The sequence below is a fragment of the Lynx canadensis genome, chromosome A3 (assembly GCF_007474595.2).
Source record: "Lynx canadensis isolate LIC74 chromosome A3, mLynCan4.pri.v2, whole genome shotgun sequence".
NCBI lineage: Eukaryota > Metazoa > Chordata > Mammalia > Carnivora > Felidae > Lynx > Lynx canadensis.
In genome coordinates this window covers 68,128,187-68,200,275 of record NC_044305.1, presented here as the reverse complement: position 1 = coordinate 68,200,275, position 72,089 = coordinate 68,128,187, and positions in this window count along the sequence as shown.

Sequence of the window (72,089 nt, the reverse complement as noted above, 5' to 3'; positions counted from 1 at the left end):
GAGATTGTAGTCTGCATGTGAAAGAGATGAAGGAGGTGAAGCTGGAGAAATAAGAAAAAGATCACAGAAATAAAAATTTAAATGTATTGTTTTGTGATGTGGGGTCTACAAAGCATTTAAAAAAAAATTTTTTTTTTCAACGTTTATTTATTTTTGGGACAGAGAGAGACAGAGCATGAACGAGGGAGGGGCAGAGAGAGAGGGAGACACAGAATCGGAAACAGGCTCCAGGCTCTGAGCCATCAGCCCAGAGCCCGACGCGGGGCTCGAACTCACGGACCGCGAGATCGTGACCTGGCTGAAGTCGGACGCCCAACCGACTGCGCCACCCAGGCGCCCCTCTACAAAGCATTTTAAACAAGGGCTTGTCAAGGTCAGATTGATGTTCTAGAAAGATCATTTGGGCCTCAGTGAAGAGAGTGAGCTTCTGTGATTGTCTCAGATTTAATCTTGTTTCTTTAGACTGTGGTTACAGATGTTAAAAGTGGCAACTTATGTCTGTTTTACAGTTTATATTCTCTGAATTCTTTGTTTCATTTAGATACTCACCTTTCTGATGTGCTAACTCTTGATATTAACATTCAAAAGAACTTACTTAGCGTCATATAGCTTATTTTGAGTATTTGTTTTCTATTGCTGCTGTATACATTACCACACACTTCCTGGTTTAAAACCACGCAGATTTGGGGCGCCTGGGTGGCGCAGTCGGTTAAGCGTCCGACTTCAGCCAGGTCACGATCTCGCGCTCCGTGAGTTCGAGCCCCGCGTCGGGCTCTGGGCTGATGGCTCAGAGCCTGGAGCCTGTTTCCGATTCTGTGTCTCCCTCTCTCTCTGCCCCTCCCTCGTTCATGCTCTGTCTCTCTCTGTCCCAAAAATAAATAAACGTTGAAAAAAAAATTTAAAAAAAAATAAAAAAAAAATAAAACCACGCAGATTTATTACCTCCTAGTTCTATAGGTTACAGGTCTGAACCAGGACGGATCTTACTGGGCTAAAATCAAAGTGTAGGCTGAGCTGTGTTCCTTCTAGATGCTCTGGGAGAAAATAATTTTCTTGCCTTTACTAGTGTTTCGGGGCTCCTCACATTCAATCCTTCATGTTCCCCCTTGTCCATCTTCAAAGCCAACTATAGCTGGTTGAGTACTCCCACTCTGCTTCTGTCATTGCATTTCTTCCACACTTTCCCACTTCCAAGGATTCTTTTGATTCCATTGGGTCTACTGGATAATCTAGGATAATCATCCTATTTTAATATGCCCTGATGTGCAACCTTAATTCCCTCCTTTGCTATGCAAAATAACATATTCACAGGCTCTGGGGACTAGGATGTGGATAGCCTTGCAGGGCCAAAAGAATATTTTGCTGAATATCCTCACGAGCAGAATCTCGGGATTTCCATGATGCAATCATGGGACCAAATCTGCCTCCCTCATTTTTCAGCATTCAGGCTGTGTTAGGTCCATGATGCTGGATATAAGTTCTTTAGCTCCCAGGTCTGTTTCTCTCCTTCTGCATCACAATCAATCATAATCCTCCTGGTCTAGGTCTCTTGAGGAGGTGCAGGATACTGCCATAAAGTCTTTTCATAATTACAAATGATATACCAATTATTCTAATTAAAAGGAAGGCCCTTCCTGTAAGTATTCTTATTTTATTCTTACACCAAAGCTCTGAATGGCTTTTATTTTTGCTATGTTGCCGTTTCTCAGGTGAGAAAACTAATGTTCACAGAAGCTAAGGATAGAATTAAGAGATGGGGCCAAAACTGAATCTGCCTTGCAGGTGCTGGATCTGCCTCGCTTCCCCCCATAGCAGCATCTCTTGGGCATATGGCTGCTGGGCTCATGTATTAACATGGTTCCTCCATAGAATCCCTGCCATTCATAAAAGATCCTTGTGATTTCCTACCCACATGTTCCAATGCCATGTGAATTTCTCCTGCCATTAGTAATTCTCTCTCTACTGCCAGAGCCCCCAGTAGCCTGTCTCACCAGTATTGTCAGTGTCTGCCTTTGCAGGTGAGCGGATTTGTTCTGGCTCCAGCCATGGTCTTTTCCTCTTCAGATGGGAGGAAGGGAGGAAAGGGAGAAGGGAGGGGAAGCAGGTCCTCTTAGAGATATGGAAAGCTTTAGTGCTCTCCTCTCAATGATACCTGCTGTTCTGCTTTTGTTAGAAATCACCACCAGCCTGGCAATATCAACCTGCAATCTATAGTCACAATCAGATCACACTCTTATTTCCTGGGATTCTGAGAGGGACTGAGGCTTCAGAAAGTTATAAATATCACACTTTACAAACTGAACTCGATGCCCATGGAGAAACCCCCTGCAATTAGCAACAGGACCTTCTGCTGATTAGATACAAGGCTTTCAAAGAGTTCAGAACATGTGTTGTCAGGGGTTTATCACATATCCCCTAAGCTTCCTTAAATTGTTCCAGCAGCACAAAAGACATTAGATACAAGTTGGGTCCTTCTTAATGACCCCACTTTAACATTATATTTGTAAAGTATTTTAAAAGTTTCACACTCCTTTGACTTACATGATTTTGTTCCATTCTCACAGCATTCTGAGCAGTAGGCCAGGCAATTGCAGGTGTCCTTTTACATAGATGAAGATGTTGAGGCCCCCCCTTACATAAGCTGGTGAGTGGCAGAGCCAATAATAGAATCCAAGGTCCAGGTTCTAATTCAATTCTTACTTTCCTGTACCATATTGTTCCCAACATTAGCTTCTCTCCCCACCCCTCACCTTTGTCTCCCTCTCCCTCTCTCTCCCTCTCCCTTTTGATGGCTTTCCCACCTCACTGGAAGGGGCTTAAAGGAACTGAACTGTCAGTCAACTCCGCATCACAGAGCTGTCTTTTAAAAATAAAACTTTCAGTGACAACATAGTTATCCAAAGTATATTTGCATTAGCCTGGTCCATTATTCTCAATAAAAATTCTTCCTTTTCCAATTACTGGCATAATCAATAAATATGTATTGTCTGCCAACTTTGTAATGGCACTGTGCTAAGTGCTAAAAGGGATTGCTAAAGGGAAAAGGTAAGGTTACTGTTGTCAAAAGGCTTCTTTTGAGTGGGGAGAAAAATTGGAATGTTAGAGAACTATTAAATGTTTGAAGAAACACTTGCTGATTATAAGTGCAATGGAGGCTCAAAGAATGGAATGAATAGAAATGGGGCTTTAACTGAGCTTAAAGAGTTTAAAGAGAAAGGAGGAAAATTGGCTTTGTTTTAGTTTGTTTCATTTTTGTTTTAAGATAGGGAACACCTTTAAGATCTGAAAGAGATCAAGTCAGTACAGCCATCATGAGGCTCTGGAAGTTTTCTGATTTTGAAAACCTTAACCTTAGATCCACCTTCTCACCTTCAGATGGATGACAAAGCTTCAACTTACCCCCTCGCAAAACTTTGCCACTGGAGTCTTGCCAGTAGTGAGTCCGCCAACTGCTCAGTTTTCAATGTGAGTCTAAATGATCATGCTGCCCCTGTACCAATGCTTCTGGGTCCTCATATAGACACATTCTTGTAGGAAATAAGACAGGTTTTATATAAGACAATGGTCTACTACTTTCCAAAAGAAAATAAACATGTATATTAAGTAAAAGCTTTGTTATACACAACCTATCTAAAAAGTCTTGGTGCACTAATTTTATGGGAGGCTCCTAAAATGTTTGTAATCTATGTTTTTTCTTCCAGACCCCTGGGAAGATTGTCACTCATTGTTGCCTTCTTAAAATGAATAGGGTTGTTCTGGCCAATGGGTTTTAGGAAGAAGTGACATGAGTGGCATGTGTCACTTATAGATCAGAGCATTTCATTCTGACACAGACCCTCAGATACTCTTCTTCACCATGCCCTGACAACTTGCAAAATCCATCTTAATTTCGGGAATGGGGGATACATGGAGCCAAGCTTCTTTTCTAGGTGTGGTTAATGGATACTGCGACTCAGAAATTCACCTTTGCTGCTAATACCCCTAAAATGTTGGAGTTAATTTGTTTGTGGCATAACGTAGCCAATTCTGAATACCTGACTTTAACATTTTTTGGAAGAAGAGGTGAGATAAATTCAGTCTACTTCAAGTCGGTGTCTGATTCTTATCTGCCCCTCTTTATTTTCCTTAAGAGTCCTTGACTTGTATGTTCATTCTAGTGTTAACTTCAAGAGTAAAATAGCCAGTTATTTTATTAGCAAAGATGAGTTTATTCCAGAATAGCAATTCAGGACAAGCAAACTAGGGAAGGACTGTAGGCAAGTTCACAAGACAGACGGAAGGTAAGCTTTTAGTAGGTTCTAGGGGAAGATTGCGGAGGGTAGTTTGGAACCAAAGTTCACTGACGAAGAACAAGATTTTGAGGTTGTGGCTCTTCCTTACTGACTGCAAAAGGTGGTTAGTGCACCGTTGCTGGGCAGGGAGGGATCTTTGTTCTCCCTGCTGCTTTCGCAGGCTGCCGAGAGCGCCCCCTTCAGGGCTCCCGGGCTCCATTTTAAATGAGGTTTCTTTTACTCCTTTTCAAAGGAGGCATAATGGGTACAGGAGTGTTTCATAGCCCCTATTCAGTTGGCAGTGGCAAAGAGAATTATCATATCAAAGAATTTGGACCTAGCCATGGGAAGCTGGACTGTGAAGCATAGGGTCAAGATACACCTCTGTGGACCACCTGAACAATTGTATATTGTTCCATGTTTTTGCATCAAATGGGCTCATCTCTCCTTCTGCCTGCTTATAGGAAGTACTGGATACCAAATACCCTAAGGAGGAAGTTGGCCAAAACAGAAATCCACCTTTTCTAAATGGGCTAATATGTGTAGGCTGAAGAATGGAAAACTTTAAAGTTCTTATGTTCTTTTTCCTTCCTACTTCCTCACAGTGCACTTCCTTTCACTCTCCCTTAAAGTTCTCGCTGCTCCTGCTTGTTAGATACCATCTTCATTATTAGAGTACACTTTGTTGCCATAGCAATGCGTTCCTACTCTCACATTTTATTGCACTTAGAGTTGCTACAGGCAAAAGATAGTGGGGAGGGGAGAGCATGATTTTATTTTCTTTCAAGTAGCCAGGCTTTCTCCTGATCTGAGAAACTGTTAACTCCCCCTAAGAGGGAACAGTCTTTTAGCCAGGAATAGCACGGGTGGGGCATTGCACAGAAAGACAGATGGTTGCTCTCTAGGCTGCGATTTGCCCAGGTCACAATGCTGGGCCCAGGTAGGATTACATCATTCTCAAATTAACTCCTTCCTTTTAGGCTTAGGCATTTATACTGAGAGAAGAAAAAAAAAAGCAAGTAGGCCCTCCATCAGTGATAAAGATCAAAGAAGAAGTAGAAGTTGCTAGGTTGTACTAAAGTGCCTTTATAAGTCACAAAGTACAGGATTTCAGGATGAACATGAACTCCAAAGTTGTAGTAATGATAACAATACTATCTTACATGTGCACAGTGCCTTTGACTTTTTAACATATTTTTACATGCATTGCATAATTTTTCTGTTGTTAAATGGCACCCCCTTAATGAAGACTTCTCCATGTTTTCAATAATAAAATTTATTGTCAAATTGGCTAACATACAGTGTGTACAGTGTGCTCTTGGTTTTGGGGGTAGATTCCCATTGTTCATCGTTTACATACAACACCCAGTGCTCATCCCAATAAGTGTCCTCCATTTTTCATACTTATGTCTTGATTCATCCATTTTGTCAGTTTTCAACCAATACTGCTATACCTCTTACTGAATTATCATTTGTATTGTACAGACCGCATCTTAAACTATCTACTTGTGCTATTTTATCTTAAACTATCTAATTCTGCTACTATTTTACTTTATATACACCGGTCGTAGCCCACCAGACTGGTCTGGCTATTAGAGAATATATTCTTAGACAGCTCTTGTGTCCCATAGGGGGCCACTCTAATGTGAGGCATTCTGTGAACTTTGCAAACTGTTGAAGATTCAGTTCTTCATCTAATATTGTAACTACGGATTAGACACTTAGAACTTTGAAGTCATCTATGTGTCACCAGCCAACGACTTTGGTTATTTGTATATTAAAAAGTACAATTAAATTTTCCTCTCTTAGCATATTAAACATAATCAAACTTTATAAATACTTCTTAAATATTTTTGCAGGATAAAAATCTGCCACTTTCAACTGTAATTTTTAAATGCTCAATATGTATAGACAAGCTGCTGTATTTTATATAAATGAATGTATTCATAGAACAAACTTTAAATTTCAGAAAACAACACAGATTGTAGGAGTTTAAATTCCTGTTCATATTCCAGTAGAAATGAGTAATGTGTCCATTTTGGGAATCGTGGCAAATGATTGAGGAGGAGTGCATTTCTACACTTGCTTGAAATTGCTATTTTGTGGAGAAGCATTTGTGGTCTGGTGACTCAAGACTGAGAGATAGGTAGCTATCCATTCTCTATTCCGAATTCAGCTTCCATTGCTCCCTCTGTCCTGTATGCATGCTGAGATCTTGTCTAGGTAACACTGCCCTCTACTGGGTGGAACCAGAACTCCTCCTCAGTCTTTTAATCCAGTCCCAAGGTGTTGTGGAATTTTGACTCTGAAATTTGAGGGATTATTTTACAGATGAGGAAGCTGAAAGCCAGAAAGTATAATGGTCAGGGCTGTGACTCTTGACAATTTATATCAGAGACCAGTAAAAAACAAAAACTCTGCTTTCCAGACTCTTACATGGCTAATAGTCCTCCAAAAGTACAGAGTAGAACTGAGGCTCTGAACACAGCACACAACTAAAACTATAAATGTATTACTTGTCCCTATAGGAATATTTGTTAAGTAACCAAATGTCTATTGCTGCATGAATTACCTGTGCTATTTAAATCTAGGTCAGGTGAATTATTCAGGATTTATCATAGACCTTTGCATTATTCTTAAAACTGTTAGAGAACACTGCTGGGTTTTTTTTTTTTTTTTCTGTCTTTTTAAAATATTTCCCCATTTGCTGTTTCTACATGAATGTATCTTCAAATGGAAATTTGTCCTAGGGGGCTATGGAGCTTTTATTAATGGGCACATTTTAAGAGCAGAATTTTTCCACCCAGAAGATCTTAATTGGTGACCTTCTTCTTTCTCACCCATTTTTATGAGGTATTAAGTGTTTAGCTCTACTTGTGTAGAGTTGGCCAATGAAGAGTTGGAGGAGGCAGCCATCACATAAGAAGAGGGGATTTGAGGGACCAAAGTACCACATGACCCAAGTTACAGTAACTCCTTACCTTTTAATTCAAGTCTATCAACTTCCCCTTTCTAGCATACAGTTATGAATCTAGAAGTACATAACCAAGGAAGAAAAACTCTGTTACCTAGAGCTCAATTTCATCAGTGGCACTCATGCTGTTACTTAATGTCTATATTCTCCTATTTCACACAAATCGCTTAAAATTGGCCCAATGGTATGAAGACAGCAAATGAAGGAGTAGGGGCAGGTGTGTGGCGGGATGAGCTGTTAGAGACATGCACACACATGTAGTCCAGAGTAATAGCTTGTGGCATGACAGAAAAGAGACAAAGGAATAGACATAACTAAATGTATTATAATATCCAGATCACTAGCAACCCTTGGCAAGAGAACAAAATTCACACTCACACCCCTCAGGAGAATCTAAATAGCTAATTTTATAATAATGACATAGGCTGGTTAAATAGTGTTTCATTTAATCCAACTTATAGGGAAGAACAGCTCCATATTCTCTGTTTATTTAGATTTCTATTCAAGAATAGTTACACTTAATAGGAATTGCATGAATTCATCCTCAGCCATTCAGGAAATTCAAATGTCCAGAAGAGCCATGAAATTAAGAGAACTTGATGTTTTTTTTTCTCCTGGCTCTTTGGAATTCCCACATTAAAAAATGAAATTGTTTTATTCAGGTCATTCAACAAAAATATAGAGAGTGCTTAAGCTATGTACCAAGGAGTATTCTAGTCACTAAACATGCTATAGGTATCAAACAGACATAACTTTTGGTGCTCAGGACCAATTGAGGAAGGAAATACAATAAAATAAGTAAATAAATATATACAGAGTCTGAAATGGTAAAAAAAAAAAAATAAGGAAATATAAGAAAAGGTAAACACTAGTGAGTCTGGAGAGAAATTGAAATTTTAAATAAGCCAATGAGGAAAGTTTTCCCTGAGAAGTGCTTTAGGGAAGAAAACTTAAAGGAGTTTAAGGAGCAAGCCATGCAGGTGTCTGGGGGCAGACTCTCATACCATATATCCTGATATAGTGCAGTCCCTCCATTATCACATTTAAACTCTATACTCTGACCATTATCTCTTTTATTTTCAGTTCTCTTCTCCTTCTCCCTGACTCCAATAGTCCTTGGACCTGATGTTGATCTTAGCTCCTTCTCACTCTCTCATTCTCCTCAGGGCCTCACTTTCCTGGTCAACTATTATTACCATTCCCTAACACTTATCCTAAATTCTCTTGCCCCTTCTTGCTTCTCTGTACTCATTTAGCAAAACCTTAGCCATGTTGATTTCCAAATTATCTTCTACTTTGTGCCTATAGCCTATCTCTAAATTATAACCTCTAACCTCATCTGAGCTCTCAAAACTACCCAGAAATCATACCACAGCATTTTAGTCCATTTCTTCCTCCAAAATCCTAAATAAATATTCTACGCTTTTTCCTTTCTTATTTGAACTCCAACTCATTCTCAGTGCTATGACCATGCTTCCTATTTCACTAAGAAAAAGGATTCATTTAGAAGAAAAGTCCGGTAAGCCCCACCACCATACCTATCCAGCTGCTAGCATCACTGCTATATTCTGTCCTATAATGGTGGATGAAATGTCTGTGCAGCCAATGCCAACTATTTTGGGCTCCCCATGTTACCCTATTTGCCTATCCAAAGGCATTCCAGAGTCTCATCCTGTATTATCATTTTTTTCTTCTCTACTGAGTCCTTCTCTTCAGTCTATGAACAAACCTGCTTGTCAGGTGTCTTCTTAGCTACCAACTCATTTATTTGCTCCTTTACATGAAAACTCTTCAAAAGAGTTGCCTATACTTTGTGTGTCTAATTTCTCTGCCTCTCATTCTTCTCTTGAAATGACTCCAGTCAGGCTTTGCTCTCAGTAGCCTCTTATACCATTTTCTCAAACTCACCAACAACCTCTGCTTTGCTAAATCCAGTGACTAGTTTTCAGTCTTCTAGATTGACTCATCTGTACTATCTGATTTTCAGTATCTATTTGCCTTTTCATCATCTGTCAATGCTTCTGTTTATTACCTATCACCTGGTAGGTCCTAAAGGGATTTAGGTGGAAATGCACTGGAGACTGGAACCCTAAATCTATGGGGCACTATAATAAAAATCACATTGGTATAGCTCTTTACATTTTCAAAATATTCTATATACTATCTACTTTAATATTTACAGTAATCCCCAAAGACTTTTTTTTCCAGATGAGAAATATTAAGAAGGAAGAAGTGACAATGATAGGATTACATAGGTTTATGTAGCTTCTCAGAGGCAGAAGCAATCCTGTGTTGAGCATTGGATAGTAGGGGTTGAGTGAAAATGAGTGGTGAGGAGTGCTGAAGACAGAATCTTGCCACAGAAAGGGGAGGATTAAAAAAAAAAAAAAAAGAATGGAAGAGACTAAGTTTATCCTATTTGTCATTTTATGCCAGACTATTTTAAAATATAAGACATGGAATTAGAAAAGTTTAAAGCAATGCAGAAGAAACCTTAAGCCTGATTTTAAGGATAAAATTAAAAGTCATTGGGCTCTGCCTTCACTCCTAATGAGAAATCACCAACAATGCTCTGAATTACAATTTTTGCTCTCCTCTTGCAAATACCCATTGATTTAAAAAAAAAAAAAGTTCAAAGACTGTGATGGGCTGAATGTTTGTGTCCCCTCCAAATTCACAAATAAAAGAGATTCCAAGGAGCTCTGTGTACCATCTCCACTATGTGAGGGTTCAAAGAGAAAATAGCCATCTTCTCAGGGGAGGGCCTTCACCAGCACCTGCTCATGCTGGCACCCTGATCTCAGACTTATAGCCTTCAGACAGCTAAGGAATAAACTTCTGTTGTGTATAAGCCATTTAGTCTGTGGTACTTTGTTATAGGGGCCCGACTGGCTGAAACAAGGACATTTCAATTTAGTGTTTATCTTAGTCCATTTAGGCTTCAATAAGAAAAATACCAAAGAGGGACGCCTGGGTGGCTCAGTTGGTTAAGTCCCCCACTTCGGCTCAGGTCGTGATCTTGTGGTCCGTGGGTTCAAGCCCCATGTCAGGCTCTGTGCTGACAGCTCGGAGCCTGGAGCTTGCTTGGGATTCTGTGTCTCCTGCTCTCTCTGACACTTCCCAGCTCATGCTCTGTCTCTCTCTCAAAAAAAAAAAAATAATAATAATAATAAATTTTTAAAAATTTAAAAAAGAAAAAGAAAAATACCAAAGACTGAGTTGAGTGGCTTAAACAATGGAAATTTATTTCTTGTAATTCAGGAAGATGGGAAATCCATGATCAAGACATTAGCATATTCATTCTCTGGTGAGAACCTGCTTCCTGGTTCATAGACTGCAGTCTTCTGGGTCCTCACAGGGCCCAAGAGGAAGGGATTGCTCTGAGGTCTCTTTTACAAAGGCACTAATGCCATTCACAAGGGCTCCACCCTCATGACCCAATCACCTCACAAAATCTCCACCTCCAAATACACTAGGGATTAAGTTTCAACACACGAATTTGGGAGGAACACAAATAAGCTGTCCATAGTATTGCCCAATATTTTTCAATCTGAGTCTCTTATATTGCAAAAGGATCTGAAACTCTCTAGAGTTCTGAAAGAATGACCTGAGAAGGTTGCTGCCACCAGTATGTGTCTTCAGACACAAACAAGTCTAGGCATATGTAAGAGACTAAAAAATGTTGCTTGTTAACCACCCGCAGGCCTACCCTCCCCTGTCTCTCCCTTCTGTCTGTCTGTCTGTCTGTCTCTCTCATGCTCAAGTAACCGGTGTCTTTTGTATGGAAACAGTTGCTTGGCTTCAGCTGGTAACACATTCCACTGAGCATCCTCCACGCAGATTAAACCTTTGTCTGTCTTTGATCTAAAGCTGATAGAGGAGAACACTTAGATGAACTAAATAATAAAGAGATCCCATTACTGTCATTTACTTCCACACATAGAAGGATAAAAAGGCCATCCTCGCATGAAATTGTAATGCTGATTACCTTTCTCTGCTCACTTTAAATCCAATCACTTAGCACAATCCATCAGCATTCAAATACACGGAAGATTGCAGTTTCCTAAATTGAGACAACACAATTCAGTGCCTTGATACTGCTTTGCTATCCATTATGGTAGCCATAATCTCCAGTATTAGAGGAGGGATGGTATATTAACCTAAATACTGCTCAAGGGACTGGGCTGCTTTTCACAAAGTTTTTTTTTTTTTTTTTCTAATTTATTTTCCTTTATTTTATACATTCTGTAAGTGTAGAAAGAGAATCATTGATGTGGGTGCTGTACCCACTCTGGCTTTTGCCTCTTGCTCACCATTTAAAATTTTACTTTTTCAGTTCCTTCCAAGATGTTTGATTTTGATACATCCTCAGTGTTTTAAGTAATTTACTTTTCTGAATCTGATAAGTCTCATTATATATAAAAGGATGATAATAACACCCACCTCAGTGGAGTATTATGAGAACTAAGTAAGATAATATGAGTCACTTTAACTTGTCTAACTTGTCTTCTTTTTCATTCACCTGGGGTTACCCCAGAAGTGTCCATGTATGAATCAAGGATATGTTTCAGTTACAAATGCATATTTCCTTATGTTTTCCCCACATACGTCCATTTTCCCCCCACAGAGATCATTATAATGGAAGAAGAAATACTAAAAGAAGACATATCACCTACAGTCCCACCACTCATAATAAATATTTATTCATTCATTCAACAAGTATTTATCAAACATCTCTTATTTGCCTAGTGTTGATCTATGTTTGTGTGCACTGAATAAAAGATACAAAAATACTTGCCCTCAAAGAACTTCCATACACCTTTCAATTTTTTTTGTTTTGTTTTCACTCCTTTCCATTTCTCCTTTCTATGTAGACATATAATATATAGTTGCATGAACACTAATCAGAATTCTAATTATTTTATTTAATATTAAATTTTAAAAGTTTCCATGTTGCAAAACTGTATAATTATAATACCAACATAATACTTCTTGGAGTTCATATACAATAATTGAATTGCCCAGTCCCCAACAGCCCCAGCACCCACCTCCAGCTGTGATGAATATCCATGTATATTTTCCTTCTTCTACTGATTTCCTTTATATAACTACATCAGGGTGGAATCAATGGGTTAAAGTATAAGAACATCATTATATCACTCAGGTAAAGTTAAGAAAATAGTCTACTCATCACTCTCTGGTGGATTCTTGCTGCATAGTTCAATGATAGTATGTAATTTAGTACTCAAATGTGTAAAACATACATAGCATGCAATAGAAATTCCAACTACATTAAGAGAGGAAGGAGTATAGAAACAAATTCTAGCTATATTAAAAAAAAAAGACAATGAAGGTGAGCTTTCCAAAGTAGAGAATGTGTGGCCCAGTGTGGAAATAGATAATCAGAATAGGTAGAGTGGGTTGAGGTTATGCAAAGGCCACAGATGTGGAGTGGATAAATTTGAACATAAGTTAATAAATAATGGAAAGTCCTTGTCATTCCTGCAACAGAAGAATGGCACAAAGAAAGCAGTGTTATATAATGTGTAAAAGCTATTATCATGCTCTAGGGAAGCTGAGGAACCTGGATACTGCACTGCATTTTACTGAGCTTTTACATTTGTTATTAAACCCAAAATCTTACTCTCACTGTTCCTCAGGGCATGAGGGAAACACACACACACACACACACACACACACACACACACACACACACACAAAACAAAAACAAAAACCTAAAACACAATGGGATCAAGCCCAATGTGCCGATGGAAAATATCCTAAATGGGACATGCTCAGTCAGCACAGCTTTCTACTAGACCCTCAGATGTTGAAGAAGCAGAATTAATAATCCCCAGTAAGGGATGGCAGCTCTTTATGATGGAAAAGTTCTTCCAGCTCCTGGACTATCCAAATGCACCTCTCCATTCCAGGTAATTAGGCTAATAGTTATTAAATGAGGCAGCGTTAATAATCCTCTGTTATTTCAGCCCAAGGGCCAGAAAGTATAGTTAAGAGTATGTTGCTTTTTGTGTACCTTTTCCTTCTCTTTAAATCAAAGGTTATTAAAATGGACAAACTGAGCAGTAGGCTGAAGAGTACACACAGCTTCTTTTGGAGGATTTAGGTGTGGTAGTGATTAGACAGCATTCAGCATATTTGTCTCCAGTTGGTAGAGTGGAGAGACACATTCAAATTAGATGAACATGTTTTGAGGCCAGGACTTATTCACTTGATACTAGTTTATCCCCAGCTAACTGTGGTACAGTGCCTGGATTGTTACCTGACACACAGTATGTGCCCAACCAACCTTTGGCTAGTAAATGAAGGATCCATACCTAATAGTTGTTCATTAATATTTGATAATTGCCTTTTTGTTTGGTTTACATGTGTTTGGTCTCTGAATCTTTGTGACTGGAAGTTGGTAGGGAAAAAAAATTTTTCCCTACAGTGAGGGAAGCTTTGGAGAGGAGGAGAAGAAATAAGTATGAATTTCACCATAGGGAAATGTGCCCTAGGGGCCATCATTATCTTAATCTATTGGAAAGCCTCCTATCAGTTGTAAGAATAGTTTTCAAAGCCCTAATCTGAAATAAAGAGATAAATTAAGATGCTATTGTTTTGTACAATGTTCCCTTTTCAAAGCCAAGCATAGTAACTAGTAGATAAGATACTTCCAAGCATATTTGATAAATGAATGATTGAATGAATGGAATATGGGCCCTTCCTTCAGGGATTTCACAGTGAGGATATGATATAGAATTCCACTAGAGAGTTGTACAAACTTAGAAATATTTTATAGTCTATTACTCCATTAGCAGTCAACTCTTATAAATATTCCATCAGTGATGAATCCACCTACTGAGCCATTTTCCAGAACAGACACTTCAGTGTCCATAAAGATATCTTGAAAAACTCTGTGATTAATTCCTAACTGTATCTAACACTATGTAGGTATTGACAGAGTGGGAGAGAAATTTTAAAAGACACACACACACACACACACACACAAGATCAAATAGGAACCTTTCATTCTCAGATGGTCTCCCTGAAATACATGACCACAGCTTAAGAGTTAGCATCACATGTGTGAAAGATAGGTCTAGTTACAGCTTTAAAAGCTCTTGTTATGCAAAATTATCTGCAAGTATAGCTCACTACTAAGATATCCTGGTACCTAAACCAGATGGTGTAAGATTTGCTATCTCAAATATGCAGCACACATGTCTACTGACTTTTGTTAAGTGAATAACTGGGAATGTTAGGTAACAGTGCAAACAACATAAACACTCTTGAAGTCATAGAAAATTCTATGAAAATAAATAGCCTTCTAAAGATTTAAAATGTTTAAAACCCCTTAAGAAATGGAACACATGCAAAAATAAATATAAGAAATGTTAAACTGGCCTTGGATTAGCATGCTATAATGCAGCGGTAGCTGTAGTAAATGAATCCCTTGGTATCTGAATAATTGAAAGCCAGGGTAGGATTTATAATCTAGGACAACTAATACACAGAGCTGTAAATGCTGGTCTCACAATAGGGATTCAGCACAACTATATTGATGTCTTCCTATAGAGGCTTATATTCTTTTCTGCTTTATTTTAGGACAGGAGAGTACATAGATAGGTGAATCAGAGATCTGTCTATATTTATAGTTCTATTTGATACCAGAGTTTATATTAGAACAGTATCAAACACAGAAAAAGTTAATTTGCATTTTGCATTCTTCATTTTCAGTGCTTTAAAAACATTTCTATAAGGTATCATTCCATGTTAATTTCATCTTTCCTCACCAATTAGTTCCTGAATTAACTCATTAAAAAACAAAACAGGGGCGCCTGGGTGGCGCAGTCGGTTAAGCGTCCGACTTCAGCCAGGTCACGATCTCGCGGTCCGTGAGTTCGAGCCCCGCGTCAGGCTCTGGGCTGATGGCTCGGAGCCTGGAGCCTGTTTCCGATTCTGTGTCTCCCTCTCTCTCTGCCCCTCCCCCGTTCATGCTCTGTCTCTCTCTGTCCCAAAAATAAATAAACGTTGAAAAAAAAAATTTAAAAAAAAAAAAAAAAAAAAAAAAAAAAAAAAAAAAACAAAACAAAACAACAACAACAACAAAACATTTACTGAGTTCCCACTAAGTACAAAATGCCCCGGCAGGCTTTGAACATGTAAAATGACTGTGATGTAACCCCTGCCCTGTTGGAGTTCAGAGTCTTTTGGAAAATCATTCAGTTATTTGTAGTGACGCAGGAAATAGTAGTATGTTTAGGTAAGGGCAAATCCTTTGGTGTGATTGCTGTGGACACAAAGTATGAAGGAAATGTAGGAAATTAAGCTGGAAGAATTATTAGACAGTTTCCTGTTAATGGAAGATCAGTGGAGAGAATAATTTGAGTTTTGAATTAGAGTGCAAGAAATAAGAAATGATCAGGTTATATTTTAAAATAATGACCTTGAAAGCCATGGAGAGGATGGATTAGAAGAGGGAAAGACTGAAGACAGAGAGACAATTGGGGAAAATTTTGCAACTTTCCAAGGATACTGAGTTGTGAACTGTGGCGGCAGAAATGGGAATAGAGGAAATATTTGAGAAGCATTTCTGAGACAGAATTGACAACAATCTTACCAAAAAAAGTATGGAATTAGTCAATCAGATGCATATGGATTATGACTAAAGATAGAAGAGTTGATGAGATTCTAAACAGAAACATAAAGTGAGAAGAAGAAAAAAAGGCTAAGGCTGAACTTACATAAAGCCCAGTATTTAAGAGACCAAGAAGAAGAAAAAGAAGCCACTGAAGAATCTAGAAAGGAGCCATAAGTGATACTATGCTTTATTATAGGTAAACACAGAGTACAATAAATTAAGAATTATTACTTAAAACTGGAAGAGATCTTCCAAAGCATGTAGGCTAATCTTGTTACTTTAATGGTGAGAAAAACAACTTGCCCATTTATACTTGTCTTATTGCACAGTTGAGACTTGAATCCAGTGTTTTGGCTCCACAGCCAATTTTGTTATATATCTTTCTTAATACTTAAAGATTAACATTGACTTGCAATCAGATCTTTTATCTCTTGAGTCTTATTTATATCTTCTGGAAATCAAATTCTAATTAAATATTGGGTTTTCTTGATATACACAATCCAGCCTTGATGTGGCATTTAGGAAATCTGAGTTCAAGGCAAGTGACACCAGACATGTTTTTGAGTATCTCTGCAGCTTAGTTCCCCAGCTGTAAAATGAATGATCAATCTACATGCCTTTTTTTGTAACATTTAGTTATTTTGAGAGCCAGAGAGATCGAGTGAGTGCTCGCAAATGGGGGAGGGGCAGAGAGAGGGAGACATAGAATCTGAAGCAGGCTCCAGGCTCTGAGATGTCAGCACAGAGCCTGATATGGGTCTCGAACTCATGGACCTCGAGATCATGACCTGAGCCAAAATTGGATGCTTAACTGACTGAGCCACCCAGATGCCCTAAACATTAGTTTTACCATTCATTTTTATCTCTGGGATCTTAGCTATCCAGTAGTATATTGATTAGCAACCATCACTGTATGTGTCCCAATATGTGTGGGGACAGTAGTTCTCTGGCAAATGAAAAGCCACTCCAAGACTCTTAAAACTCTGGAGAACCATGATGTGGACGTTCAATTAGATTCTTACACTATAGCTGGGGAGTGGTCTGTGGCTTTTGCTGGTGACAGTCCTTTCTTCTCACATGAGCCTGACAGTAGACATAGGTTATTTTGCTACGTCTGCTATTTTCCTATTTTTATGTCTTTTGGGAAAATAGCTGACCAAATTAAGCTTTCAGCATATTTAAAAAAATTGGTGATAAAGCTCAGAGCTGCAACACTGCCCCAATTTCTTATTCATGACTTGTTATTTAAAAAAAGCTTGCATCTTGCAGTGATATTACACAATGCTGATCCTCCTTGAAAGAGAGAGAATTTGATTCACCTCTGTCTGACAGACTGATATGTCAAAGAAGACAGAAAATTTCCTTTGTCCACATTCTCAATCCATCTAGGCCATCTCTAAAAGTCCCTTCCTGCCCATGACACACTAGAGAAAGCAGGTTAAAAAAATTGAGACGGGTGTTATGGTGAAAAGGGCTTTTAATGATGTTTTGACATTTTCTGGGATTAATGTTTTGGTAGAACAAACTGAGAGAAAACTCAGGAAAGGATACAGGAAGCTTTAGAGATTTGTATATGAACTGCCAGTAACGGTTTTCTATTAATAAAATTATGTATAATAGGAAATAATGCATTTAAAAATATAACACATTTTTACAGGATTGTAATCTCCATTTTTTAAAGTCCTAAATTTAACATATAAACCTGGACCTAGGGAGTATCTGTTCCATTAAAAATGGTTGAAATAGACTAAATAAATGTACACTGATATTTAAAAAAATATATTAGAATTGGATTATCAAGTGCAAACGTGGAGTTTCTTTCCCTGAGGTATTTAAAAAACAGAATGAGGACTCATCTTTCCAGAATTATTCGGATACCCTCTTGCTTAAAGGACAGCAGAACTGTTTGACCTCCAGCAATTTATCCTAATATTTGAAGTTTATGATTGCATATTACTGTATTGTTATCTCATTTAAAAGATGGCCTAAATGTCCCTTAAAAACACATGCCTTGTATATAAAGGTTTTTGTTTGAGGCCTTGGAGCAAAGGCTGAAATATAGAGTCTTCAGAAATATGAAAGAGGGCAGTGTTGCTGAAGCATGAGGGCACAGTGGTATCATTAGGGAGAGCTAATGCCCTAGCAGTTTGCTCTCCTTATGCCCAATTTGATAAATGGTAATGAGCATCTGCTAGTCTCCAGTGTAATGGGAACCATTTGTAGTGATTACAACCTGAAAGAACTTAGGGTGTGTGTGTTTGTGTGGGAGGGGGCTTTCTACCATGCATCATGCACATGCATACAGACATGCACAAATATATACCCTGAATCTCAAATACTACATTCATCTATTGCAAGGTCAAATTAATTACAGCTAAATTTACTACAGAATTCTAATGATGCAGTGACTTCCTGTCTGAGAAGGCCTTATTATTTTTTTCCTCCTACATTAGCACTTTTCTAGCCAATTCTAGATGTAGCCCTTGGCAGGTGGTGCCCTTTGCAAGCTGATGTTGTCTGGCTCAGGACCGGACTGTCCAGGTGTTGTAGTTCCATGCTTGGCTGCATGAGTACTAGTGGGTGTAGCCTAAACTACATGCATTATTGACCAAAGTGGTTCCCTGGTATCCCAACCTTCCCTTCTCTTGTTACATTATCTGAAGGAAGACCATGACTTAATATCTCCAAATAGTTTCAGTAATGGTGGACAGAGCTTTACATGGGCCAGCTGCCTTGAGAGAGAGGTGATTATATTGGCTAGAATTAAGTAGCTACAGGTGTCAACACCTGCTGCCTAGTTAAAGGCTGCCTACATGACTACTGTTTACTCTCATCTTGAAACAAGTCATTTGGTGCTGAGTCAATGGAAATGAGGTCTTTGTCCTTAATTTGCCTACCGTAATAGGCAAGCAAAATACAAGCCCAGCAGAATGAACACCCAACTACTTTGGCTTGTCCATTCCAAGAAGAAGTGTGCATAAAATTTTGAGGTTAAAATCCTCAAAAATTCATATTTTAAAAAACAAAATACAATTTAAAATTTCAAAGGTGAAACAATACTAGCATTTTAAAATTTGGTATTCTGAAATAGAGCCATGGCCTTTCATTTTCCATTGCTTCTACAGCTGTTTTATTTTTACTTGGGATAAAATTGATATGAGAGCTTCAAACAGCAATTATTTTGCTATGGGATGCCTTGCACCTCACCGAGTATTTGTTGAATGAATGAAATCTATTTTTCACTCACCAGTTTACTGAACCTTATTGCAAAACCCACGTCTTTCTGGTTCTCATTTTCCAGAGCCCAGTTCATGTATCCCATCTTAGAATTCTTCCCCAGTAACATTGTTTGCTGTACATTCCCACAGCACTTTCCTGTTTCCTCAATTTCCTCTATTACTCCTCAACCTGAGGCTCACAGACTGTTAGCATCAATATCAGCAGGGATGATTAGAAATGCAAAGTCTTGGTACCATTCCTAACGTGTTGGATCAGAATCTCTATTTTTTAACTCCTCAGAATTTTATATTTGCATTAACTTTTGAGAAATTCTGATATAACACATGTTGGTTCCACAATGAAATTGAGTGTATGTATGTATGTGTGTATGTATGTATGTATGTATGTATGTATGTATGGCTTCCCAAGGGAATAAAAACACCTTGAGATCAAGTTGTTGTTGTTTTTTTTGAGAGAGAGAGAGTGCACATGCATGAGCATGAGTGGGGGAGGGGAAGGTTGAGGAGAGAGAGAGAGAGAGAGAGCAAGCAGGGGAGAGAATCCCAAGCAGGCTCCATGCTGCCAGTGCAGAGCCCCATGCAGGACTCTGTCCTAAAAACCATGAGATCATGACCTGAGCTGAAATCAAGAGTCAGACACCTAACCAACTGATCCACCCAGGTGCCCGAGGTCTTCTTTTATTTGGAGCTACTAGTCTACCTTCTCCTCACATCTCCACTCTTATAACACCTTCCTGCAGGGTCTTTCCTGCCCCACTCTATGGACCAGATCTTGCTCATATTCATCAAGTTTTCCTTTTCCACCTTTGTCCCTCGCAGTTTAAAAGCACTGGTGTTTGTTTTGTTTCTGAAATCAAGTCTCCACTTCCTTCCACAGTTTCATCACTAGTTATTTACATTTTACCCTGGGCCTGATTCTCTCCTGAAAACATGCCTAGTTCTCCACTTCTCCTGAAAAGCAGGCACTGCTTTGTGCTTTGATTACAAACTGCCAGAGGGCAGGAGCCAGTCTCTTCACGATGTGAATATAGCACATAATCATGTACCCAAAGACCCTTGATCAATGATTTTTCGCCAGCTATGCCTTCAATTAGATGCAGCTGCTTTCGAAGCTGTGTTAACTCTTTTAGGCCTCTAGCATTTAGTAAATAATTGTTCCAATGCATGAAATTTGTCCTACCAACTTGAAAGAATGAATACCTCTCCCATGGAAATCTAATTTATCCAGGTAATGTGTAACTCACCCAACAGATTTAGCTCCTTGTGTTGCTGTTGAATTTAGACTCATTTTGGCAGAAGTAGAAATCCCCAGCTCTGTACAAACTGGTGTTTGAATCTCTTTGGTGGCATGCTTTTTCATTATTTTGGAAAAGACTTTCTTTGCAACCCTCCTGGCCCTCTCTTTACCTCATTTACAAATGGAAATTGTAAAATGACTAAGAATAGAAGAAGCAGTGTAAGCAGTAACATATTATACTTTTATTGATTTCTGTCTGCCTATTTCAGAGAACCTGCGGGCAATCCATACTGGATTAAGTGGCCTTGTGTGAATATTGAGAACATGGTCCTCTCTGTTTCAGTAAAAAAGACCTGATTGTGCCTCTAGCGTTCACTGGTGGTGGAACAGGGGTGGAGGAGAGAGTTGATTAATATGTATACTTTACAGAAAGAGAGTGAAAGGGAGGGAGAGAACACACATGATAACGAGAGATACAAGCAGTTCCATGAGAAATGCACAGGCTTTTGTGATTACCTAGGTGTGAATCCTAGGTCTGTTACCTACTAGCTGTGGGAACGAGGCATTTTCAAAAATCCCCTGCATTAAAAAAAATGATACCTATGAGAACCTCAAATCTCTCATCCATGAAATGGAAATCATATTCCTAACTCTGTTCATAGCCACCGTACACTTGTGCAGGCTTCATACTGCATGAGATACCTGCTGAGGGGTGGGTGTGGACTAAAATCTATCCCTACCACTCAACAAGACATGCACCCAGGCAGAGGACTATCTCTGTCTGGAGGAACAGTTTTTTTTCTAATGGTCACAAAGGTACTTTATTATAGGTTAGCTCATAAGATGACCCTGTTCCTACCATTTCTTATGAGTTAAAAATGATGGTAGGTAGGGGTGCCTGGGTGGCTCAGTTGGTTAAGCATCTGATTCTTTTTTTCGGCTAAGTTCATGGTCTCACAGTTTGTAAGTCTGAGCCCCACATTGTGCTCTGTGCTGACAGTGTGGAGCCTGATTGGGATTCTCTCTCTCCTTCTCTCTCTCTGTCCCTCCCCCACTTGCAGGCTTGCAGGCTTGCAGGTGCTCTTTCTCTCTCTCTCAATAATAAGTAAATAAGCATTATTTATTTATTTTTAAATGTTTTTATTTATTTTTGAGACAGAGAGAGACAGAGTATGAGCAGGGGAGGGGCAGCGAGAGAGGGAGACACATAATCTGAAGCAGGCTCCAGGCTCTGAGCTGTCAGCACAGAGCCCGACACGGGGCTCGAACTCACAGACTGTGAGATCATGACCTGAGCTGAAGTCAGATGCTTAACTAACTGAGCCACCCAGATGCCCCAAATAAACATTAAAAAAAAAAAAAAAACAGATGGTATGTAGAACTACGAAAGAGTTCTTGGCATTCATGAAATGTTTTGCCAATTTTCCAGTCCTTATTTTGCCTCTCTCAGAATACAGATTTCATTTTCCTTATCCGACTTTCTCCCTTAGGCTAGAAGCCAGGCTCCCCTACTCTTCCTGGACCCATGTCTTCCCAGCTGTACCCCTAGGGAGGTGATCTCTCCCCTCACTTGCAAGGTAAAAAAAAATTTCTGCAAAGACATCTGGTAGAACTGTCCAGAGTACAGGTCCATAATGGCAAAGCATTTTCCTCATCAGTCCTCATCATAACCAGGTGAGGAGCAGGGAGATATACAGAGCTCAAAGAGGGGCAATTGTCTTTTTTCCCCCAGAAGATAAGTAGTATGAGCTGGAGATAAAACAAATATTTCTGCCACAATTCTTACAAATATTGAGCACTTCCTATATGCTTAGACTCCTGATAATCCCAATGATATATACACAGCAGAGGTAAAATTTGTTTGAAAAGATGAAACACACAACGAATGGAAAACCATTACATCCAGATGACTCAGCAAATGCAGAATAAAAATTACAGGAGTAATTAGCATTGTCTTTGATGGAGATCATTTCTTTCTGGGTCACATTTTCCTTATTTGAAACATGAGGGGTCTGCATCAAGCCATTGTTAGGTTTCTTTGGATTCTAATGTGTATGACTCATCCACCATTCATTCCGGTTATCCATCCATCCCTCCATCACTGGGTTAGATGCTTGAGACACTTGGATCCTAAGTCAGCAAGTGTTTTTGAGAGCCAACAAATACAAGGCATTATTTTAGCCATAGTAGTATATGTAAAAAAAGGAAACAACAGTTCTTTTCCTCAAATTGTTTCCAGTCTAGTTGGAGTATATAGTATATATACAGAAAGAATTGTGTAACAGACATAATTACATAATAGAGGACATTGCAATAGAGGCAAGAATAGTTCATGAATGGCTAGGATGTCTGGTGAGAATTTGGACTTCAGAGTGAACATGATGATGCATCAGAAATGGCTGGAGATGGCTCCATTAAAGAGAAGAGGTTTTACCTCCTCTGGAGACTGAGAGGGAACAGCACCAATTGGGCAGAGAGGACAAGTATACATCCTCTAAGCTGGAGAAAAGGCCTAAATTCTCCACCTCTCTAATACTAACTTTGGATTGTTTTGGTTTATAGTTTTTTCCCCCTCTGTTTTACTGTTTTGTTGAATGTATATCGTGTAAAATGAAAAATGCTGACATATACTGTAAGTATATGTCAGAAACAGAAGTTACCTGAAAACATTTGAGGTAACTACTAATTGCGTTCATCTGCTAATTAGCACTTTCTTTGTCACTGATGATAACACCAGATTGGATTTCCCACAGGGAAATGGAAATAAAACAAAACAAAAAAATCAAGAAAGCAGAATACCAGTTGCTAGGGGGATATTAGAAACAAAGATACATGGAACATCTGGGTATCATGCTAACATTTGAAGAGGCTGGCCAATGAGCAATTCAGTACACCTATGTCCAAAATAGTAAGAGCCACTACCTTTAAAGCAGTGTTGATTCTAATTGACTACAGATCCATATGGATCTAATAGCTCGTTAGAGATAATTGGCATCTGAATGAAGGTGGTACAGTGAGTAGAGGAATGGGCTGTGTAAGGAATTTGATTACTTTGGAGGATCTAGTCATGAGCATGGAGGAAAGCCAAGTTTACTTTTTTTAAGCATTTATTTAAATTCTAGTTAGTTAACATATAGTGTAATATTGGTTTCAGGAGTAGATTTTAGTGATTCATCACTTTCATGTAACACCCAGTGCTCATCATAACAAGTGCTCCCCTTAATATCCATAAACCATTAGCCCATCCCTCCCCCAACTCACTCCCCTCCAGCAACCCTCAGTTTGTTCTATTTAAGAGTCTGGTTTGTGGTTTGCCTCCCTCTTTCTTTTTTCCTTTTCTCCTATGTTCATCTGGTAGGAGGAAAGCCAAGTTTTTAAACCAACACTCTAAACACGACTGTGTTAAAATGGAAAACACCTGTTTAAAAGTTATCAGACACAGTAAGGTGTTAGTTACTCAAAGACCTACATGATTTGCTTTGGAACTGAATGTCACAAACTGACATAGTTCCATAAAATGCACTAAAATGATCACACCAAGGAGAGGTTGGTAAATTCAGATGGGGCTAAATTTGCTCTTTATCCTTCCAATGTCACCTAATCAACAAGAAGGGATCCTTCCAATGTCACATAATCAATAATCAACATGCAAACAAAATGTCTGGCTTTTTGCTTTTGTAGGAAGGGTGGTCATGTACAACAGATGTTTAAGGATCTTGCTTTGTTATTTATCACCATGTGTTTTTTTCTTGTTCCTTGTTTAGTATTTCAGTCATCTGATTTCTTTCATTGCATTTATTCTATTATCTTCTCTACAGCAAAAGGCACATAGTTTATTTTTTGTCATGATTATCAAGTAGACCATTAAGCAGTTGTATGCATTTGTGTTACAGAGACAGAAAAAAGTTGTTCCATGCCCTCATGGTCTCACATTCCAGTAGGTCAGAAAATCATTGTAGGACTGTGCAGTCTTTCCTGTAAGAAGATATTACAGAGTAGTTATTGGAAAAGGAAGAGAGAGAAAGGGAAGAAAGAAGAAAGGAACCAATCAGCCAAACTGGATAAATCTTAGCATCAGGATTAAAGAATAAGAACTTAATGAGAATTAAGGACATGAGGGCAGAACCCCCATAGAATCTACGAGGAACACACCAATTCAGAGTACACATATAGGTGATGATAGGGCATTATGCGCAACCTATAAATTGCAGATCTTGAGTGCCACTCTGAGGACCTAAATAAGCGTTAGCAGCAAACTCTGTTCCTTCACAACTAAAACGTCTCTGCTTCTGGGACGCCTGCATAGCTTAGTAGGTTAAGCATCCAGCTTTGGCTCAGGTCAGGATCTTGTGGTTCATGAATACAAGCCCCACGTCAGGCTCTGTGCTGACAGCTTAGAGTCTGGAGCCTGGTTCAGATTCTTTATCTCCCACTCTTTGTGCCCCTCCCCTGCTCACGCTCTGTCTCTCTCACTCAGGAATAAATAAACATTAAAAATTTTAAAAAAGGGGCGCCTGGGTGGCTCAGTCAGTTAAGCGTCTGACTTCGGCTCAGGTAATGATCTCACGGTTCGTGGGTTTGAGCCCCGCATCAGGCTCTGTGCTGGCAGCTCAGAGTCCGGAGCCTGTTTCAGATTCTGTGTCTCCCTCTCTCTCTGCCCCTCCCCCGCTCATGCTCTGTCTCCCTCTGTCTCAAAAATAAAATAAAAACATTAAAAAAATTTTTTTTTAATTTTAAAAAGTAAAATATCTCTGCTTCTAAGTGTAGCTGGTGTCATACATCCAATGGAATAATTTATTTCAATAACTTGTCAGAGCAGCTTCCAAACAATAGGATTGCTTGAGATTCCTTTCTCAGACCCTAGAATTAGTCTGCTTTTATTCAAGAACTGGCTTAGTACCTGAAGCTTATTTTTGGCAAGGCTGTTCTTGACATTGCCAGATTGACATCCTGTAGTCTTAGCTCTGTCACGAGAAGCACACAGTATCATGTATGATCCCTGCGCTGGCCTTGCCATACATCACCGCCTGCCCACATGGTGCCTTGAGAAATAGTCCTCCTCATCTCACCAAGGGAAGAATGCATGTAATGCTGAGCAGTTGGAAATATTTATTTTTATTGAATCATTATATAGTATTAAAAGGTAAACAAAACCAATAAATAAATATAGACTGGAAATTACATTTTTAAGCTTTACATCCAAGCTGATTTCTTTTTCTCTCTCCAGCCATATTCACCTACTTCCTTGTACAAACCTTTAACTTCAGCCAAATTGTCATAGCTGTTTTTATAGTTCCCTGTCTCATACTGTGTTCATGCCTCATTATTCACCTGGTGTTATTTCCCCACTTCCTATACCCCCAGTGTACATTCCGACAGCCCTTCTTGACCTGGCAAAAGTCTCACCTTTGCTAAAAGCCTGCACTTTACCCTTCTTTGTGGCCTAGAGAACATCTTGTATGCATAGTTTGTCAGTTTAGACATGCATTGCTGTCCTCTGTTCTTGCCATTGTTATCTGAAACTATTGTTTCTTTTTTTTTTTTTTTGCTGTAACACACATTTTTGCGATTTTATATTGCTTCCCTGATATGTTTAAAACATTTTTTGAAGACATATATCTTATTGTAGATTTCTATATCCTCCAGGATGACCCCAAGCTTGGATCATCGGTCAAAACATCAATAAATGATGTTTATGGTATGTTTATCTTTTTATTATTTAAAATTTTATCTCATGGTATACTTGGCTAAAGAAGTTCTGGTAAGGTGAAACTTTGAAAATCATAGGATGATGATGACCAATAATTGCCATGGTTTCTACAATGTTGGAAGAAGATATATTATTTTCAGGATTCTAGGAAAGACCACTTTTTTATAAGTAATTCCTGCACATCACATGCATTACATATTTTCTAAATCATATTTACATATTATATGCACTATGCAATTTCAATTCCAGACAGGTAGAGTCAATGTTTTTTCTCCTATTGAATTCGACTATAAAACCTGAGTAGAATTCATGGCTCAGCTATTTGAAAACTCTGAATAGTGAAGAGCAAGAGGTGAATCAGAGAAGGATAGCATAATTTGATGCACCCTTGAACCAGGAGTGAGTTTACCATTTTTTTCCTTGCAGATTGCCCCCAGTCTGAAATCAATGCATTTTGAAAGGTGGAAGTGAGCATCATAGTACAGATATGAGAGATGCAGGAAAAGCTTGGATGCAGGAGCGTGAAAGGGAGTGGAGGAAATCCCTTGACTTTCTCCCCTTCTGTTCACTCACATTCCAGTCACCAGAAAATTCCATGGTGCAGATATCAGTGGCAGTGACAGTAGTCAGCAATGGAAGGCTACAAGAACCAGAGCTCTAACAGTAGGAAACATTATTTACTTTTAGTGGAGCTGTGGCACCTAGAGGTTGGGGTCAAACCAACCTCTCTCTTGGACTCTCTTGGACTGCCTACTAATTTGCCCCAGATGTTGTATAATCCTAAAAGAAGGTGGTTTCTTTTATGCTATTTTGAAAATTGAACAGCAAGCTATAGGATAAATCGTCATTTGCTGGGAGATAAAGTTTAGGAGTAAAATCACAGTATTATTTAATGGTTTGTCCATAAAAAGCACTATAAGCATAGTGGCTCTTGTGCACATGAAATCTCTAATATTCATGTAAATTATCTAAAATAGAGTTTTAAAAACTCCATCAGCATTTTGAATATTATCAAACATTTTCCCCAGCACAGTATAATTTTTTTAAAAAATGTGTGGCATCTAAGTCCACAAAATAGAAATCATTATACTTTCTTTTGCCAGAAAAAATAATTAAGATTTATATTCTTGATTGAATAATGCAACTATATATGAACGCTTCTCTGATTACAAGTGAATACTATAGTTAATGGACCCTCTGCATTTGAGTGTGCATATAGGAGTATGTGAGTGGATTTGAGTGTGTATGTAAATAAATATAGGTACACATATGGCTGTAGATCAAATAAATAATATTTTCAGCAGAGGCAAAACAATTAGGTGACTCACAAATGCTGGTCCTGTTTACACTCGTGTCGTGAAGGATTAGGATTTGTTAGCTCATAAAAACCTCTGAGTTTATTACAAGTATCAATTAAATGCTGCCTAGGGCTGAATCCATGATGTGAAATATAATGCAATGTGAAATTGAATCATACCTATGAAATGTGAAAAATAAAATTTGTTTGATTACTAATACACTTATAAAAGTAGGCATGCTGAATTATAATAAGGTTTGAGTTTGGTAAAAATAGGAACAGACTACATTTAATAGTCATTAATTGTATGTGAGTGTGTACAGATATATATTATATATGCATATAACATGTTCATTTATAATAGCATATCTAAGTAATGTATTCTGTAATAAATGTAAAATAAAATTGTCTGACAATCACCTCTATTTTTGAGGAATTCAAGTACTTTACAATGGTAGAATTGAGAAGATAGACTTTGATATGAACATATCTGCAATACATGCTCATAACTTGCTTGATTTTATTTCACAAGCTTTTTTCACACAGAATATTACAAAGCTCTGATACACCTTCAAAAATGTATGAAATCCATCACAGAAATTCTTCAATTTATAGTACTATAATGTGGGAAAAAATGGTTGTGACAGCTTTGGTTCACTCTTGATATATATAAATCTCCCAGACAAATATTGAAATGTCGTAGCTGAAAATCTAAAAGTGGTGACATCCTTAAATAATAAATTTATTTACTGAGTCTTGAATAGTCCCTGGTAGAAATAATTTGGTAACTGGGCACTCATCAAGCCTTCAATATATGTAACTATTTTTTTTTCTTTTGGTCAGTAACAGAACCCCTAAGAATTAATCATAGGCACTAAGTAGAGTTGTAATGTGCATTTGCAAGCAGAAGTTGAGAATGAAGTTGAACCAAGCAAGAGATTTTACAGACCTAAATAGAAGTCCTTTTGTTATACCCTTGAAAAACCAATTTCTTTGACATTCTGAAATGAGTGACAATTTTAAATAGTATCCTGAGATGATCCAGGTGTACATCTCCTGGGGAACAGTTTGATCAAGTGGCTCCATCCGTACATGAGACCACTTCTCAGGAAGATCATCTCCCACACTTGTGGGAGATGCAGGAGAAGCTTGGATGGAGGACACAAATCTGTGTCTGGAAAAAGCAGCCAAACTACATGGTAGATGTAAAGAACAAAAGGGAGACTTCCCTGCAAACAAAAACATTTCTCTAGACCTATCAAAGTTTTTAGAATTATATATCAAAAGTAGAATATTTCAAGTATCCCCAAGTCCCACCATAATATACATAAAAATAGCCTAAGAAATGTTCATACCACAAACCACCATCAGTGGAAATTTTAGAGGAATTTCTGCATCACTAGGGGTACTCTTGCCATTTTTTGGACAGCCTTATTGTGATATACCTTAAATACGATAAACTTCATGTTTTAAACTATGAGATTTGATATGTTTTGAAAAACCATAGCTACAATCAAAATAGTGAGCAGATCCCTTGCTTCCCAAAGTTTCTCATGCCTCTGCAATACCTCTGTCCTATTTGTCCTTATCACCTCTTTCCCAGACAACAATTCTGCTTTCTGTTACTATAGATCAGTTTGCATTGTGTAAAGTTTTATATGATTAGAGTAATAAATCAGGTGATCTTTTGTGTCTGGCTTCTTATGCGCATATAATTATTTTGACAGATTCATCTGTGTTTGTCTATCAGTATTTTGTGCCTTTTTATTGCTTGACATTATTCCACTGTATAGATATACCAGTTTGGCTGTACACAAGTTATTGGTCATTTCGTTTGTTTCCAGGTTTGGCTATTACAAATAATCAGAAATGAACATTGTATTCAAGGCTTTATGTGGTTATATGATTTCTTTCAGGTAAATAGAAGGAGTAGAGGGGCACCTGGGTGGCTCAGTAGATTAAGCATCTAACTTCAGTTTAAGTCATAATCTCATGGTTTATGAGTTTGAGGCCCGCATCGGGCTCTGTGCTAACAGCTCAGAAACTGGAGCCTGCTTTGGATTCTGTGTGTCTCTCTCTCTATCTGCCCCTCTCTCGCTCACTCTCTCTCTCTCAAAAATAAATAAATGTTTAAAAAAATAGAAAAGTATATTCATTAAAAATAGCAAGGATTAGAATAGCTTTTTAATACATTAAGTGCACACTTTACTTTTTAAGAAACTGCCAAACTGTTTTCCAAAATAGTGGTACCATTTCGGTTTTTCCATACTCTCACCAACACTTGGTATGATCAGTCTATTTAGCTTTTAACCATTCAGCAGGCATGTAATGGTATAGCATTGTGGCTTTAATTTATATTTCTCTATGACATACGATGTTGAGAATCTTTGTCTGTGCTTGCTAGCCATCTGTGCATCTTCTTTGGTGAGCAATCTGTTCAAATAGTTTGCCCATTTTTTAATTGGGTTGTTTGTTTTTTTATTATTGGTTTTGGTATTTTTTTTATATTCTGCATTCAATTCCTTTATCAGCTATGTTTTTCAAATGTTATTTAATCCGTGCATGTGAAATCTATTTGGCTGATGGTCCCTAATACAATCTGAGCAGCTGAAAAAATTTTACTAAAGGCTGATCTCTCTCTTGCAAGTACTAAAGGATAAAAAGAATTCTAAACCTATTAGTATCGAGTGAATTAGTCTTATTTCTAAGTCTTACATTAAAGCATTTTTCTGTAGTGTAGTGTTGAAGGGCAGTTTCTACAGCTACTCTGCTTGAACTCAGATTCACTCAACTACATCTTAGCTGTGTGATCTTGGGTAAGTTTTTTAACGTCTCTATGCCTGCTTTTGTGAAATGTATTTTTAGTAGCTGCCTCACAGTGTTGTTGTAGGGGTTCAGTGTATTTATGCGCTTACAGCATGCAGTGACTGCTGTTCAACATATACTCACTATTGTTTAATAAATCCATTATTATTATTCACCGACTCATGCTCCCTAAATCCTATGTAAGACCTCATTTAGCTTTGCCACCCTCCCAGACTGATTTCTTTCCCTAAGAAGAGTGTACTTCAGAGGCTACAGGCTGTCAGGAGAAGTAAATATATGTTCTTAAGATGGGAGTTTCAAAGAAATTGTATGAATTAAGAAGAAATCTCTGGCCAGATAGTGTCAAGAGAACCTGCTGATCAGGATCAGGGTATTTGGGCATGGGGCAAGGAAGAGTAGCACATTTTTATATTTTGCCTTCTGTCAAGGCAGTTTATTTAAATTCATCAATTTGCTTCCCCAGCTGGATCCTGACACTAAATTTAGTTTAACTTGAGGATCCCTGAAATGATACTATATCATTCAGAGTTGGGAAAAAGTACATAAGTAGAGGCCTTAAACTTTTGTGGTAATACAATTAAAATGGAAACTCTCCCAAAACATCTGCTGATTGGTCCTTTTTCTCAAAAGAAAATTCCAAACTGGCAAGTGGGTAGTTTGTGGAAGGAATACATTCAGGAACTTCACTTCCGGGGAAAAGAGTGATTCACTTTGGTTTGAGCCCAAATACAAATAATTTTGAAATACTTTCCCTTAACCTAAACAAACAAAAACAAAACAAAAACAAAAACCAAAAGCGAAAAATAAAAAGAAAAAAACAGAGAGAGAGAGAGAAAGAGAGAGAGTGTGACAGTGTGAGAATGGGATAAGGGATTTGAGGTGAGCTAGGCTGGGAGCCATATGGAAGGATATGAGAAGACATGAGTCTGACATTTGGGGAAACAGCAGGAAACATTTTTTAATAGTCAAGTGAGCTTTGTATCAGCATCAGGAAATACTTAAAAATACATCTTTTCTATAGACTATGAGTTGCATGAGGGCTGAAGACCATGGTCATTTTATTCACCATTTCATTTCCAGTGCCTAGCACAGTGTTTATTATGTAACAAACACTCAGTAAAGATACAAAATATGTATTTTCAAATGCTCAACCTTATCCCTTTCTCTACACAATGCAAAATTCAGCTAAGTTTTCCTTCTTTTCCTAAATCTTGACAGATAAGGTATGATTTGGGAATAGTTTCATTTGCCCCGAAACACTACAACATCATTTCCTCTCTTGGACTAAATGTTGCCATGGCTAAAGCTTCTACAGTGCTTTAAGGATCCACTTGCGTGTATATCTATATATATAGATATATACCACAAGGGCTCTTAACCAATTATTTAGAGGATACCTAATGAGCTTACTCTAGACCAGGATGAGAATATTTAAACTTTGAGAATATTCAAACCTTTCTTTCCCCCTTTGATTTTACTTCTTTTATTCTGTAACACCAGTTACCTAGAGCAATAGAATTTGACATTTAGACAAGATGCCTATTTGGGAAGAGCTGAGGTTGGTAGTGAGCTCATCCTATCCAGGCCGGAACAGGTGTTCTGGACCCACACCTTCTGGATAACTGTACCTATTTTTATGACCACAGACTCAGGTGGTCTCAGCTTATATATGTGAGCACTGTTGATGATCTAAAAGCTTTGAAATACCTCATGGCTTATTGTTAAAGTCAGAACTATAGTAACAGAGGGAAGAAAGGAAGAGAACTAACATATGTCTAGTACTTGCTATTGCAAAGCACCGTGTTAGGTACTGTAAACAGATTTTAAAAAGATTGACCCATCCAACAGCTCCCTGACTTCTTTTTTCTTTTTTTTTAATAACTACCATTTCATGTATAAATAAATTGAGGCTTAGAGAAGCCTAGGAGCACATGGCAAATCAACTGGTAGATCCAGAATTCATCTCCAGGTCTTTGCAATTCTTTTGACTCCATGACACTGTCATTATTTTTTAGATGACATCTAATAAATGCCAGGAGAGAGTACAAGGCACCCATAACTGTCAGTTATAGATACGTCTCTTAACTCTTATTTTTAAATCGATTAGCTTTTTAAAAATAATTCAAGTGTCATTTTTAAGGTGCGGTAGAGAACACAGTTTGAAAAATTGTGCCATGTTTTATCAACATAAGTGTTCATTACATAACTTATAATTTTTTAAACTTGGGATTTATTACAATAATTTTGTTTAAAATTTGATATATTTATACTAAATTCTGCACGATGCTATAATTGAGGAGCTCTGGGGCACATTTTGACATATATTATCTGCATACAAGTGTTGTGGATATAGATGGGTAGGTAGACAGTCGTGCATACTAAATTTAAATGATGTGTTAATCCCTTGATGTATACATTTAATGTAACTTTATATGTCATCTGCATCTTCAAAGTCTCCCTGAATCCATTTGTGCATTTAAAATTGATAGATGGTAGGTTTAAAAGAAAAAAAGCCAGAAGTAATATTTCAAGGCAAATTTACCAATAGAACAATTACATGATTGTGGGGAAAAAAATAATTGCATTTTGTATAGTGTAGCAAACAAAAGTGCAATCGTCATAAAAGTGAGCTGTCTTCTGATCTTCATCTCAGTTGTGAGAAGAAAATAATTTTCTTCAGAATGTTGTTTGGATAATTTTTCTCATAGTTATGAACTAACATTTTAAAGTATAAAACTATATGGGACTGGTATGGACTACATTGTGTCCCCTCACACCCCATCCCAACCATACATTGAAATCCTAATCCCAGGGGCGCCTGGGTGGCTCAGTCGGTTGGGCGTCCGACTTCAGCTCAGGTCATGATCTCGCGGTCCGTGAGTTCGAGCCCCGCATTGGGCTCTGTGCTGACAGCTCAGAGCCTGGAGCCTGTTTCGGATTCTGTGTCTCCCTCTCTCTCTGACCCTCCCCCATTCATGCTCTGTCTCTCTCTGTCTCAAAAATAAATAAACGTTAAAAAAATTTAAAAAACAAAAGAAATCCTAATCCCAAATGTGATTGAACTTGGAGACAAGGCCTAAAAGGAACTAATTAAGGTTAAATGATATAAAGGTGGGGGCACTGATCCAATAGAATTACTGTTCTGATAAGAAACAACAAAAGAGCTCTCCAGAAAGGGAACAAGTTCTCACCAGAATCTGACTACGCTGGTATCCTGGTCTCAAGACTTCCAACTTTCAGAACTAAGAAGAAATACATTTCTGTTGTTTAAGGAACCAGTCTATGGTATTTTGTTCTGACAGCCTGAGCAGAATGAAACAAGGACTGTAAAAACATATCCTCTACCTCCAATAATTCTTTATACAAACTGCAGCCCAGTTTGGTTTCAGCTGGAGAAGAAATTAGAGACAATAGAGAGATGAATAAATTGATATATAAGTAGATCGATGGAAGAGTCAGTAGATGTATATTTCATTAAAGGCTCAGAGAAGAGCTTTAGTGACTTTGAAAATTTTTGAACGTCGTGCTATCAAGTGTGGATCTATCCCAAGTTATTGACCGAGATACAAGCTCAGAAGTTACGCTTAAGCATTTGATGGAAGGTGTACCAATAGTTCACATTCTCCAGAGAGGCCATAATGACCAATGGAAATACTATTTTCAAGAATGTAATGACCTGCCCGATTGGCAGAGGCCTTGAAATACAACCTCAGACCTTTTAAAAGGGTTATTAACTGCCAGTAGGGTCTAACCTGAAAGTCATTATTGTTTTTAGAATCTGTAGACATATGGAAAAGTAAAGTAAAAAAGTAATTACCTGCTTTTGTGCTACAGAGTGAAAGGGTAAAAAGCCACACAAAATAACGGATGTGGCTGTGCAGGACTGACAGTGATGCAGAACGTAGGTCAAATAAGTAGCAGATAAGAGTTTCTTTAATGAACTTTTCAGCTAGCTATAAAAAATATTAATGTTATATCAACATTATGCTGGGTTCTAATGATGAAATTATGTATATTGGGAAAGGAGGGAAATTAGTAAACACTAGTCTTGTGTCTCAACTTATTTACCATAAGTCTATATCAAATGATTCACTGGAAAGATTCTTGAATGTTGTAGAAGAGGCTAGCATCCCTGAGGATGGGAGAAGTTTTTACAACTTTAAGTTTGTTGATATATTCATGTAATTATCAAATATTGATGACTGCATTTCGTGTGTAATATATGACAGTATAAGAGTATTCTTTTCTATTTAGGCAGTCAGTTCTGAGAACAACCTATAAACAGCTTCCCCCAAAGTCTCCCCTTTATTATCATCCATCATGTTTAGCTATTTTAATTTGACACTGGCTGCATCTTGCTGCATCTTGCAATTCCACATTGACATTGCTAATTTCTAGAATGTAACCACAATGTTTGACATGATGCAGTCAGGCAGTAATCAAAAGCATATTTTCTGAGCTTTCTCATAAAACCTCAGTGAATATGAGGGTCTCCTTTTTAATTTACATGTGGTTGTTTTTTAAATATATTTTTAATCTATTATTGAGGTATAGTTGACATACAATGGTATATTACTTTCAAGTGTACAGCATAGTGATTCAACAATTCTATAGTGACATTGTAGTCACAATCTGTTACCATACAATGTTATTAAAATATTGATGATTGTATTCCCTCTGCTGTTTTCATCTCTGTGATTTATTTACTTTATAATTAGAACATTGTGCTTCTTAATCCCCTTCACCTGTTTTGCAACCAACCCCCAGCACTATCAGTTTATTCTGCCCATTTACGAGTGTGTTTTTATTTCTTTGTTCACTTTCATTTTTAGATTTCAAATGTAAGTGAAATTGTATGGTATTTGTCTTTCTCAGTCTTATTTCCCTTAGCATAGTACCTTTTATGTCCATTCATATTGTCACAAATGGCAACACTATTTTTTTATGTCTGAGTAGCATTCCATTGTATGTGTGTGTGTGTGTGTAAATACACACACACAACAAACTTTTTTACCCATTCATCTATCAGTGGATACTTGGATTGCTTCCATATCTTGGCTACAATGCTACAATAAACATAGGGATATATATATCTTTTTGAATTAGTGTTTTCATTTTCTTTGGGTAAATGCTCAGCAGTGTGATTGCTGGATCATATGATATTTCTATTTTTAATTTTCTGAGCAATCTCCATACTGTCTCTACAGTGGTTGTACCAGTTTACATTCCCACCACGTGCATGAGGGTTCACCTTTCTCCATGCCCTTGGCAATGCTGTTATTCCTTGTCTTTTTGATGTTATCCATTCTAACTGCTGTGATGTGATATCTCATTGTGGTTTTGATTTGCATTTTCTTGATGATTAGTGATGTTGAAGATTTTTTCATGTATCTATTGGCCACCTGTATGTCTTCTTTAGAAAAATGTCTATTCAGATCCTCTGCTCATTGTTTAATTGGACTATTTATTTGGTATTAGATTGTATAGGTTCTTTATATAATTTGGATATAAACTCCTTGTTGGATATTATCATTTGCAAATAGTCCCTTCCATTCAGTGAGTTGCCTTGACATGTTATTTTGGTAAAGTTCGAACAGTTTACTTTTACTTTTGTTTCCCTTGCCTGAGGAACCATATCCATAAATACGTTAAGGCTGATGTCTCTAGAGATTACAACCTATGTCTTTTTTAAAATTTTAAACCATTTTATGGTTTCTGATCTCCATTTAGGTCTTTAATTCATTTTTATAATGTTTGTTTATTTTGAGAGAGAGAACACAATAGGGGAAGGGGCAGAGAGAGAGGGAGAGAATCCCAAGCAGTTTCTATCCTGTCAGCATGGAGCCCAGTATGTGGCTTAATCCCACTAACTGTGAGATCATGACCTAAGCCAAAATCAAGAGTTAGACGCTCAACTGACTGAGCCACCAGGTACTCCTCTAATTCATTTTGAGTTTATTTTCATGTATGATATAAAGAAGTATCCTAGTTTCATTCTTTTGCATGTTGGTGTCCACTTTTCCCAGCACCATGCATTTAAGGGACTGTCTGTTCACCATAGTATATTCTTGTCTGCTTTGTCATAGATTAATTGTCCATATAATCGTGGATTTATTTCTGGGCTCTCTATCCTGTTCCGTTATCTATGTGTTTATTTTTGTGCCTCTACCATGTTGTTTTCATTATCACAGACTTGTAGTTTATCTTGAAATTTGGGATTGTAATACCACTGGCTTTGTTCTTCTTTCTCAAGATTGCTTTGGCTATTCTAGGTCTTTTGTGGTTCAACACAAATTTTAGGATTATTTATTCTAGTTTTGTAAAAAAAAAAATGCTATTGGTATTTTATTGGGATTGTACTGAACTTGTAGATTGCTTTGGGTAGTATGGACATTATAAGAATACTAAGTCTGAGGGGTGCCTGGGTGGCTCAGTTGGTTAAGTGTCCGACTTCGGCTCAGGTCATGATCTCATGGTTCATGAGTTCAAGCCCTGTGTCAGGCTCTGTGCTGATAGCTTAGAGCCTGGAAGCCTGCTTCAGATTCTGTGTCTCCCTCTCTCTCTGTTCCTCCCCCACTCACATTCTTTCTCTCTCTCTCTCAAAAATAAATAAGGATTAAAAAAATTAAAAAGAATATTAAGTCTTCCAATCCATGAGCATGGTATATCTTTTTGTGTCATTTTCAATTCCTTTCATCAGTGTCTTATAGTTTTCAAAGTACACATCTTTCACCTCCTTGGTGAAATTCATTCCTAGGTATTTCATTCTTTTTGATGCATTTGTAAATAAGACAGTTGTCTTAATTTATATTTGTTACTTCATTATTAGTGTATATAAATGTGACTGATTTTTGTATTTAAATTTTGTACTGTGTAGCTTTACCGAATTCACTTATTCTAATAGTTTTTTGTGAAGCCTTTAGGTTTTAGTCCATCAAAGGTGAAAAAAGTGAAATCTCTTTCATTAACATGAGAGAGTATCTTAAAAAAACACTCAAGTTAGAAAAATATGCCAACACTTTCATTCATCAGCAAATAGTTATTAAGAACCTATGAGTTGCCAGCAACTGGACTTTCCATACTCAGTTCAAGAACTGAGTAAGAATTGTACACCTGATCCACTACAGACACTGTAAGTATTATCTAAAATAAGCCTCAATATTTAACTATCACTCCTTCTCTCATTCTCTTTGTCTCTCAATAGAAAAGGCAGAATGATAAAGTAATCAGAAGAAACAGATCATTAGGCAATTTCTGGTTTATAGTAGAAAGAACAATGGCTTAGGGACCATATTTCTGTCACTTACCAGGTACAGGATCTCTGACAAGTCACTTAACTCATCTGATGATAACAAAATAATACCCTGCTTAATAATTCACAGGTTGCCTTGAGACTCTTATTTGATAACATATGTGAATGTTTTTTGAAAGCTATCAAATGCTTCGTAAATGTTAGATATTACCTCATTTGGAAAATATTAAAATAAATATCAAAATTATATAAATGTGTTTGTATATTTGTTATATATGATTATAAATAAGTATGTATAGCATATTCTTGGCTTTTAACCTTCCTGGCAGCTTCCCAGGTATAATCTGAAACTGGCCCCTGTACTCCAGAGGGCAGGGAGAGACCAAAGAAAGTCATATCACTATATTTGTAGGTGGAAATTTTTATAATAGCGAAGGGAATTTACATACTGAGTATTGAGCAGCCCCAAGATGAATGGATCCCTGCACCTGTCCACCAGGTCTTAAGTTTATAAAGAGGCCCTAACTGGGCTCAGTCATGTATACCACAGAAGTATTTTCAACACCACACCACCATCTCAAGGCTCTGTTTTTGGAGCAGCATCTGGGAGCAGGAAAGGCAAATGGAACCACATTCCAAGGACAGGGGAGGGAGGGAGGAGACTCCAAATGCCCAAGTCCAATTTACTGGTCAATTGGTGGTCACATCTTTTTGATGATGTTTCCCAACACATGTATACATATAATGGAAACATAACTCTTCCAAATTTCTCTTTTCAAAGCAATTTTAACATTATTAAATCCCTACCAATTTGATGTTTTTCATAAAGACAGGGAGCGTAATGTAATGTAAATGTAATGAATCACATTTCTTTTTAAGTAAAGGTAAAATTCTTCTACATTATTATAGTAATATTATAAAGTATCCCATATGTTAGGTGTTATCAGTAATAATGTTCCCTGAATCTTATTTCTCTAAATTAATAGAGTACAATAAATGTGTTTTTTTTTTATTAAGGAAGTCACAGTGTGAGTAGAGAAAATGGGTGTATGTGGAGAGTGTTCACTGTATTAAAGAATGTGTTCTGAAGGCCATTATTTCTGCAGAAGTTCAGAAAAAGAATCATTCAGCATGTATGGCAATAACTGGAGAAATCTTCATGAAGAATGTGTAGGAGTTAGGATTGGTTGCATAAAAGTATGAGGACAGACTAGTTTAAGGAAAATGATAAAACTTTGAAAGTATATCCTACCTCAGGGCCTCTGGGCATGTTGTTTTCTTGGAAAATTTCTCTCCTAGACACTTGCATGCTTTTCTTTCTCATTATATTTATATTTTGATAGTTTATCTAAGAGGTCTCCTCAGATAACCCTATCTAAATTAGTACTTCCCTTAGCATTAATCACCATATGATGTTGTAAACCTATTTGTTTATGTATATAATATCTGTTTCTCAACCAACACAAGAACTGTATGAAGGCATAAAGTTGGTCTGCTTCCTTCACTGTGATGAAAGGGAAGCTTGGGGATGGGAGTAGGCAGGTAGAAATGTGGAATTGGAAATGAAGCCAGGTCCAGGATGTAAGTAAAGAAGGGGAAAGGGTTGAAACCATGGAAGGTCAGTGTTCTGAAAGAAGTAGTTATTGAAGCCATTCCAATTCTCTGAAACGTCATTTGTTCCATGAGGATTTGAAGAGTTCATTGATGGTAAATAGTAGTAAAAGTTCTTGGAGTCACCAATCTGAATATCTATTTCAGTCATCAGTGCTCTAGATAAAGCAGGAAGAGGAAAATGAGTTTAGTATGTATTTAGTCCAAGATACAGCAGGTTGTGGTGATAAAACAAATAAATAGCATATGTTCATTTTCATATGATTTACCTTTTTTTCTCAAAAGTATACTAAAAAAACATCTAAGTGTTGAGTTTGTGGTTATTGAGTTAAGGTTGTACTATAATTAAGATGAGGAGAGATCTTTTTAGGATTAAATTCTGAATATTCCCTGGATCCTACAGAAGGAAAATAGGCTGGACTCTGGGCATTAAGCATAATAGCCTAGAACTTTGGAATAATCAGAGAAAATTTAAAAGAATTAAGTTGTTGGCAGAGTGCACTTAATAATCTCCTTTTTAAATGCTCAAAACAGCTGGACTCAGCCCTCCCCATTGCGACTGTCCCCTGCCACTCTTCTGCAAGGTTCTGCCACTTTGTCCAGATGTCATTTTTAAGCATTTAATCAAATACATACTCCCAAAACCAAGGTACTTGGACCATATGGTTGATGGTTTATCCAGAACTAATAATTTATTTACTTGTTTTTTTAAAAAATGTATATAGTGGAGGCAGCTGTTATATCACTAGACTAAAAAGGATAGACAGATGGTAAAAGCCAGATGAAATACAAAGGTTAAGATATTCATAACCATGATTCCTCATGAGACTGAACACAAATCCAGGCAGGATCTCCCAATAGATCGTCTGAAGTTGGAGACTTACCACCATCCCTTCTAAAATTACATTGGTCAGGTTATATCTATTTCTTCCTATTTGTGAATCTTCCACTCCAGTCAGACTGGTGGTCTTATCACTTGCTGTCTGTTGATCTTTCCTTGTACCTCACCGCCTTTGTGTTTTTGTTCTTGCCAGTATCTTTGTTTCTAACTCCATCCTTTGGTATCTTCACTGATCCAAATCTGACCATATTCCAACACCAAGTTCAGGTGAATCCTGAATCCTTCTCTGACCACCCTGACCCATTATCAATCTTTCCCTTTTGCAGATACTATAGTGCTCATTGTCTGTACATGTCATTCAGTAATGGTATCATTTCTCTTATTCAGTTAACTTTTTTTATCCCCAGGTTTTCTCTTTGCAAAAAAAATTGCATTCTTTTGTGTTCTGTCTTTTGTATCTTCTGGTACCCACTATATGCTTAGTTCTTCATCTTATGCACACCTGGTATTCAATAAATATTTGTGATTGATGGAAAAAACAGTTAGTATTATTTATTTCTAATGAAAACAAACTCATGTTTAAAGGAATATAATGATTTCTTCTTAAACAAAGCACCATAATGTGAATACCATTAACAGTGGCCCTAGGGGCTGCAGTTTTGTACTGTATTATTTTTCTGTTTAAAAATTAATAATCTTGTACCATAGCTGCTGCCTTTTAAAATTTATTGGCATTGATTGGGATCTACTCTGGACTGTGATAGATAGCTTTGATTTGGGGCTTGGAGCTATAGTAGCAGTTGAGAATAGAAACAAAGCACAGGTTTTGTCAATAGGTCAAAGGACTGAGAATATAATACATTAATATTATCATTTTCATCTTCAGAAAAAAAGAAGACATTAACAAAGGCCATAAGGGATTTCAGAAACTGGTATGCATTCATTTAAACAAAGAAGGCATGTTTTTGAGGCATAGACTTGTGCTGTAAGAATTAAGAATCAGTGCTTCTGAATATATGTTCCTACATATGTTTAGTATACTTAAGTGTATTTATTTTACTTAATATCATATGCAGGAAAATTTGTCAGACATCCATTTACCTGCCTTCCTTTGCAGTTCCATTCCCCCTAGTTCTTTTTTTTTTTTTTTTTACAAGCTCTCAGGGCCCCCTGACACCTGCCCCTCCCACTCCCCATAATGGAGTTTCTTTTCTCTGTTCCTAACTTCATACCAGAGCAGCTGCTCTTTCCAACAGTTGCCAGTTTGATCTCTTCCAACAGGCGGCTGCCTCAGCCAACAGCGATATTCACAGACTATATGTGCCACATCTCCCAAGAACATTTGTATTTATTTTCTATAATCCAGAGGCTACTTGATGAGCTATTTTTGAATTGTGGAGTAGGGTGATGAGAGAATTTTTGGAGGTTCCCAGAGTTTTCCTTTAGGCCACCATCTATACTTATTGGAAATAAAGATATATCTGATCTTAAATTAAGGATAAAATTATTTTTAACATATTTCTACTTGACTAATGATAAGCAAATGCTGGATTCATCACTGTATTTATCATTACATTCAACATTTTCAAAAGACTCAAGCTCTAATGCTTTAATAATGTCATTTTTAAACAAGAGTGCCTGAATTATTGACCCAAATGACACTAGATTTTCTGTTACATTAACTCACTGCATGCAAATGCATTAAAATTCTCTCAAAATTAAAATTAAATTTTAAAAATTAAAATTCCCCCTGTACCAGTGCCTTTTTGAAAAAGCTCAGTATCTTTCTAGCCCTGTTAATTTAGAGGCTATGAGAATTCCCTGTCTCTAGAACCTAGTCTATCTCTTTACTACATACCTGAAAATCTTCTGGTAATAGTTTTTAATATACATTTTAAAATGCATATTTTCTGTGACATTGCCAGCTCTATGCTGAACTGCCATGAACAACAAGTTGACTGATTCCATTTCTTCTTCTCTACCCCTATTACTTTTCCATTTATCCCACTTGTTGAGGAAGAAATAGGAAATAAGTAATTGTCAGAATAGTTCACATGCCAGAAACATCAGAACGAGGGTAAGGCATTTGGGAGGACTTGGTGGGATGCAAATGTTGTAGAACTTGGACCTTGAGATATTTATTTCCATGCTTTATAATCTTTAGAAAAGGGCCATAACTTCCCAGTGGGTTTCTCAGAAAATTTCTACCAGAGGATGGAAATCTATTGGAAACCCTTTCTGTTAACAGGTTTCTTTGCTTCTGGCATGGTCATCACCCCAGCAAAACTTACAGATCCCTTCTCAGTGGCCCTCTAGCCTCATTGTGTATGGAGTAAAATAGTCATTCAGTCAGCAAGCTAAAAAACCAGGAACGTTTTTGGTAAGATTGGCAATACACACCACTGTTGATCTTTTTTCTGTATCGAGATAATTTCCTCTGCATCACTCTATAGCAATCATTGAAAACATGATCTTTTGCTTCTTAATAAGCAGTATAGCTTTTTGTCCCTAGAAAATAATTTATCTTATTGAAGTACAAAGAATTCAGACTTGTGACTACTCAATTTTTTGTTTGTTAGAACAATTAATGGTATAATATCATCATATAAACATGGATGGAATATAAGTGATAAAAGTTAACAGCTCGGAGCCTGGAGCTTGCTTTGGGTTCTGGGTCTCCTAACTACTGGACCATTTCTTTAAAAACAGAAATAAGTCTCTATTGAGCAAACATTCATCCATAGTTGTCACTGCATATAGTGTGGCATAGATTTCATGTTCTTTTCAAGACTACCGAAAATAAACCTTTACCTTTAAAAAATACTTCAAATACTAAATTTAATATTTATGTTCAATCATATAGACCTGAGGCAAATAATCTTAGATAACGGATTATTTTGAAAACAAAAAATAAAAAAATCCATATGAACACTAATAAACTCTTTGCATAGATTTAAAAATAAATCATCTGTGGTACAGAATTAAGTTCTATGTAGATCGAAAACCTATATAATGGTCATGAGTCAGAATCATCTCAATTTTCTAGGGTGATTTTGACTGAAAGCCAGAAGAGCGAATTCAATCCAGATTGAGAGAGAACCAGTGGAAATGGTAGAGAGAGCAGTCTGGACTTGATATAAAATATTATCATTGATTCCTGATAGGCCAGATTTTTTTTCTTTACATTTACAATCACTGTATTTTCTCCATGGCACGAGTATTAAATTGTTAGTTAAAATATGTGAAACTCAATGGCAACAGCAGATCTCGAGAATTAAATATCAAAGGGGTGGTGGTCAACATTTCTACTTTAAGAGGAATGAGCTGAGTAATATGTTGTCCTCTGTGAAGTCACTGATTCTTGCACCACATTGTAACATGCCTTTTAAAATATTTACTTGGAAGTGTAATATATGCAGTCACAGAAAAGGGATAAAACATATACTCACAGAAGAAGATCAAAAGAAAAGTCAAGTTTTCCATTTTTGACTTCCATTCTTCCTCATTCTGCACTTTTAACCATTGCTTTTAATTATTTTATTAGTGCTTCTTGATTCTGTGTATTGATTCTCGTCCCTAATGTATGATGAATTGAGCACATTTACCCTACCACCCTCTCTCTACACTTCTTTCTCCAACTTATCTTTTAATTTTTCTCATGTTTACATTTATAATGTTCAATAATATTCTTAATCCTGTATTTTCGGGTCCACTCCCTTTACTATCAGTTGGATTCCCACATTCTAAGATAAGAAAAACAAACACATCCACATTTCTATACCTCTCCTTTCTTATCTCCTGACTTTATTAGCTGTGTCATTATCTTATATTATCAAGTTTTATAACATTTATATTTCCTTTTGTAAATACATCAAGGTCTTCTGTTTGGTTTTAGTTTTATTCTAGACCTTAAATACCACTTATTAGACTATATGACATGATTGTGTAAGGATTACTAATTATACAACCAAATGGTATGACTGGATCTGTGAAGAAAGGAAATATCTTAGGTCACTAAATCTGTACCACATGAAGAATGTTCCAAGCATCAAGATCCAATGGATTCTGTAACTCAATGCTCCAAACTCCTGGAAATAACTGTTAAATACCACAGTTTGCTTCATGCAAAGACCATGATTTCACCATGTTGCCACTTTTGCCAAGTTTTTAATTGCCTTTTTCCCTATTTTGGTAAAACATACTAACATCTTGCACTTTCTGGTGATAAGAATCAGTTTTATTCTTGAGGACACTCCTTATTCTAACGTAAACCAATGATTTCTGGTTTTTCTGAACAACGATGATCCTGTGGGCCATTGAAACTCTTGGTTACTTCTACTGTTTGTTAAACCCTCTACCTTTGCTTGATTTTTCTTTCATTTTGCTACAGTAGCTTCTTAATTTTTCTTTTTGTTTTTAAGAAACAGGTACATAGGAAATAAACTTTCCTAGCTTTTAGAGACTTGAAAATATCTTTTTTGTCTTAAATTTATTGATATTTGGGTTGGGCACAATTTGTTGATAGTTGTGATCATCGTAACACTATCTAGGCATAGGTCTTTTTTTTGTGTACACGTTCAATTTGTGACTAAGGGGAAAGTCTCTCAGGCAAGATTTGATTCTAAAGCTGGATGTGCCCCTAATTGTAGGCATTTGTGTAAGTTAAAGATTGAATCACACTTCCTTTTACTCAGTCATAAAGTAAGCATGTTTAACCCTTAAGGTAAAGTGAAGACTCGACAATCAAATATACTGTACAATTGTTGCAAAGATTAAAACAACACATTTGAAGAATGCAGTAAATACTGGATACTATTTCATTTTGTTCAGCGCTAAGCAGATCCTTTTAAAGTGAACATTTTCTGTGCCTTTCCTAAGCTTTTTCTGTTTTGTTTTGTTTTGTTTTTCTTTGATAATTTTTTCCCATTTGTTTCCATAGCTTTTCATTCCTGGACCTCCTATTAAATAGATACGGTTGTTTTAGGATTCATTCTCTATACCTTTTTTTTTTTTTTCCTGGCTGTGTGTTTTTCTTGTTTATCTTGGAATATTTCCTTCATCATTGCTAGAATACTTGTTTTGCTTATTTGTTTTGTCCTTAAGTGTATTTTTCATTTTCAAGAACTTTTTCCTATTGCTTGATTAGATATAAGATGGCAGCTTGTTCTTATTTACTTGGATACAACTTGCTTAAAATTTCTCTGTGGATGCAAATCAGAATTTTTTAAATGAAAATTATTTTCCATGAATTCAATGTTTTTATCCCTGTGGTTAGTTGTTCCACTTGTTCATCTTGGCTCTTTGTCCTATTTGTTTTGTTGGTTTAATTTTTTTTTTTTAATCAAGTGTCAGGTTTCATTGGTTGTCTGTTAATGTTTAGGATAAAGAACCATGTTGATTGACATAGGTAAATAGCTCTGGTTATCTCTCATTTGGTTTATCCATTCCTCCTACATTCCTTTCTTCTAAATCAGTGAACTTACTATGGGCTCCATGTAAGAAGCTAGGTCTACTGAGGAACAGGTTTCTCTTTGGGGGCTATAAGTGGAAGTGTAGAGAGAGGCATACTAATATAGTAAAAAGTCTATTTTGGAAATGGAGCATTAGCATATTTCCCACTTGATCCCTCTGCTTTTCCTTTTTCTCCCTCGTCCTGCCACATTTCTGTTTAGAGTTGATTCCAACTATGCTTTGCTTTTCTCTTAGGATCATCAACCATCCCTGGGCTTTTGCCTTCCCTAGAAGTTAGCTATTTTTAACTTTATACCAAATATCCTACTGACCTCCACATTGCAGATAATGGTTATGGGACCACTATGACTGTTTTAAGTCTAGTGCCATCTGAAATCTTGATTCATAATAGAAAGAGCCTATTAGAGATGTTACTTGGTCTTCTTTCTGCTGGCTTCAGAACAAAATGAAAAGTTGTGGCACAGATCAGATACAGATCAATGTTTTCAATGCTTTATGGTGTTTATCCTTTAAACAACCCAGAGAAAAACTGCATACTATCTTTCTGTACATTTATTTTCCCCACACCCCATATTTCAATGGCTCTGGACCACTATCTGCTGTATAGAGCTTTTTGTTAGGATTCTTACTGGCCTCTTGAAACAAGGAGTGACTCCAAATTGTTTTCTCTTCTTTTTGCAATTGCACATTCAGTTGCCACAATGAAGATAGTGGGGTCTAGGAATTTGCCACTGTAACTTGTCATCCTTCCTGTCCTTGTTGCCCCAGTTTCCAGGATTGGGCTTTTGCTTTGAGTTACCTTGGCCCTGAAACACATTCATGTCTGTTTATCGGCTCCCTGTGGGTAAACCTCTTGAATGAAAGCCACTGCCCGTCTAGTTTCTAGCCAACACCTTCCTCTAACCATTGCCATCGCTGTCCCTTGTCAGTATCCTTTTGGGATCCTATACCCTTCCATTGCCACAACCACATATCAACTTGGATTTGGTGCCTGGACAGCATGGAAGGAACGCTATTGTTGGATTACTACGGAGGTCTTCTCCAATTCAGCCCTCCATTTCGGCGACCATTTTGCTGTTCCCCATGCCCTGGAATCTGATACATAAATATTTCCATCAGATCCCACTGTTTATCCAGGACTATTTTTCATTGTACATATATATTTAGAAAAATATTCACTGGTAAGGAAATGAGCATTTTCCCCAGGGTATGGGCTCAGGAATCCCAAGAAAGTGACACTCAGTGCTGACCATCATATGGATTCCTGGAAGAAAAGCTTAATTCTGATCTGTACATTTCTAAAAAGAGAACTACATTGTAGAGAGCAGATCTCTAGCCAGCCAGTCTCATTGAAGAAAACAGTTGCTATGGGAAAATCAAACGTAGAATAATAGAGCCAAAAGTGACCTTAATAGTCATCTAATCCAAACTTCTAATTTTATAAGCTGAGATAAGAGGTGCTAAGTATCTGACTTAAGGATCTTAGCTTCTTAGTGACACAGCCAGAAATAAAACCCAAATCTTCTGATTCATAACAATATAATTGTGTCTATAAATGTACATTATGGGTATATAATTAACATTTCTAACAAAAATTATAAGCATGAAGGTACTTAATGTCCTTTGATCTCTTACTATAGACCAGACCCTAGACTATTATCTATCCAGTGTCTCATTCTGTCCTTAGAATAATTCCAAAAAATAGGTAGTATTATCATTCCCATTTTACAGATAAGGACACTGACAGTTTGTGCATTACAATAACTGTAAGTAGCTACCAAGATTAAAACCTTAGTAAGAGATGGTCATAACTCAGTATGAGAGCCTAATTTCTGCTATCATAAAGGGGGATGGGAGGACCAAAAGGCAACAGTTAAACAGGTTTAAAATTCATATTCTTATTTATGTCTGTCATTACTACTCACTGGGCTGTCATGCCAGGAGCCAAAAATGAGGCTGAAAATGCCTTTGGCGATCATATCCTTACCTGGTTTTATTTGGGTTAGATGAAAAGACAAAAGACCTAGCTTACTGCTTACCATTTCTAAGTGTTCACACTCTTATTCACATTCCTGTTTATTTTAACGTGAGTTCCCAAGGCGTCCTTCCCAGGCTCCCCTCCCAAGACTCTTAGGTCAGAAGGTTGATGATGAAGGTGCAAGATGCATGACTGGGGATGAACACTGTTATAACCTAGAGTCTGGGGGCTAATGAACGCCACCTTTCATCCTCAGGGGGGCTGGGGAAGAGATGGCTAAATTCAGTTATTGCAAAGAAATCAACAGATTGTCCAGACCACCTCCATCTCCTTCCACGATTAACCTTCTCTTCATTTGGATGCTTTTTATCTGGCTTGACTATGTTTTTTCTTTAAATTGGCAGTCTGTGAGCATTTTGTGGGGAGAAGAGACAGGAGAGGGAATATGACTTGAAATATGGTTGTGGGTGTTTTTTAACAAGTTCTCTAAAAACCTTAAAAAAGACCTTTTAAAAAAATCTCTGTGAATTACCTTCTTTTGCTTCAAAAACATAGAATGTTCACTGTTCCACACTAGTTCATGATATACACCCTTTAGGGTAGAAAAGAATGATCTCATTTTAGGCACCCAACCAAAACAGAATAATTTATTTCTTTTAAAAGAAACGTCTACTACTAAAGTTAAATGTATGAGAATACATGGAGCATATAGGTTATTAACACAAGGATAGCAATTATTAGTTTTATTTTAATTAAAGCTTTATCTCTGGCAATAGGTTTAGTTGAAAATCCATCATAATTTCCAAATGACATCTTTAAGTTTTTCAAATGTAATTTTTTAAGCTGTCCTTTACTTTTTTCTTCCAAAAATGCTGGGAAATTGTCCTTTTGAAAGTCAGTTCCAAAACATCTTCAAGTTGTAAACCATGAGGAAAACAGCAAGAACCTTTAAGTGGAGATCAAAGTATGGTGAAGAACCTCTGTTTTGGGTTTGGATTCTAAAATATCTTTATGGGATTCTAAACACGGTAAAGATCACCTGTCACGGATCCACATTCATTTATTCGAATCAAGCAATCATACCTCTAGCTGCACCATTTAGAGACATGTTTAATGCCCTCTTTGTATTCAGATGAAAGGTATTGAGGTTCCTAATGCCTGCATCCACAATATGGTGGGCTCATTTCTGCTAAATAGAAGATATGCTTTTGCAAAGTCAACATATGGCTTCCCCATGGTAGAGATCTGCCTAAACATTGAAGAGAGCATATGGCAGAAGAATTTTGTAGATACAGTGGTAGAGTCAAGAATGAGAAGATGATTTGGGGCTCACTGCTCTTCCATTTTTCTATTATAAAAGGAAGTCAAATTATTTGGTCTTACACATGCACACACTAACTGAAAAATAGAAACCGTGTATCTATTGAGTTGCAGAGTGACATGCTTATTTCTCCTGGAAATGTAAGAGAGAAATATGAAGTATATGTGGCTCCTGATAAAACATGGCATTTTTGAAACTCTCTTCTAGTACATTATACAAATGAGTACAATAAACTCTCTTTGGGGGGTACCTTGTCAGTTCAAGAGCTATCTGCATTTCTCCAGTAACTGAACTCTGAGCCACGGTTTGGTTCTTCACCAACCATGATTACATTTAAGTTGTGATTCTGAATCCCCTAGCCATAGCTGATTACCCAAGCTGTGACAATCTAATTCTATTTTCCAGAAATTGAGAATTGGGATTGAGCAAGAACAGGTCCTTTATTTCTCAGTGTCACTGGCACTGAGAATGGAAATTTAGGATGCATGGGATAGTCTAGATCTTTGTAAGAACAAAGGAGAGGCAGACACAGAGAGGCTTCTAGTTGTCCTGGGCCTGCATAAGACCCAACTCTAGTTGGCCTTTATACTCCATCATATGCTATTTTATTTTTAGAGTCCTTTTTTCTTTTTGCTTAATCTAGCCTTTTGTCTGAATGGGAGACTTTTAATTAAATTTTTTTTTCAACGTTTATTTATTTTTTGGGACAGAGAGAGAGAGACAGAGCATGAACGGGGGAGGGGCAGAGAGAGAGGGAGACACAGAATCGGAAACAGGCTCCAGGCTCTGAGCCATCAGCCCAGAGCCTGACGCAGGGCTCGAACTCACGGACCGCGAGATCGTGACCTGGCTGAAGTCGGACGCTTAACCGACTGCGCCACCCAGGCGCCCCGGGAGACTTTTAATTAGTATGTGTAGTGTAATGAGATCCTATAAAGGCATTAGTTAAAATACCAAGATGGAGGGGGGAGGAAGGTAAAGTTGGAAGCCTTCATGGACTGTCTTTTCCTTTTTTCCCTAGCTTATTGTATACTGCTTTCTAATTGTATCTAAATCCCTTTCCTGAAACAGTTTCACGGTAGAAAAATGCCTTCTTAAATTTATTTTTGTTCCTCTTTCCAGCCCACCCAGCACAGTCCTAGAATTCCTAGGAGGACAACTTGTGTCTTTTATTTTATTTTATTTTATTTTATTTTATTTTATTTTATTTTACTTTATTTTAACTTTTTATTTTAATTCCAGTTAACATACAGTGTTACATTAGTTTCAGGTGTGCAATATAGTAATTAAATAATTCTGCATTATTATTGATTTCAAAAATATTTTTCAAAATAATTTCCCATAATTCTGAGTGAGATGATTTCCATTTATCTCTCCTCCATTTCCTCCATTGCCTTCCCCCAACCCCCAGGTACAGAGTTAAGGAACTGCAAACAACACTTCACAGAAGGCATATTTCCCACGAAGAAGGAACACTTGCCCTCATATGGAATATGTCATTGGAATTTATTGCTGAATGGTTGGCCATTCTGGAGAAAGTCCCTTGAAATCATATGATTTAGTAATCACTCTTGATAAATCTTTTTTTTAAAAAACAAGAGAAACTATTTTAAGGCTTGCCGTGCAAATCTCTGAAATGTGACAATTGAAGGATCTGCAGTTTATTTCTGTATTGCAGACAGTCCCTTAATGCCTGACTTCTTTGTAAAAATGAATGTTCCTACTTTTTCTTTTTCTGAAAGAAGGAATTATCCCACAGTTTAAACAGAGAAGTTGCAGCACGGGTTCATCCTCTTAGTGGGAGAGAGACCCCATATAAAATTCAGAAAATTCAGCAAGAGCAGCAGAACAAACGGGATGTTGTATGAGTGACAATGATCTCAGTTTCTTTCTAATATGAAAAGACAGCTGGGTTGAGGCACTTGGACCACCCACTGCTGGAAGAAAAATGCTTGAATCCTCAAAACCTTTGATTTGCTAGTTTGTGGAGGTGAGAATGTAGGGCTCACAGCATGTGCTGGAGAAGTAAGTTAAATTTCATCTACTCATGCCTTCCCACCCTTCGCCTACAGAAGATTTCTAATTGAAGTCTCTGCTAAGGAAATGTCAGCCTAATATCTACTTGAAACTTTATTTGGAAGTTTTTGTGGGGTTATTAGGCCTTTATTCATCCCTTTGAAATGAGATACATTTTAGAGGTTTTGTTGGTCGTATTTTCTGTTTGTTTTGTTCTTTTCTGTTTGCTTGGTATCTATGACAGTAGTGGATTACAGTGGTGCTCTTTCCTAAAATGTATAGCTTCAGAAACAGTGAAAATGCTATGATGTGGTTACAGGGTAACTTCAAACTGTACTTCCTTAGCCATTTGTTCACTTTATGCCCACTCCAGTGAATGGTACAAAATACCTCATCTTTAAAATAAAGGATTATACTTTTATTTTTTTTATTTTGTTTAAAAAAATGCTTAATGTTTATTTATTTTTGAGAGAGAGACACACACACAGAGTGGGAGCAGGGGAGGGGCAGCGAGGGAGGTAACACAGAATATGAAGCAGGCCCCAGTCTCTGGGCTGTCAGCACAGAGCCTGATGTGGGGCTTGAACTCACGAATTATGAGATCATGACCTGAGCCAAAGTCAGACGCTTAACCGACTGAGCCACCCAGGTGTCCCAAGGGTTATACTTTCAAATAAGTAATTACATGTCTTTGTTTTACAAGTCTATACCTCAGAAAAATATTTTGCCACAAAATATATTGGCTACTAAAGGCTCAGGGAAATATATGTGTAATCAGAGTGTGAAACTCAAGACTACACTTTAGGTTTTGCCTTCAACCCTAACTTTTTCTAACTGCCAGTTACTCCTGAGCATTTCATAAGAACACCATTTGGACACTTAACACCATTCTTGTCAGCCCCTTCAATTATTGCTTCTGGGCAGCTTCTTTAGCTTTGCAGCAATTTACTCTATACAAAACCAGCACCTGATACTTCTTTTAAGGTGAAAACACAGACTGTTCACACAGGAAGAGGACAGTAGGAGGAGGACAACTTCACACAGGTGGAGGATTCATTTTTACATACAAGTAATAAAGCCAAGAGCAGGAAAGTAGCTGATATCCCCCAGAGAGCAAGGCCTCAAACCGTCATTAATGGTTAGACATGGCCTAATCCATTTCCTTCACATAAATAATACATTGAACATGAGCCAACCTGTGGTACTTGTATTAGAATGAATGTTTCCTGAGAAATAATGCCCTAAAAATTAAAGATAGATTAGTAGTGTGTGGATGTATGTATTCTCCTCTGTGAGGAAACCTTGGTTTTGTCCTTTCTCTTCACCAGTGCTATCTTTGCATTTCTTAGTCTGGGCTTGAATATTTGCTGTAACTTCCTTGCTAGTCAGGTAGCTCCAGCATCCCATACCATTACCAGTGCGGACTGCTACATATTTGATCATGTCTGTCTCCCTTGATTATAACCACAGACTTTTTCTTTCTCTAGCACTTTCATAAAACCAGGGTGAAGTTCTACAGATTGAAAGAGTTCAAAACTTGTTCTAGTCTGTCCCCAAAATGCAAAATCCTTGACTTCTCTCCCCAAACAGGTAATAGCAAGATATCCAAAGTCCACTTTACCTTCTTCTAAGGATATTCTTTTCCCTCCTGCTTGAAGCCTGGGGGTTCTTATACACACATCAAGTGATGGAGGAAAGCACCATGGGATCAGTCCAATGTCATTACACGTTACGTGGTGAATGAACGACAGAGGCTTAATACAAAACTAATGTAGAGGAGGAAAAATAATTTTGTTTCTTCTGAGTTCTTAGATGAGACTTCTATAATAAAAGACAGATGAGCAAGAAAAAAAACAGGTTATTAACATGTATACCTCCCGGGGAAACTGAGTAATTTCCTGAGGTGGCTTAGAATTCAGGCTTAAATACAATTTCAACAGGGGAAGGGTCGGGGGTTTTTAGGACTCTTTGGGGAGAGTAAATGATTCTTAGGAAAAAATAAATAGGCTCTTAGAAGAATAGATGGGAGGTATGACAGTTCATGACAAAGTTTGCCTCGGTGTAGACTCCCCTCCTGTGGTAAGAATCAGTCCTCCCTGGTTAACAAAATCCCTCTGGGAAGAAGTTTAGGACAGTTGAGTTTGTTTTGGAAGATCTATCTTTAGGCAGATAGGAGGAGTTCAGAGAAAGCCTCTTCCTGTATTAGCTGTTTTTAAAGTGACTACAACTGAAAATAATCAGTATGCTGAAGGAGCATATTTGGGGATGGCATATTCTGCTACCCTTCACTAGCTTGACAATTTGTGTCCAAGCAAAGAAATGGACTGAATCCCATTTTGCATAGCAGTTACCTATACTAAAACAGTGTGATCATCTATAATAACAAATATTATGGAGAAGGATACTTACTCTCCAGTAATTTGCTTCATGGATAGTTGCCAGCCAACCTAGCTGGAGACATTTGATTTAAACTCATTTGATCTTCTTGGTCTCAGGGAGATGACGTGGCAGAGATAATCAGTTATTGTAAACAAGTGCTCCTGCACCAAAATAGCTCAGGAATGGTGAGTCTTTCTGGTAGAACAGGAAGGGAAACAAGTTTCTTGTGTAAAATTTTGGAGTATTTAAAAGCGAGACACTCCCCCAGTAGGTAAGGCTGCCCTTATAATTTTGGTCCAAAATTCAGTAGTGGAGCCAAGTTCTTTCTATCCTGAGGTATCACCAGTGAAGGAGTCAAGCTCCTTTGTAACAGTAATGGGGGGAACAATTACTTTCCAACAATGGGGTCAATTATAGACCCTGAAGAAAGTACTATAGATCTACAAATGTATTTATTTGTCATGTACATTAACTTTATCAACCTAACAGATGCTGTAAGAACTGAGTACATTGTCTACCACATCACAGAAGAACAATCACCAACCCCAGTGATAAACCCCTTTCAGAGTAAAACCACCCTTTTCTCCCAGAAGTACTAAGACTGTTTTCCCATTTGTTTACCCTTTGAAGCTTGGCAAATGTCAGTGGTTCTAAGATGACATCTAATCCCCATTTATTCTTTAGCAAAAATGGCTATATCTGTTTCAAAAGAAGAAAATAAAAACAAACCAAAGCAATAAAAACACAATAACAACACAAATACAGCACAAAATAACTTTTAAGAGCTTGCCTCAACCTACATCTTGACCTTTAACTTATCAACCCTACAGTTGAATTCTACTCTTCAATAATGGCATTATCTGTAATTCCACAAAAGGTTCTATTATTGTCAGAACTGCTCCTTTGGCTAACTAGAATGCCCTCTGTAATTTCAGTACCTGGTGATTTAGCTCTTATTTTTCAGAAGCCTTGTTCAAATCCCAGCCTTCACTGAGGACTAGGCAGATCTGCATATGCTTTTTAGTTCCTTTTGCACTGCCTCTAACAATGCATTATTGTTGTGTTGCACCTAATTAGCTACATGACTGTAACTTCTATGTGATAAGAACTTTTCAGGGCAAGGAATGTGTCTAATTCATTTCTTTATGTCTGTTATCAAGACATGCCTTGAACACAGTGGATCTTTACAAAGAAATATTCATTTAGTCAAATACCTCTCATTGATTCAAATGGTGGACATGGGGTGGGGATACATTCAGGATAATTGATATTCTAATTAACCTAGTAATCTGTATACCATAAAATTGATTATAATGTTTGTCCAATTGCATATAATTATCTACATACAGGAATAAAAATATTTGAAACATAACTTTACATTTTATTTATTTTTAAAGTTTTTATTTATTTTTGAGAGAAAGAGAAAGAGAGAGAGAGTGCATATGAGTGGGGGAGGGGCAGAAGGAGAGGAGAGAGAGAGAATCCCAAGTAGGTTCCACACTGCCAGCACAGAGCCCAATGCAGGCCTTTAACTCACGAACCTCAAGACCATGACCTGAGCTGAAACCAAGAATCAGAAGCTCAACTACTGAGCCACCCAGTAGCTTTACATTTTATTAATATCAAGCATGTACTCCAGGATGCTGTGGGCCTTAGGTGAATACTTCCAGGCCATGTCTTGGGATTAAAAAAAAAAAATGTACCATGGTTATTTATACCAAATGCAGGGAGGATAAAGTCTGCTAAGAGCATTATCTCCATCATCTCCCTCATTTCTAGCTACTCAGCTGCTGATTCCTTATATTCTCTGTATTGTTGGGAAAACCACGTGTTCCAAACTTACCACTTTTTCTTGGGAAGGAAAGCATAGCACACCCAGCTCCACCCTCCCTGCTCTCAATGCATTTTCTCTCCTTTGGAGAAGAGAAGTAAATTATCTGATAAGTGAGTTTGGCAGAAGGAAGTGGGATTGTGTGGCACAGTCCCTGACAAATTATCTCTGAGGCTGCTTTCTGGTCTCTGAGATGCAGCAAGTGGACTAACCCTGAAAAGGTATCATGCTTTGGTCCCATGGATCCAGAAGTTGGTTGGGTCAGTCTGCCTAATTAATGAAAAAAGCCTCAGTAAGGCCCTTTGGCTACACCTAGATATCTGGTCTTCCATTCCAGGTCTAGTCCATAATAAAGGTTTTTTTGTATTAATTGTTTGTTTTTAAGTCTCTGTCTCCCCCTTGCATCATCTTCATTTGCGTTTGAATTCTGGAAAGAGGGAAAAGATGCAATTCATAGACCTTTCTTCATGAAACTGAAACCGTTATTCTGTAGAGCTCATAGTAAAGTAGTTTTCTTTGGTTTCTCTACTTTTTTTAGCCTCCTCTCTAAACCCATGTCTTAAGAGAATGGACTCTGTGTCTTTCTCTCAATTTAACCTGGCTTGTTGGCCTTAAGACAAACTTTGTCATCTGGATTCCCCCTCCTACAAGGGATACGTGATCATTTGCAAATGTAACACTGAAAAATTTACTTGTATGTTCTCTATAAAACCGAGTCTGCCTGAAGCCTCTGGTTAGCTGCTCCAACATTAATCTTGTGCTTCTACAAAAAAATAATAATAAACATCTGTCAAAATTGTCAGAAATATTCTGGATACTTGCATATGTTTAATTGAAGGAAGTAGGAGATTCATTTCATTATGTGACAAAGGGTAAGGGGATTATTAATGAATGATTATGAAAAAACAAGGGCATAAATATTCTGAGCATCTTATAGAGAGGGCAGTTATTATTCATCTTTGTGTCCACATTTCTTGGCCAAATAAAATAGTCATTGGTGAGTCTCATAAGCATATTCCAGTCATGCAAAACCATTTCCTAAGGTTACAGTCAGACTTTTGAATAAATTTTCATAGAGTGAGTAGCCTAACCTAAATAATGTTAGCCTCACACCCATGGCCATGGGGTGCCTTAAATAACCCCATAGCCTGTTTATCTTTTATGGAAAAGACCTTGTGTTTCACCAAATCAATTAATACATTCATCTCAATCTCATATAACTTGTTTCCTTATATCTACATGATGGTTTCTGGATTGCTAGCTTCTTAAATGTGTTTTTAAATGCAGGTTCTCCTGTCTTGTTTGCTCATGGAGACACCATGATCAGAAAGGTGGTTTTACCAGAGTATAGTTACTGCCATTTCCCAAACAGTGAAAACTCCACTGAAGGTTTGGTGATAGACAGAAACTGTGCACTTCCTTGGGGAAAAGTAAAGCCCTTGCATTCTTGGCTTCTTTTAGGACTTACACATGTGTCTTTTCTCAGTTGCCTTGGTGACTTATTTTCTCATCTATCATCACACGTGGTCTTTACTCTTCACCTGTTTCTTCTCCCTCCATTATTTATTGAGTCATTTTACTTGTGATAATATAAACATAAAATGGGCCTCAGAGATCATGGATGACCATCTGATGAGGGGGATGAAAAACTTTGCTTTGGAGAACCTTGGCTTAACCTTCAATCGGTTAAGCATCTGACTCTTGATTTCGGCTCAGGTCGTGATCTCACAGTTGTTAGATCAAGCCCCGTGTCAGGCTCTGTGCTGGGTATGGAACCTGCTTAAAATTCTCTCTCTCCCTCTGTCCCTCCCTCTTCTCAAAAAAAAAAAAAAAAAAACAACTTGTAAGAAATTTCACTTCAGTGAGAACATTTATGTGAGTACAGTGAGGCAGCAGAGTGACTTTTGATCACACCACATTACTTCATAAGCTTTATGGTGATTACTTTTCATTTGCTTTAGGGATGAGATGTCTGTATACGGTGAAAGAAAATATAAGCATTCAGGGCAATCATTCCAGGTCATCTTTGGAGTTTATTCTTAGGGTTTCACATCAGTATAACTTAACACATTCCATGTTTTTTATATTTGTGAATACAGCCCTCCACATTACAGCTAGTATTCTCTCCCAGGAGCAAATTCTAAAATAGCATCTCACTCTTTATTCACAGTCACTGCCCACTGCCCTTCAGCTTCTGAGGTAAAACTTGGCAATTACACCCAGCATATTTCTCTCCTACATTCTTCTGGGAAGCCTTCCTCAGTTGGTCATTGGCTTTCTCTCTTCTTTGCTTAGGTTAATGTGAAGAATCATTCATTATTCAGATTTGCAAACTGTAATCTTGCCCTGCATTCATCATCTGCACTACCTGTATTTCATAGTAATGTCACATGAACTCTATTTAGCATATTTACCTAGTTTTTAAGTTTTTAAATTTTGGGGGCTTTTAGTAGCAGTGGAATTGTTCTCTGACAAAGTATGATGGTTTAGGAGTTCTCAGTCCAGATGCTGTTTTCTTCCAGGCCAAGGATTTGGAATATGTTCTTGAGGACGGATGGAGAAATGTTTTAGTAAAGTTGCCTATGAATGTCCTTGACTAGTCTCTTGCTGCCGTAATCAATTTGAACTATCTTTATATATAATTCATTTGCTCCTCCATCATACAGGGCATTCAACACTGCTTCTACTTCCACCTGTGTGAAGGTCATTTCTTTGGTCCAGAAAACACCTCTTCCTTAATAGTATTGTTTGTCAGCATATATCAATTTTCTTGAAATTGACTCATGTGTTGAGAAGTAGGCTGGATTCTTGCTTTGTTCTTGCCTATACCTGACAAGTCAATCTCAGGCAGAGTCTTTCTCTTTTGAGGTGAACAAAACATGGAGCACACAGAAAAAAAAAATGAAGTGTAACATAGTGTACCTCACCAGGATCAGTATGTTGGGGTTGTAGTTGGAGCCTCTAACTAGCAGTATGTCCTTAATTAACCATTTCACCTCTCTTCTGGGTTCAGCATTCTCCTGTGTAAAATAAGGATATTGGACTGGGTAGTTCAAATGCTTATTCTAGTAGTCTAAGTTTCTAAGCTGTTGTGGCAAAGAACATTAATTGTTATAAATCAAAGCTACCTTTGCAGAATAGTAAAATTCTTTTATATGCTGACTGCTTTTCTATAATACAGATATTATCTTATGGCCCAAATTTTCTCTGAAGTATATAAAACACAATGTTGTCTCTGACCCTCCAACAAAACCAAGCTATAACATATTTCAGTCTGTCACCTCACCACTCTGCAAACCTCTTGTTACATGAAAAATCTTTACATTAGTTTCTTACAACCATGTGTAGGACTATATCAGAGTATCTACTCTAGGAAAGGGGGAATTCTTAATCCAAGTTATTCTTTCAAGCAATTAGATTATTTCAGATACTAGCTTTTACAAAAGTTCTGTAGGTGAGAGTCCAATTTTTTAAGTGGTAGTTTTATAAAGTTTTACAATATGTTACCATATTAAAGTCTCCAAAAACATGAGTTTCACTAAGGAAATTTCTAGTATGCATGGCATTATATCTAAGGACATTTTCAGAAATCTTCAAATTTTCTATAAGATGTAATAAGGTATAAAATTCAGTTGGGGATAATTAGAAGAGGAAGAGACTATAAGGTCAGAATAGAAAAAGAAGAGAATGAGTAGGAAGTTCCAACCCCTTTGCCTCCCTAAAAAACTGCCTCAGAGACCTTGAGAACAATAAAAGAAGATGAGAAGAATACATTAGGATCTTTGACTTTTACTCTTCCTTCTTTATAAAAGAAGATTATATGCCACGGGGCACCTGGGTGGCTCAGTCGGTTAAGCATCTGACTTCAGCTCAGGTCATGATCTCACAGTTCGTGAGTTTGAGCCCCACGTCAGGCTCTGTGCTGACAGCTCAGAGCCCAGAGCCTGCTTCGGATTCTGTGTCTCCCTCTCTCTGCCTCTCCCCCACTCATGCTCTGTCTCTCTCTCTGTCTCAAAAATAAATAAAAATTAAAAAATTATATGTCTTGAAGCACGATGGGACACAGAAAGCAAAGCCATAAAGGCAACAATTCGTTAACATCTGGATAGAGAGGTAAACTTGGAAAAATGTCCCTCAGTACATATGACATATATAGCAAACTACGACAAGTCTGCATGTTCACAGTTCAAACTGGAAGAGACAGAGCACCCAAAAATTTCTGGTGGGCAGTGTAAGGAAATGGAAAACAATCAGAGTGGCCACTATCTCTTTGCATTTCAGTGACTCTGACTTTACTTTTCCTCTGAGACTTTAAGTTCAAGGTAAGAATAGAGACCTTTGTTATTAAAGTGGCAATACATGTATGTTTTTCTTTTGATTTTTCTGTTTTGTTTGTTGGGGCATTTGGGGGGAGGAGTGTGTCTCATTTGAGCCATTAGGAAATCCCAAGAAATGGGATGATTTTTTTTCTTTTCTTAAATGAGGGACCCTACAACAACAGAGGTTAAATGATTTGTGACTTGTTGCAAAGTGAAGTGGCAAAGATGGGGCCAACATCAAAGTTTCCAGCTTCTTAAACATTTATCAGATATCTATGTTCTTCCCAACAACATTCCAAAAAATAAAAGTTTTCCACGTCCAGTTCAGAATAACCAAAATAATGGTGTCCCTTGGTTTTTCTGTGTAACCTGTTTACAGTGTCTTTTAAAATCATCTGCCAGCTGTGTCATGGTAAAACACTATTCTTGGCTTGAAGTTGTGAATCATAGCTATTAAGTCCTTATGAGCTTTCGGGCAAGTCATTTAAGTGCTTTGAGTTCTAGTTTGTTAAACTGTAAAATGTCAATCAAAATATCATCACTTCAAGATTAATGAGGATTAAATTAAATAATGAGTTTGGAAACACTATATAAGCTATAGATTGTCACTAACAATTTAATGTGTATGCTTAAGTAATTTTTCAGAAAACTTCAATGGCTTCCTGTTACTTGTGGAATAACGCCTGTAATCTTATAAGTCCTCTTTGACATTTATTTTCAATCTTTTTTCTGCTTATAATAATAGCCAAGATATATTGAATAATTACTTTGTACCAGGGATATGGTGGATGTTTATCATCTCAGGGAAACCTCATATCAAGACTATAATAAAGGCAATGTTATTATCCTAATTTTTTAGCTATTTATTACTTGGAAAGCTGAAGAAACTTGCCCAATTTCACAAAGAGTAGAAGGAAGTGTGGAGCAAGTGTGTGATTCTAGAGTAAACTTAACCATCATGTACTTTTGCTTCCAAATAAAGCATATTTCTTGAACATTACTCTAACATAAATCACACTCAGTTCTGCAACAACTACCTTACTATACCATGAAAAGTTTTGATAGAGAAATTCACATAAATGCTGAACAATCACAACACAAAATTATCTGATTTTTTTTTATTTCCTTTGCTAGTTGGTTGACCTAGTTAGTTCAGATCTCAGCCCCAAATGCTGCTTCATTAATGAATTTATCTTGGTGTGCCTGCCACATCTCCCTTTTCTTCTGTCCTTCGCTAATTCAAGCTCTTTTATTACGCTTGGAGTTCATGCTAATGTCTCCTTTGAGCATTTATCATAGCTATAGTTAAAAATGAATTGGACTCTTAGTCTTATCATTTCTGTGCTTCTCATTAGAAAGTGCCATGAGGGCAGAGGTCATTGTCTATTGATATATCTTGCACAGTAACATTTTCTTTTATAAAATGTCTATTTTTGAGAGAGAGAAAAAGGAGGGGGAGAGAAAAAGGAGGGGGGAGAGAGAGCAGGGGAGGGCCAGAGGGGGTAGTGGACAGAGGATCTGAAGCAGGCTCTGTGCTGAGAAGTGAGGCTGAAACTCATGAACCATGAGATCATGACCTGGGTAAAAGTCCGGTGTGTAACCAACTGAGCCACCCAGGTGCCACAAATTGCACAGTAAATTCTTAATAAAAACCTATTGAGTGAATGGTTAATGAATGAATGAATCTCATCTTCCTTTGTTTTATCACTTTAATTTATATACTGTTTCATTGTTTGAAAATCCATTTTCTTTGTTTTTTTTTCCCCTACAAATTGTTCTGTTTGTATAATGAATTTTCAAACTTCCTGGCCAATCCTAATTGACTAAAAATATTTATAGGAATTTCCCATAGCTATATCTGTGCCAATGACAACTAAATTGACAATTTCTTCCTCTTTAAATATTAGATTTCTGAAATACAAGTAGATTAAGTCAGCTAAGAAAACAAGAAACAGAATCTTTTTATGTTTTGCACATTGCTGTTAAACTGCATTTTGAATGTGGCTTTGAAATTTGCATAATCATTCATGAATCTCCTTTCATTTGAATGTCTTAGTAATGACAACTTAAGATATATTGTTTACTGCTTATTCAAAATAAATTTCAATTATCAAAGTAGATCTTTATGTGTGCACCTGTTTCCATATTTGCTATGGACTCAATTAGTAATATGATCATGTATGCTGATGCTGTTTTGAAACTGTGACTTGAAATATACCATGGTAACTTCTGCAATATTAGAGAACAGTGTTTTTTTTAATCCTGTTAAATCATCTAGGCTGGAATTTTAAAACTTGAAATATCCAGCATATGCCACACTAAATTTACCAATGTTTATGCTGTAGATAGCTCAATATATCAAAGCTTCAAAACATTGTAGAAATATGCTTGGCTGCTGCTAATTCTATCCAGAGGTGAACTCTAATTCCTGGGGAAATCTATGTCTTCCTATGAGCTCAATTACAGAATTTTGTCTTCATTGTGCTGTAACATAGAAAATATTTTTAAATTCTATTTTGTAGGGAATATATTGGATTTTATTCATCATTTAATTCTACCATCTTAGTGATGCCCCTAATAGGGTAAACTGTCCATTTTAGAGTATTAGAAAGTTATAAACTCAGAAAAACCTGTTCTACTTCTACCCCTTACCATTTGGGTAAAACTAAGTGTATATAAAACTCTTTAAATCCTTCTCATTCTGTAAAATGTATAGTAGTAGTTCATGCCTTATAGAATTTTTGTGAAGATTCAATGATGAAATGTCTGGAAGAGTTTAGCACAGATCCTAGCATATAGTAAATGCTCAATAAATATTAATCATCATTTTTATTACCATTATTATCGTAGTGTTCATGTGTAAGTAATTTTGTCATTTACATGGCATGTGCTATCTGTTCTTTGCATATGTATGAGTCTACTTTTCTCTAGACAACATGGATTTGGTACCTGGTTGGCAACATTGTTCTTTCTACCATTCTTATTGCCTTAATACAGTAAACAGTCATTTAATGGAAAGCTGATTTGTTGGTATATGTCTGCATTACAGTGAATTCACTTGCCTTCCAGAAGTGTCATTTGAGCACCTTTTTCTATGTGACACTGGGAAACAAAGGGGACTAACGCAATATTACAGGTGGCTTTTAAATTCAAAATGTATCCAAAAACCTAGTAATTTTAAAGCTATGGGTAATTCCAAACTCTAGAGAAATAGAGAAACAAAAATAGCTCTGAATAATAATATTCTTAAAGCATTTGTGCCAAATGAGGTATTTGCAAGTTAATTGTCTAATCTAATGTAGTCACAGTTGAATAACTTTGGAAGTAATTGGGGAAACAAAGCATTGATAAATGTGTGTGTGTGTGTGTATGTGTGTGTGTGTGTGTTTGTGCATGTGCATGCACACATGTATGGTTCCTAGAATAATAGCATCTAACATAGGCAATTTTATTATAATTTTAAAATAGAATTAAAAACCAACACATTGTTGAACACAATTTTCAAGATGGAAATAATTATTTTTATGTATATCTATGGTATTTTAAATAGTCGATCTAGAAAATCCTGTCCAAGTCAAGATTATAGTACTGGAGATATCCTAAAATTCAGCATACTTCTCATAGTTATTTTATTTTTTAAATAGGCACTGATAAGAAGAGGAAGAGTCAATTTATTAGTTTTAGTAAAAGGCAAAAGATTTATGCGATTTGAAGAGAAACCAGAGCACCAATTTATTAGTTTTAGAATAAAAACTTATTGGGTTTTGTTCCTATTGGTTCCTCATTAGTTCAATAGGCTCCCAGATTTTCTTTTTGAAGAAAAGTGCCCTACAAATGGAGAAGTTTGCACAATGCAAACCTAACAGATGAAAGTGGCAAGGATGAGGCTGATAAGGTAGGCTGCCATCAAATCATGATGGACTTTGAATAACACTGTAAGACTGGGTTTGAGTAGGGTAGTAACATGATCGAATCTATATTTAGAAATCACTTTTAAGGACTTGGATGATGGACTAGAGTAGGGGAGAAATCAGAGGTGAGCAAAATAATTTGGAAGTCCCAACAGGAAAAAAAAAAAAAACAAACAAAGGAAGTCCCAATAGGGATGGAAGTAAGGGTATGGAAGTTCCAACGGGGAAAGGAATTAAATTAAGGATTTACAGGGCCTTATCAATAGTTATCTTTGTAAGAGGAGGAAAAAAAAGGAGTTGAACCTTGTGTATTTCAATCATGCAGGATGTTTACATATTTTTAACTATAGCTTTGCACAGTGTCAGCATAACAAAGCCCCCCCCCCAAATTAAGGTACCTCAACAAACAAGGAAGATAAAGAATTTCATAAAATTAGTATAATACCAGAACAAAGAGTAAGGAGGGGGAGGGGAGAGATAGAAGCATACCTATATATATTGTATGTATTATATCTGTATTACATATGTATCATACATATGTATTACATGTATTAGTCATTTGTACACATATATATTATAAATGAATATAGAACATTGAAAAGTTTTCCAGCCTCAAGTGATTTGAAAGGCAGCAAGAGAGTAATTTAAATACAAGCAGGCTAGATTCAGGAAAGAGGAAGTGATGAGTTTGATTTAGCTCATCAGTAGCAAAATATTTTATAATTAATTATTATTAGTTACAAATAGAGCAGAGGAGCATAGAAGTAGGTCTTCTAAATAGTGGGTGAATGGTTGTGGGAGAGACAAGGATAGATAATGAATAAAGCACAAATTTGGTCTCAGAGAGCCTTCTTTAATAATAATTATAATTGTAATTATTTTAACATACCATAAATTTGAAAAAGTTTACAGCATTGATTGATGGACCCACTGAATCACTGGGAAATTCTTCTCTTTCTGGTTTAACTGGTGCTTGTGAAAACATTTATCTTTGCTCAAGCATTAATAAAAAAGAGCTGGAAAAGAATTTGAACTCTCTTTTCTTTGACGTATGAAGAAGGAAGGTTTAATTTGGGAAAAAGAATAGAGAAGCCTTTTATGCTTTTTGTTAAGAGTAGCCAAATGCTGGAAAAGTATGATAGCACGGAAAAGGAAGGTGTGTTGCTAACTGCTCAAAAAAAGAGAATTAATGCCTTAATACCATCCGATCTGTACCAGGATGATTGGCTATAAAATGAGTTTTCATTTCATTTAAATAGAATTGAATTAATCAAAATATTAATTGATCACATTTAATTTATCACAGTTATCACCACAAGTAGCCTCTTAAAGTTATTAGGTAACATCTGTAAGACATCTAGAGGACACATCTGGGCTCACCAGCATCAGGAATAATCTCTTGGTGTCTTTCCTCTTTTGCAGCATTTCACACTGACATGCTCAGTAAGCTTCAGTGATTTGAACTCACCATGTGCATGTACCTTAAATGTGATAAGCTGTGTAGTGCACACATACAACCTAAGGGCAAGAAATGGGATGCCAAAGGTTAGACCGTGTAGGGGTGGGGGGAAACACACCAACGAAAAACAAGATAAGAAAAATAATTTTTCCTATACAGTATTGAAAAATTTTTGGCATGTACAATGCAGTGAAAATTGAGTTCAACTGGTTTGAGAAAGTGTTCAAAAATTCAGTCCAAGTTCCACTAGTGGCTCAAAATATGACCTTGTACATGCCTTGTAACTCAGTTTTTTATCTTCCTAAAGAGTACAAATGTTCTTGGAAGTAGAAAATAAGCCAAATAAAATCATGAGGTATTAAGATGCATTTGGAAGTTCTTTGGAGGTCAAGAGTTTTGAAATTCTACATATAATACAAAATCCAAGAAGAAAAAATGAATTTTCTTCTGCTCTAGTATAGTAATCTAAGTATTCATCTCTCAGCTAAATACCCAGATTATCTCTCTATAGCTATCTAAAGTTCATTTATATGAACACTTTCTCACTTTCCTGATAAAATTCATTTTTATCAACCTTCATGCAGTTTGAATTTCTGTATCCTCTGCAGTGTCAGCACCAGAGAAATATTATTTCCAACTAGTCAAAGACTGAGGAAAGCCAAAAGGTTAGTGGTAGATGGGGGAAGGGCTTTGCTGTAGAATTTGATATCTTAAAGGCAAGCCGTTTCATTTCCAGAGAGCTTGAGAATAATGTGATTTATCATATCAGTACCATGTAGAGCAAAGATTTTACTAAATTCAGGGAGATAAGGCAGAAAACAATAACTACAATAACCACTGAAATATAGCCTCAAATAATATTGGTGAACTATTAATGCCAGGGAAAGAAATGCAGTGGACAGATCAGTTTCTATAAGGAGTAATCTTGGTTTTTGGGTTTTTTGTTTGTTTGTTTGTGTGGTGTCTTTTTTTTTTTTTTTGACATTGTATCTGTTTCACATCAAAAGGGAGAAGGGCTCCTCTTCATCACCAGCTTCCAGTGCTGTTCTAAATTTAAACAAAAAGATGCTAAATGTGTGCAAGAAAGAAAGAATGGTTTAGTCACATAAACACAGACATCATAATTACTGCCATTAGCATTATACTAGTCACTGAATAAATTCATTTCTGATAATATAGGCCCAAGTAAAAGTTTGTATATCTCTTACATAGTAATCCAAAAAATAAATGGCCTAGGGCTTATATGGTGGTTTCATTGTAGCAAAGACCAAGACCCTTTATTTAGGTCATTATATATCTGCCAATATTACATAACTTCTCTTCAGCTCTTGCTAAGCCATTTACATTCAGCCAACCAGAAGGAAAATGTAATGGAAAAGGGAAAGGGGCAGGCATGATGCTTCTTTTAAAAGAAGTTCTGATTACCTCGACTTGTAGTCCATTGGCGAGGACACAGGCACATTTGATGCAGGGGAGACTGGAAATTGTCTTTATAGCTGTGCGGCCATATGCCTCACTCAAGTTCTATAGAAGAAGGGTAGAATGGGTATGTGATGATCTGCTCTCAATCTTGTCTCTCCCCTAAACACACACACACACACACACACACACACACACACACACACACACACACCAACAGCAACAACAAAACCCCCACAAAAAACCAAGTTGCCCACCACTTGTCTCTCCCCTATAGGTTCAATTCCTTTCTTCCTACACATCAAACCACAACACAAAGAGCCACATCAAGACCTGATGGAGAGGGCCAAATATTACCTACCCAGAGATGGACTTTGACCTGGATGCAACTTTGGAATTGCTTCCCTTTTAGGGGGAGTGAATATCCCAAAGAAGACCATTCTTCTTGATGTGGCTCATCATGCTTAGGATATTAAAACATACAGGAAATGTCTTTTTCTCTCCTCTATGCCAATATAAAATGGTGAAACAAGAATTTAAAACTGATTAAAACTGTTTTGTTTTGTTTTTTTTTTTTGAAAGAAAGCATGGGAAATTCATAGCAGTTACTGAATGATCACAACCATCAAATCTCACTGGGCAAAAGTGGAGAAAAATCTGTCTTGTACTGAATTAAGTTCCTTGGATAACCCAAGTAGCTCATTATAATGCCCTCTGGATATTTGTGATTATGGTCCTTGGTTTAGTCCTTTATGACACTTTCCTTGTCCTTATCCTTCATAATGAAAATATTGAAAAGTATTTTTTTAGAAGCTAGTTTAGTCCACATCATGATTGCAGGTTCGAGATAGGGTTCTGCTTTAAGGTTAGGAAAATAATAAGCTTCTGTAGGTGGTTTGTTTCTTTGGAAATACAATTTTTAGTAGGCTTCTAGTCAATTCTGTCTGCAGGTAATCGTAAGTAAAAATGTCATAAAAAGATTTTTTTTATACTTAAACATACTGGTCTTTAATTCACTGGCTTTTTTTTCTCTCAAACTTGAATGGACTCAGCGCTCCACATCTGAATCTCAGTTTTGCCCCTGAGCTCCTTTTCATTGTCTGGCTGAAAACTCTTGGTAGGAACTGCTTGGCAAAACATGAGGCTACAGTCTTATCTGCTACAAACTCTACCTTTTCAGAGGAACCTGTTCTAACTAGCCTACGTTGTACTGTCACTGGTAGAACTTTAAAAAAAAATCAACAAAAAGAAACTAACAGACCTATATTCTGAGGTTTTCACATCAATTCTATAGTTATAAGCTCTATAACTTGCAGGTCTATAATTTTTCAAGTCTGCTTTTCAAAGTATCTTAAGCAGCAGTGTAATGAAACATTTGTCTGTATAACAAAGGTCTGCTACCCTGCAGCTTGCCTCCCCTTGCTGATTTCCAACAATCACAAAAAGACAGCCACACATTTTGGATTGCTTGGTATTTTTTTTTCTTTTAGCATTGCTCTTCTGGGTACCATCTGTGTTACACAAATTTGTAAATGTTAGCAATAGAATAGTTAAAAATAGAGGTATTTAAATATTTCCCAATAACTGTTCAGACATCCAAAATAAATACAGAGAAAGTAGAAGAAAGGAAATAATAAAAACAATAAGAGACATATATTAAATACATAAGTCAAAATTGTTTCTTATAAATGACTTATAATAATGACAAACCTCTGGTAAAATTGAATTAAAACACAGAAGACAAGATCAAAAATCAGAGATTAATATTTAGACAACAGATGTTGCACATATGAAGCAGTAATAAGAGCATGTTATGAAAAATGTCATTCCAGTAAATTTCAAACTCAAATGCAATGGACCAAATTCTTTTTTTTTTTTTTTTTTTTTTTTTTTTTTTTAAATTTTTTTTTTTTTAACGTTCATTTATTTTTGAGACAGAGAGAGACAGAGCATGAACGGGGGAGGGGCAGAGAGAGAGGGAGACACAGAATCAGAAGCAGGCTCCAGGCTCTGAGCCATCAGCCCAGAGCCTGACGCGGGGCTCGAACTCCCGGACCGTGAGATAGTGACCTGGCTGAAGTCGGACGCTTAACCGACTACGCCACCCAGGCGCCCCAATGGACCAAATTCTTATAAAAATTAACATCACTGATAGTAATTCAAAAAATAGAAAACTTCATAGACCTATAGATATTAGAAAAATTGAATTAGTCAAAAATATTTGTGCACAGAAAAATTAAGCCAGAGGTAAATTCCCCAGAGTTCTGTCAAAATATTTAAAGAAAAAAAAATATCTATGCAATCTCTCCTGGAAGAAAAAAGGAAACTACTCTATTCATATAATGAAGCTGGTATTACCTTAGTACCAAACCTAAGAAGAACATTTTGTGAACAAAAAAAAAAAAATGACATACCAATTTCACTTGTGAACATAGAAGAAAATAGTTCTAAGATATGAGAAGTCTAATAATGTATGACCAAGTTGAGTTTCTTCTAGTAATGAAAACTGGTTTAACACTAGAAAATTAACAAATGTAATCCTGCATGATTCATATAAACAAAAAATATAACTCTGGTGGAAAGAGAACAGTTTTGTTCTATAGTTTTGCTTTCATAGCCTCTCATCTAATTTTCAAACCTGAGCCAATTTGTATACCTGGAATGTTGTGCCCAAAGAGGCAGCCTGATCTTGTTTCCATAGGTATAGCCAGTAATTTTCTTTCTATTCTTCTGCTAATTATTCATCTGCAATTATTCATCACACTGACTATATCCCAGAAAGAGGGAAACAGACTTTTCCAGGATAGATGGTAATTTCGAACTGAGATAAACCTTGGAAAAGTGAAATATATTCTGGCCCACCCACAGAGAGGACATTTATGGAAGTGAGATAAGCAAAATTTTGGCCTAAAACCATTATACAGTGGACCCAGTGAGTGTGCAAAAGCACCTAAGGGTCATTCCTCAATTTCTGGATGCTTCCAAAACATACTCATCCATGAGGAGGATCCTTACATTATCTCACTCACCCAAAGAATAAAGTCTATTATCCTAGAAGGGGCAAGTAAAATACTCTGGAAGTAATACATCTCTCTTTTTCTTTAAACTGAGATCCATGTTCTTTTATTTACATATTACAAAATAATACATGAACAGATACATGATTATTTTTGCATATTTAAAAAAACATCATTATATAGAGAGTAAAAATAAAAATACCTTTCACTGTAGTCTTGTTTCCCCCCTCATATCACACCATGCGGCTCCCCACAGGTAACCAGTGACAATATTCAGCAGAACTGGGAACTGTGAGATCCACTTAAAAAAAATTGTGGTAAAAAACACGTAACATGAATTCTCTTCTCAACAAAATTTTAAGTGCACATTATAGCATTGCTGACTGTATGCACATTGTTATAAAGCAAAACTCCAGAACATTTTTTTTTAAGTAGGCTCCACACTCACGGGGCTTGAGATCAAGACCCTGAGATCAAGACCTGAGCCAAGATCAAGAGTCAGATGCTTAAGCAACTAAGACACCCAGGCACCCCTACCCCCTAGAACTTTTTCATTTTGCATGACTAATACTCTATATCCACTGAAGAGCAATTCTGTTTCCCCTCCACCTCCAGTCCCTGGCAACCACCATTCTACTTTCTGCTCCTATGAGTTTGATTATTTTAGATATTTGTATAAGTACAATTATGCATAGTATGTCCTCCTGTGACTGACTTCACTTAGTATAATGTCCTCATGGTTTCCCCATGTTGTAGCTTATGACAGGATTTCCTTCTTTTACAAGACACAATAATAACCCATTGTGTGTGTGTGTGTGTGTGTGTGTGTGTGTGTAATCTGTTTATTCTTTTATTTTGATGGACATTTAGGTGTTTCCACCCCTTTGCTATTGTGAATAATGCTGCAATTAATATGGGAGTGCAAATATCTCTTCAAGATCTTGACTTCAGTTTGTTTGGACAAATGCCAACAAATGCAATTGCTGGATCATATAGTACCTCTGTTTTGAATTATTGGAGGAATTTCCAGACTATTTTCCATAGTGGCTACACCATTTTAAGTTCCTACCAACAGTACTCAAGAGTTCTGATTTCTCCACATCCTTGCTAATGTTTGTTCTTTTCTGTTTTTTTAATAATATCTCATTGAGATAATATTTCTTTGTAGTTTCGATTTGCACTTCCCTGATGATTAGTGATATTCAGCATCTTTTCATATAGCTGTTGTTCTTTTTTGTTTGTTTGTTTTCTTTAGAGAAATGTCTATTCAAGTCCTTTGCCTATTTTTAAGTAAAGAAAACTATTATTTTGCTATTGACTTGTGGGAGTTCCTTAGATATTTTGAATATTAACCCATTATCAGATATATGTATTGTGGATATTTTCTCCCATTCCACAGGTTGCCATTCACTCTTTTGATTATTTCCTTTGCTGTACAAAAGCTTTTTTGGTTCGATGTAGTCCCACTTGTCTATTTTTATTTTTGTTACCTGTGCTTTTGGTGTCCTATTGAAGAAATCTTGCCAAACCAATATTATGAAGCTTTTTTTCTATGTTTTCTTGTAGTAGTTTTATAGTTTCAGGTCTTATGTTAACTCTTTAATTTATATTGAGTTGGATTTTATGTATGTTGTAAGATTAGGCCCCAATTTTGTGCTCTTGCATGTAGATACTTAATTTTTCCAGCACCATTTATTGAAGATACTATTCTTTCCCCAGTGTTCTGTCCTGTTAAACAGCATTTGACTATATATGAGTGGGGTTGTTTTGGGGATCACTATTCTTTTCCATCAGTTTATGTGTCCATTTTATATCAGTACAATATTGTTTTGATTATTGTAACTCTGTAATATGTTTTTCAGTCAAGAAGCATGAGGCTTCCATCTTTTTTTCTTTTTTAGTATTGTTTTGGATATTCAAGGTGTTTTGTGTTTCTATATGAACTTTAGGATCATTTTTTCTATTTCTTCAAAAATGCCATTGGGATTTGATAGAGCTTACATTGAACCTATATGTCAGTCTGAGTAGTATGGATATTTTTAGCAATATTTAGTCTTTGAATCCATGAACACAGGATGTATTTCTATTTATTTGTGTCTTCTTCAATTTGAGCAACATTTTATAGTTTTCAGTGTATAAGTCTCTCATCTCCTTCATAAGTTCACTCCTAGGTATTTTATTATTTTTGATGCTATTGTAATGGGATTACTTTGTCAATTACCTTTTTAGACTATGCCTTGTTGGTGTTTTCAAGTTTGTTGATTTAGGAACATTTGAGCAGCATCAATTCTCCCAGATTTCTTTCTCAGTGGCTCCCAGGCATCTAGAGTATGTAGGGTCCCCTTAGTGCTCTGGAACAGTCATGACAGAAACCAGTCCCTTGGCAAGCTCCCTGTAAAGATAGAATGTTGGACTCATGTTTCAAGCCCTTCATTTCCCAGGAAGAAGCAGGAGTTTTCTTCTTTTCATTCTACGCTAAGATTATGGCTAGTAAATGAGTGCTAATCCAAACCGTCAACTTTATTCTTAGTAGCCCCCAACATGACTTTCTGTCCTGTCAGTGCTTAGATTCAGGCAATACAGAAGCCAGTACTTTGGGTAGCCCCCTCCCTGCCTCCACACAGGTCAAAATATTGGGCACATGTTTTAGTCTTCTCTTTCCATCTCCAGGGTAGAACCAGGTACTGGGAATTTTCTTGCAGATCACCATGATTTGATGTCTCTGGTTTCATGCTCACCTGGGTTACAGGAGCTTCTTAACATGTTTTCTCCATTTCTCCAGGGAATTAGTCCATGTATTGTTAAGTCTGTATTTCTGTGGGTGGAAGGAGGGTCTGGGGCTTTCTTCATCACCATCTTGCTGACATCATCCTCTGGAAGTAATCCATCACAATAATCTCTTTTTACATCAGAACTATTTATATCCCAGGAAGAATTTTCATCAAAAACGATGCAGATGGCAATGATTCCTCAAACAGCTTCATTGAATATGCCCATTTGACCAGTATAGAAGAGTCACAATAGGTTATCATAAACTTAATTTAAAAGTGTCACCAATTGAAGCT